This window comes from Palaemon carinicauda, chromosome 33, assembly GCF_036898095.1.
Source record: "Palaemon carinicauda isolate YSFRI2023 chromosome 33, ASM3689809v2, whole genome shotgun sequence".
NCBI classification, from domain to species: domain Eukaryota; kingdom Metazoa; phylum Arthropoda; class Malacostraca; order Decapoda; family Palaemonidae; genus Palaemon; species Palaemon carinicauda.
Window position 1 is genome coordinate 24704067 of NC_090757.1, and position 72089 is coordinate 24776155.

The 72089-nt window shown below is 41.3% G+C and overlaps 3 protein-coding genes across 7 annotated transcripts in view; all 3 read left to right on the forward strand.

The window, feature by feature from the left end:
* pont (pontin) overlaps positions 1–25 on the forward strand; it is a 59639-nt gene extending 59614 nt beyond the window's left edge. Inside the window, exon 8 of the mRNA XM_068356870.1 lies at positions 1–25. This exon is cut by the window's left edge and continues 214 nt beyond it. The gene's annotated coding sequence lies outside the window, so the exon portion shown is untranslated.
* A 9299-nt stretch (positions 26–9324) lies between these two features.
* Positions 9325–52996, forward strand: Sap130 (Sin3A-associated protein 130). Of its 5 annotated transcripts, none has more exons than XM_068356871.1 (18): positions 9325–9453; positions 18230–18372; positions 18900–19008; positions 20497–20830; positions 20982–21116; positions 21503–21725; positions 22135–22371; positions 23162–23300; positions 24675–24893; positions 25085–25294; positions 29939–30060; positions 30244–30440; positions 33792–33934; positions 38290–38584; positions 38783–38880; positions 50855–51135; positions 51555–51674; positions 51804–52996. In XM_068356871.1, the coding sequence occupies exons 2-18, from the start codon at positions 18238–18240 to the stop codon at positions 51993–51995; spliced, it is 3189 nt and encodes a 1062-aa protein (XP_068212972.1). In that variant the 5' UTR covers positions 9325–9453; positions 18230–18237; the 3' UTR covers positions 51996–52996. The 5 variants fall into 5 exon arrangements, with proteins under 5 accessions (XP_068212972.1, XP_068212973.1, XP_068212974.1 ...); XM_068356872.1 differs by having other exon boundaries at positions 38305–38584; XM_068356873.1 differs by having other exon boundaries at positions 25100–25294.
* An 18455-nt stretch (positions 52997–71451) lies between these two features.
* The window catches only part of LOC137626126 (uncharacterized), a 1274-nt gene continuing 636 nt past the window's right edge, over positions 71452–72089 (forward strand). The window contains exons 1-2 of the mRNA XM_068357203.1: positions 71452–71525; positions 71849–72089. The exon at positions 71849–72089 is cut by the window's right edge and continues 636 nt beyond it. Of these exons, the coding sequence (XP_068213304.1) occupies positions 71452–71525; positions 71849–72089 (315 nt within the window). The remainder of the gene's footprint in view (positions 71526–71848) is intronic.

The window sequence follows — 72089 nt, forward strand, 5'->3', positions numbered from 1 at the left end:
TATGCAGTAAAATCCTTTTTTTTTATTTTGCTTTATTTTACCTTAGAAAATTTTATAATTACCCATATCAGGTATCCAGTTACTGAAAGGCATAGCCTGTATTTATTTTCTTTCCTAATATCCTCAGGTCATGTCAGAGATGATTCTTTTCTTTATTTAGTGGTAAACTCTACTGCGTGAAAAATATAATGCTAGAGTTGTTTGTTCCTAAAAGCTTTCTGTTTACTTGGGTAAGCTGTGGAAAATACTTAAATAATGTGGAGAATTTATTAGTTGCAGCCATTGTCAACCTGGCAGTAATTATTAAAAAGAAAGGAATGAAGAATGTACTGTAGTATGTTAAGGCATTCTCTTCATGGTGAACCTTATCCCAGAATTCGATATTGTAATCCTTCGTCAACCTCTGATGTAGGTTTAAAACCTTTATTAATTTGCCCAAGAGTTAGACGTCATGCAGATGGTACATATGCGCAAGGCTTCGAAGACAACTAGTGTGAAATAAGAAATTTATATAGGCTATCTGTTGTCCATTATGAATTATAGGGTTGGATTATGTGAAATTAAACATACAGTACAGTATTTATACAATACTTTTTTACATCTTAAACAAAAGTTGTATGTTAAAATCCAGGCACAAAGGCAAGATGGTTGTTTAAGAGCGTAGAACTGGTTGGTAGTTCTCAGTACTACTGTATTGCAGTTATATAATCTTGAATTTTGTCTCAAAAGTTTTATACTTCATGTTGAAGGCTTATCTAAATCTCTGCTTTTGCTTGTTTCATAACCATCAGAATAGTAGACTTTTTCTATATTCTCTTTTTAGAAATAATCAAATGCAGTATGCAATCTTACAGGAATGAGACCATTTTGAGGTTTAATTATAGCAGACAAATACTGTATTCTGAAGGACAGGTAGGTGTGCTCCATTTTACTTTTTTCCCATTTTGTTTCTAATCTCAGTGCCATTCTTTCAGCCTAGTGAATCTGCAACTTTGGTCATTCCTTTCAATTGGAGTCTACTTTCTTTACAATATGTGATTAAAGTTGTCATATATGGTCCAAATTAACCAAAGATTTTTTTTCGTGTCATTTTATGATGTTTTACAACCAATAAAGAAAAAAAATTAGGAAGGTTTTCCATTGGGCTGAATTGTGTGCTCTTAAAAATCTAGTATTTACTTCAGGAATAAACATAAATGTACATGTATGTAAAATTTATGTCTAAAGATAAATTATAAGTTTAATGTGGATTTTTTTTATATGCTTTGGGTATAACATATTTCTAAATGGGAGAAGTCAATAAACAAAATCTTCATTCATAGAATAAGCAAACCTGCTAGTATTGTGTATGTTGATTATATGGCACTTGGAGTACATTACAGTACTGTACATAGATTCAAATTATAATTTGTCAGTTAAGGAAAGGTACTCCAGAGCATCTCTTTTCTGATCCTTCCATGAAATTGAAGGTACCGATCTTTGGCAGCAAGTTGTTGGAAGTGAAATTACAGTTTTTTTCAGTATAGAATGGCAGTAAAAGTCATAAGTTGCCAAAGAAAGGGCATGTGGGAAATTGCCATGATTATGGAGTTGGTTTTGCTGTTTGAATTGAACAGAATATAGGGAAAGAGTAACATATGACAGTTAGGGGAGAAAGGTGTATTTGATATTAATACTGTACTTCATTTTATATATTCCGTCAGTTATAAATTTAAGGCAAACATATTTTCAATTTGTTGCCCTATTATCAGACATGGTTATGTTACCAAAGCAAAACTCCCCAAAGGCTTAAGAATTTACCTTGTGAGGCACTATACAGTACTGTACTGAATTGCTTTCTTTATCTTCCTTTTTTCTTGATGTCTTCATGAACTTTCTTCTGTTCTACTCCATCTTTTTTTTTTTTTTTGATCAAATCCTTTTGGCATTTTTTGTGAATCGAGGAATGCAACTTGGAGCTTTATTTAAAAAAAAAAAAAAAAAAAAAGTTTTTATAATGTAGTTCAATTGACTTCATAGTATAACCTTATGTTTTCCCACAGTTGCACATTGGCCATTGAATGGCTTCCCTACCCCAGTGCTGAACTATTATGCCCCATTCCATGAATCAGATCAATCAAATCTATGACCCTTGCTGCATGAAGATCATATAGCTACAGCTACCAATGCTGGCAAGATTCTAGCCTTGTACCCTGTTAAAGAACTGGTTACATTGTCCTTGTAACTTAGTGTTAACACTTAAAAAACTTGGAAGGCACATGGGAAAGTGTTCAGGTTATTGGCACATGTTCCAAGTGTCCTTTGACAAATGTAGTTTTGTATCTTGAATTTGCTTTAGTTTATGCATACAGTATTATATTTTAAGATTTTTTATCAAAGAAAATTCCTGATTAGAAGTGTGTTTTACTTATGCTCCTATTGCTGTTGATATCAAGAAGTTTGAGAAGTAGATTGATGTATTTTTTAAATTAATATTGGATATAATACATTTTTAAAAATTTTATTCCATATTTACTTATACTGATACTTGTTCCCCTTTCTTTCAATTGCAGCCCACCTCCATCAGTGTGTGGAGTTAGCAGTATGAAAATTAGGGGGAGATTCATAGAAGTACAGTAAACAGAATCTTGATATTGAAATTTCTTAATTCTATAATCACCTGATGTTCATATAATTATATGCCCATCCTCCTCCCCACTGACTCGGGTTTTCCCGTTGGAGGTGAGGATCAATTACTTTCTTTTTGCTTTAAAAATTCAAAACATCAAAACATGGTGCAAATGTGGATGAGGCATCTAGGAACCATGGTCTCCTTAGAGAAATTCGTCCCGCATGGGCAATCTGAAAATAAGGGTTTTTCAATTTCATCTCCAGTCATATTGGACAAGATGACTTGTCTAGATACCATTCATATTCCATCAATAGTAAGTCAACTTCTACTAAATTGGTGGGAGGATTGCAGTTGCTTGTCACAAGGAGTCTCTACGGAAAGGTTGGGGAGCAGCTCCGGACCATTTACGTCTCGGGGAAATGAACCCCACAGGAGACAAAGCTAAACATCAATTGCCTCGAGTTACTAGCAATTTTCAGGATAACAACATCAGGAACTGCTAGTAGTGGAGTAGTAGAGAAAACAGAAACCAAAGTAGTACAAGATTCCCTTCCCTTATCAGAGAGTAGACAAACTGTTGTTGTGGATGAGTATGAGAGGAATCACTCTACTTCCAATGTTCATTCAGGGAAAATCAAACTTATTGGCAGACCAGTTAAGTAGGAAGAATCATTTTGCCAAACGAATGTGCTCAACACCATGGCATGGTGGAGAGATTTGGAAGAGAGGGTGACCTGAACGTAGACATGATTTCTACATCACTGCACCAAAAAAGGCAAGTTTTTGTTCACCTGTGCCAGATCCCATAGCTTGGAAGGTAGATGCTCTATTGCAAGACTTGGCAAATCTTGATCTTTATACATTCTTCTGTTTGCCATGATTTGGCAGCTGCTAAAAAGTTTAGGAGCTCCGTGAATAGCAGGTTGATGCTTAAAGCCCCTTTCTGGCCACAAAGGGAATAGTTCACAAATCTCTGGCCCATGTCAGAACACCCCAAAAAGTTGCTGTATGGGATTAAACTGCTCAAACAGCCAATATCATAAGTAATACATCCAAGTCCATCTGTGCTACAACTAACTGCATGGAGATTATTCACTGTATCCTTGGAAACAAAGGGTTTCCAAATCTCTCAAGACTGTCTATTAAAGGTTGTAAAAGATAGTCTACCAATAACTTCTACCAAAGACAATGGAATGTTTATTTTGATTGGTGCAAAGTTACGAATCTGTCCATGATTAGACCTAGCCTGGATAATATTGTTAGATTTTTTCTATTCTCTTATGTCAAGAAACTATTTCCATAGATCCATGCTCAATTCTGAACTGAAACATTTGGGGTTAGATCTATATTTCAGGTACATTATTATAGCAAATGTGTTCAGATCATTCAGCAATGAAAGACCTCCAGTAGTAAGGTCAATTTTCTGGATTTTGGATGCGGTTTTTACAGGATTTAGAAGAAATAAGATAAGAGCCATTGGAAAATCTATCTCTTCAGGATATGATGACCAACACTATTTTTGTTGGTTTTAGAGTTTGGTAAACATGTAAATGATTTAAAAGTGTTGATAGTCAAGGTAGGCTTTGAGGAACGCAATATGATTTTGTCTCCTTTACGTTTCTTCAGAGCCAAAAAATTATTTTAAGACAGAGTCTGCCTTGATTCATTCACTTCCCTTCACTAAAGCTGGATGAGGATAGTTCAGCAGAAATAGTTTTCTTTGTCCAGTAAGAGCCAAACATGTGTATTTGGATAAAACCAAAGGTAGTAGAAGTAGTGACCCTAACTTGTTTTGTGGACTAATGGTACCTAATTACCCATTGTCCAAAAATGTCATTCCTAGTTAAAAATTTGGTTGTGAAAGCTCACAAAGAATTTGGTCCAAAAATTATAATATGCTCGAAAGTTAGGGTACTATACATGATTTTAGGGGTGCAGCTACTTCCTTCAACTTTTGTAAAAAGCATTTTTTTTGGAAAAATGTTTTAACAGCTCAGTGACATGCCATGTTGGTTTTTGCCAAATATTGTCTTGTAGAAACATGGTTTGCTTATGAAGACTGCTAGACTCTAGATCCCTTAGTAGTGTTAGATGTGGTCCTAAGTAATTTCTAGTTCAGTGAATTTATTAACCTTTTATCTATGAATATGGGATTTGATTGTATAATCAATTTAGAACCAGTCAGAAATATCATCAACTAGTTAAAAAGTAACATTTAACATGTTTAGACTAAAGTATTTTTAATTACTGTACTCTATTAAACATTCAGGAGTCCCATGTATTTCAAACTAGTTTACACCATTTGTCAGATTAATCTAAACCAGATTAATAATCTTTAACCTTATTACATTATTTGAACTTAAATTTATCCCTCTATTGCCTTCAATTACACCCCACATAGCGTGGGAGTCAGCAATATGAACATAAGAGGATATTCATAGAAATAAACAGAATTTCAATACTAAAATTAGTTATTTCTATACTCGCCTGATATTCATGTACATGTCCACCCTCGAGGGGTAATGTCGACTTCGAAATTGAATACAGAGTATATGACATGGCAGACCTTGGCTTACTACTTACTGCTAGAAGGTTCCATTCTTCTGTCAAGGGTATTTATTTATTGAAGCAAAAAATTAGAGAATTTAAAAATTTTACAGGCAAGTCTTCCGAAGAAAAAGCAATATGAACATCAGGTGAGTAAAGAAATTTGAGTTTTTACATGAACATTCTGTTGTTGCTTTAACATTTTCTTTCCATTGCTTTGAATATAATTTTCACTGATGAAGATTGTGACTAGGCATTATTTCCATTAGTTTTATCTGGCAAGAAAAAAAAAATCTTGTCCCAAAGTAAATTTATTGAAAGTGTACAATACATGAAAATTTGAATATATAATTTAAAAACATAAACATACGGTGTGATTAGTGCCTTCAGAGCACCTCACATGGTCTAGTATGCATTACTTCTGTCCCAAGCTGCATTGATTCATGTCCTGCTTTATCTGCATTCCCTCTTTTTTTTTTTTTTTTTTTCCTTCTTGCCCTCCAATCTCTTCCAACTTTAACTTCATAGAACAATGCTGTGGTTTCCCACAATTGCACTTGGCCATGAATGGGCTTCGTAGTCTCCACAACTTCGTTTTAATGTATAGCCCAAAATTATCAACATAATCCAACCATCCCTCTTTTCTATAGGGTTTCGGTGGCCTATTGGAAACGTCCCTGCCTGGCTATCGCTGGACCAGATTTCAAGTCTCCCTCATGCTTGATAGTTTCTTGTATTTTCTGCAACCTCACCATCCACCATCCTTGTGAGCTAAGGATGGAGATTTTAGGGGAGCATATACGTTTACCTGCCTGGTCATCAGCAGCTATTGCCAGGCCCTCTCTAGTCCTAGCTTGGGGGCAAGGGGGCTTGGTTGCTGATCATATGTATATGTATATAGTTAGTCTCTAGATCATTGTTCTGCAAGTTAAGGCATTGTCACTGTCCCTTGCCTCTGCTATTCATGAGCAGACTGTAAACCTTCAATTGCACAAGTAGCTTACGTCAGAATAACCACTGGCATGGAATACAAGTTGTTTTCTACTTTACTGTTCATCTTCTTTTAGTATGTTTCTCTCACAATAGCTGTCCTCATTTAAAAATAGATCCTTATAGAAAGCCTTTTAGGACAGAAATATGACTGGCTCTTTATGTAATGGTACCTTACAAGAAGGAAAATTTTATCACTGAGGGTCCAAAATACTAAATCTTGATACTTTATTTTTATAAAATAAATAAAGGCTAAAATATACTATAGCAGTAGTTCCCAAAGTTTTCCAGCATCCAGTTCAATCATCCACATTTCATGTAAATATACTGATAAACATAGTTATATCTACAACAAGCATTCATCTGAAATATTTTGTTGCTAGTAGGCAGTATATATTATTCCCCCCTAGTAGCATCAAATTTCCCTTGGTTTGGGAAATTCTGTATTATGGGGTTTGTCTACCCTGTAGTGTCCAGAACTAATATTTGGCAAAGGATGAAGTGACAAAAATAGTACATGCAATAATAGGTTATTAATCAACCATTGAAAATTTCTATCGGCTTTAAGGAAACTATCAAAACTTATTAATGATTAACAGATATACTTTTTTCACTAATCTATTTGTGCCATTCGTTATATAAGACCTAACAATTTCAAGACACAGTGGTCCATCCTTTAACTTGCATCAACCTTTTTAAAACTTGCTAAGAAAAAAGTAAGGCCTCAAAACACCAAGCTTTGGACTGAGAGGCTGCTCTTCGAGCGGGATAAGATTCAAATACAGCTGTTTAGTATACATAGAATCTCAGGACCTGATTGGGCAAAATATTTCTTCACTCCAAGGGTTAACTAATGCACAGTAATTGTTAAGTGGCACATTTCCCCTTTGTAAGGATAGAGGAAACTCTTTACCTATGATAAGCAGCTCTTTTAGAAGGATGCTCCGAGATCAAACCATTATTCCCTAGTCTTGGGTAGTGCCATAGCCTCTGTATCATGGTCTTCCACTGTCTTGAGTTAGAGTTATTTTGCTGCTCGAGGATACACTCGAGGGTGTACTATTCTATTTGTTTCCTTATTCTTTTCCTCACTGGGCTATTTTCTCAGTTCGAGCCCTCGGACTTATAGCATCCTGCTTTTCCACCTTGGGTTGTAGCTTAGCAAGTAATGTCATAATAATAATAATGATAATAATAATAATAATAATGATAATAATAATAATAATCAATAATTAGGCTCTATTTACATGAAAAGGGCAGAGGATTGGGGTGCATGGGACTCCTATGGGCCAATGAGTTGATATTCTTAAATCCTTTTTCATGCAATAATGATGGTGAAAAACAATTTTTGTTTTATAATACAAAAATTGCCACCTATATTTAAATGATAAATTACACAATAAGAAGGTCGACTCAGGATTTTTCTTGTATATTCTAGTAGGATTTGGTGTATTATTGAAAGCAAAAATTGTCCGGGTACATTTCATACTTATCAATGTACGTAAAAAAAACCCACTATAGCCTACACATATAAGAAAATTATTGCAAAGATCGATAAAAAAAACCCTGATTATTTGCAAAGCTTATGCAATACTTTGAAGAAAATTATGACGAGGCCAGAAAAACATTTTATGAAAGTTGAAACTATTTTTTTTTTGAAAATTTGCCAATCTCTCTCTCTCTCTCTCTCTCTCTCTCTCTCTCTCTCTCTCTCTCTCTCTCTCTCTCTCTCTCTCATACACACACACACACACACACACACACACACACACACACACACACACATATATATATATATATATATATATATATATATATATATATATATATATATATATATATATATATATATATATATATATATATATATATATACAAAAAGTATATGGTTTTTCACCTCGTATCGTATTTTTGTATCTTCAGTTTAGGAGCCCGGTAGATCCATTAAATCAAAGGGTCCCAGTGGGGGTGGGGGTAACTCCCTTACCCCTTACCCCTGTCCAGTCAGACGCTGATACCAATGTAATTAAAACAATCAAGCAGTTACAATAGGAGGATAGTTTAAAATATTTTCATTACGTTTGATAAATGACATTCTTTGTGAATAAACAAGTCAAGCATGAAAGTGCTCAATATAAGTAATTTAGATTGCAAAAGATAGCTTATGAATAATAAAAGCTATCTAAAGTTTCTTCATTTCAAAAGTTATGAGTGATATAAGACTCCATATTTTTTCGTTTTCTCTAGGTTCAAATCTATTCCATTAAAATTAAATCAAGTCTTTTATTCTAAATTAGGGCAGAATCCTCATTGGAGTGTTGTAATTACACGTATATGGTATGTATTTATGTTATTTTCGTTAATGAATGTCATTACCGAAATATTTTTGTAACGTTTCATGAAAAACGTGTTTAAATTTTCGCGGTCGTTGATCTATATTCTGACGATCCGACGCAGGGTTGCCAGATTATTTCGACTGGATTATCGTACATGAGCCTTAAAATTGTCGTTTTTCAACCAAAAATATCGTACACAGTTTCAATATAATTATTAGGGTGTTACATGATTGACTTATTTCAAGATATTTTAATATAATTGTTTAATTAAAAACACATTTGTATATACCTAAGGTATGTATCGTACATCGTACTGGACCTAAAATAATCGTACATGTACGATAATTATCGTACGAATGGCACCCCTGATCCGACGTTTGATGTTTTGGTCCTTGTGCTGCCATCTCTTGGCTGTGGAGAGTAACTAAAATTTAAGAATGGCGTCTAGAATAAACAAATATCATGCAGGTACAACCAAATTAGCCTCGGGGATTTCAAAATGCAAGTAACTTTAGGTGCAGTAATTCAATCTATTTGACGTTTCACTGCATTTTGCAAACACGGGAGAATAAAACAGTCTTCTAAATTTTTACTAACTATCATCATTGCCGATATAATGGGAATGTGATGAGCCTTTCATATATATGTGAGAGTACAATCAAGTCATAAATATTTTCAAAATAATATATTTTGTAAAATATACCATATAACCGAACATTATAATAATAGTAATGTAGAAAAGTAGACAATTTTAAATTATCGTGATAAATTTTTTTATTTTATTTAGTCACAATCGCAAAATTGTAACACGACTGCGCATGCGTCAAATTGCCAGCTGAGTTGAGCGTCTGGCGGAATTACGCGAGTGAGTGGGAGTGGGCGACCGAGTGAGGTATTAAGTGAATATTTGCGTGATGTAAAAACTTTTATTGATCTTTTGCACTCTTGTACGATTCAACAAGAACAAGGGTATGTACAGCAAGCTCTAGCACTTGTGTTTGATGTAGATTTGCTTGAATAGTTGGTAGAGTTAAAGCTAGGAATGGCAGTTTTGCACAATTCAAATGTGGGACCATTGAAATAGTTTCGATTTTCCTTAACGTATGTCATGTATGTACTCTAAACAGCTTCCCTGATTGACTCCCGACATTCTGTTCATCATTCGTTTCACATATCTGGGCTCAAAGATATTAGAAATCAGGAAATTGAAATTTAACCAAGAAAAATTTCCTGGAAGGGAATCCAAGTCTGTCCACAGAACCGAATTTGACATTTTGCACACCGTCGTGGCTCTCACGTATCCGTCCAACACAATTATAACCGGCAGAGAACATATTTATTCTTGGATCCCTCATGAAGCACCGGAAACCCCATTCCCTGAAGGAAATCCGAATCTGGGGCTTGAAATTGAACTCTTGAAAGCGCCCAGGAATGAGAGGAGAATGGGGCCATTTAGGGTTGTTGAAATTCGTGACGGGATTAGCCCATAGGCTACGGCCGCCCGTTGCTGGTCGGCCTGGTTTTCTGTCCGTTGATTGATGACACTAAGCTACTAGCTGACGGAAAGTCCTGAATTTGTATGTTATTGGCATTTCGTAAAAGTCGAAACTACAGTACTTGGTCTCAAGACTTGGCCCTGATTAGGGTAAGGCACTTTTGAGTAGATATGGCACATTCTCATAGGTAAAATCTAAAATAAATATCATTGCCTAGGCATTATGACTATGCTCTTGGCTAATTAGGGCAGCTTTGCCAAATAAATTAGGCTGAAAGGTGAAAGGTCTCATCACATGATAAGCTTTGGTGCAGTAGATTTTCAGATAGTCAGCCCATGCCAATATTCATCAGTGAAGATGGTTCTTGGTAAATAATGGATCCTTACAGCGTTACAACATGTTCTTGTGTATTTATTCCCTTCCTCACTATGTATTTGGGCAGACTACCTGTTTATGAGTTCTACTCTCACACTTGGACATATATGGAAGATCCTAGAAGGAAACTGGTGTTTGGGGTTGGTAAATACAGAATACCGATGATTTTCAGGAAAAATAGTCATATATAATATACAAAAACAAGGTAACCAGTTCGGAAACTAAATGATTTGTATAATTGGTGAGAAATAAAGGTAACTTGATTGCCTGTAATTTAAATCATGTCTCCCAAATGATCTTTGCTTTGCCGTGACTCACAAATAAGCATTCTTGCATGATCCTGTGAATCTGGCAAGAGGTCACAGATCTTCTACACATGGTAACCATGTGGAGCATTATTTCGATGCGATTTTTTGGATTCAGATGAGCAACAATGGGTGTATAGAGAAGTGTGTTATGAATATAGTCAGTTACCAAAATCGTTGAAACGGCTTGAAATTTTTAAATAGATCGATATCCCGTGTGGAGACTTCCTCTCGTGGCAGTTTTGCTGGAACTCCTTAGAAGGGTAATATATTTGTTATATGTTATATGCTTGATTACTTTGCTTTTAATTAGTTAAAAAAGCGAGCTAATAATTTCGATAAAAAAGGAAAGCTTCAAACCATTGCCAAAAAACAATTCGTCGGGAACCCACCATCAAGCACCCACAAGTAAAATGTGGTGCTGTTCATATTTTTGTCGATCAATACACAAGTTATGCCTCAATCCCCCATTAGTCACATAGAGAAACATACCAGAATAGCTATTTCTCATAGCGAATTTCTGTTTTCCAATAGACACGAGGATTTTATCATGGTTTCAAGTTAGTTTTTGTCAGTCTTTTGGTGCCTGTTAGGGTTTCCTTATTTTTTTACTAACCTATAAAAAAAGGAAAGTCTGTGTAAAGTCAGAAAGCTAGATTGGCATGGACATCCACCCTCCTAATGGGTGAGACAACCCCGATAAATAGCGTAGGTTTGTATTCCTGGTACGGAATAAATGACTAATTCTGAAGTCCTGTAATTTGTATTTTTCCTAACGATACAAACCTATAGCTATTTATACAGACTTACAAGCCAACCCCTGTCCCCCTTTGAAGTCCTACCTCCAAGCGAAGTGAAGCACAGTAGCAGGTGTGAGAGTGGTAGCAGGTAGCTGCAACGGTCAACTAGCAGGATGGGTAGTTAACCCTTTTACCCCCGCCATAAGGTTAAATTTCGAGCACATTTTGCTATAGATTTTTTTTCAAATTGTTCTGACAGCATTAATTTTTGTCGTAGAGAGGTCAAGTCGGTCTCATTCTTTTGGAAAATGCCTGAAGTTTCTCATAAAGTTATCCAAAACATGTAAATAACAATGTTTTGCAAGAACATACTGGTACGTCCTTTGGGGGCGAAAGAGTTAATCTCCGTTAAATTCCAATGGCTTGTCCTCTCAGCTTCTCTGAAAATAATCCCTTTATAACTAGCTACAGGTTTGTATTGTTAGGAAATATACAAATTACTTCCATATTTGTTATTTTCATTTTCATATGCGTAAAATTTAGTAGTTACTTCTCTACATCCTTTCCTCACAGGGCTGTGTAGCTTATTGAAGCCCTTGGGGTTTTAGCAGCCTGCTTTTCCATTAATGATGATTATGCAGTAATTGTGATACTATGATTATGACCTATGTATTGGGATTTCGTGGTAAAATTTGGAGATCTTGAAGCTTGAACGGCTGCTAAATGAATAAAATGGGAAAATTGGCATTATTGTAAAGATTCATGAATATTTCAAGGCTGAGGTGGTATGCACTGGTGAGTGGATTGGAGCGAAGATGGTTTGGCTGGAATCCGTAAGGGGTGGAAGATCAAGAGTCAAGCAAAGAATGAGGTGGAAAGACCAGTGAACGAGAATTTGGGAAAAGAATGTTGTTATATTACTACTAACTAAGCTACAATCCTAGTTGGAAAAGCAAGATGATATTGTTTGGTGGAGGAAAATGATTTCAATTGAAATGGATGGAGGAACCTCGTAACAAAAAGTACAGTTTGGAACGTAGCTTTCTAACTACTGTATAGGTTCCCCATCGTTTGGCTTGAGGCCTAAATTTCTTAATCCTATCCTATCTAACTATAGGTACGAAGTGCAGTACAGTATCCTATTTGATAGAATGAGAGGAGATATATATTACAAAATACAAAACTTATTAGGATATATGACTGAAAAGATGGATGAAGAGAACTAGTACATATATAATACTTTAATCTCTAGCCAAATAACGAACATATACTTTTCCTACTGGCTAGCTAGCTTGTTTTATCCATTCCTGACCATGAATATAGGGGAAAATGACTCGTTCACGAGTTTTCCGACCCAACCCCCCTTATGAAAAAAAATTGAGGGATCACAGATTGAAACTGGGGTTTTGGGTAGCAGAAAACTAAATAAGAGTGATTTGCAACAATGATAATAGTCTGAAATTCATGATAAACAAAAGATAACTAGTTTGAAAAATATATAGTTCATTAAGTGGCTGAAAATTAAAATATCACAATTATCTATAATTCGCATCATGACCCTCAAATGAAATTTGTTCTGCTGTGGCTTACTACACTCGTAAAATGAACATAACACCTCACTGCTCCTCTGTTCTGGCAGGCGGTACAGTACTACATGCGTAATTAAGTTAGGAATATTTTTTACTTTTAACATGAGCAACAAAAGCTTTACTGCTTACTGAACAGAGAGCGTTTTCAACATAATCAATTACCAAAATAGGTGAAATTATACTAAATTTCTAAATAGATTGTACTTCCCTCTTGTAGATGTCTTCATGTGATGATAGTCATGCTTGAACAGAAGGGGAGGTTGGGAAAAATGGCTTTTATAGATCAATATCTGGGAACTTGAGCATAGATATCTAAAAGCTCTTAATTGGTTAATAAAGGCAGGTAATGATACGCCATACAAAAAAACAGAACAGCTGGCAAAAGTGAATGTATTAATTCATAATCACTCTAAAAGTAAATAATGCACTTATACAATAAAATGGTGTTCACAATGTTAACAATTTGATCAATCAATATATAAGTTATGCCCCAACCCTCATTAGTTGTATAGAGAAAAATTTCAAACTAGCCACCACTCAATTGGTCTCAATGGATATCGACATGGATTGTCTGGACCTTTTGGCCCGGTGGGGACTTAGTGAAAGATAAGCAGCCCCCATGATCTCCATCTATAGATAGTAGAATTATCCTGGCTGATGCTGCTTATGGTAGGTAGTGGGTTGGCCCGGGCACCAGCCGCCCGTTGAGATACTACCGCTAGAGAGTTATGGGGTCCTTTGACTGGCCAGACAGCACTACATAGGAACCTTCTCTCTGGTTATGGTTCTTTCCTTTTGTCTACACTAACACCGAATAGTCTGGCCTATTCTTTACAGATTCTCTTCTGTCCTCGTACACCTGACAGCACTGAGATTGCCAAACAATTCTTCACCCAAGGGGTTAACTACTGTACTGTAATTGTTCAGTGGCTACTTTCCTCTTGGTAAGGGTCGAAGACTCGTCAGCTATGGTAAGCAGCTCTTCTAAGAGAAGGACACTCCAAAATCAAACCATTGTTCTCTAGTCTTGGGTAGTGCCATAGCCTCTGTACCATGGTCTTCCACTGTCTTGGGTTACAGTTCTCTTGCTTGAGGGTACACTTGGGCACACTTCTATCTAGTTTCTCTTCCTCTTGATTTGTTAAAGTTCTTATAGTTTTTATAGGAAATATTTATTTTAATGTTACTATACTTAGAATATTCTATTTTTCTTTATTTCCTTTCCTCACTGGGCTATATTCCCTGTTGGGGGCCCTGGGCTTATAGCATCCTGCTTTTCCAACTAGGGTTGTAGCTTAGCATTTGATAATAATAATAATAATGTGCTATGTTCAAAGACTGAGGTTTATTATTGTTCTATAGTTTGAGAACAGGATCAGTCAGGTAGGTTGGGTCATTCGATGGGCCAGATAGTACAACATTGTATCCCTCTTTGGTTAAAGTTTATTTGTTCCATCACGGAGTACTTACCTCGAACTACTTTCTTAGGAGTATCTGGTATTCTCCTCCCAACCGACCAGAATTTTGTGTAGTTTTCCCTAGTGGGTCCCTCTGTGGCGGATGAATACGCGCCCTGAGGCGACCCGGGTCAGCGAGAGCGCGTGGCCAGGTCTCGGTCACCAGCTAGTTTCTGGTCGCGGTGTGATTAACATCTCGCCGCTCTCTCACATCCCGTGTGACCCTTTGTGTCCCCACGCAGTTCCCACGTGTTTAACGTTTACCTTACTGTATATCCTTTTATCCACCTTTCCCCTGTGTTCTTGTGGTGCTTTGGTGTACGATTATGGAGCATCCACGTCGTTGCCTCGGGCCTAATGCCTGTAAATCTTGTGGTGCGTTCCTCTCTAAACCGGAGGTTGATCCCCATACCTTGTGTTCTTCGTGTAGGGGCAGTGTGTGTGTGCCCCGTCCGCCACGTGTCTGGGGTGCGAGTCTTGGCCCGAGATCCAGTGGGCGCTCTATGGGACCAAGAAGAAGAAGGCGTCCAAGAGATCCCCGAAGAAGGCGAGCACTGCGTCGCCCACGGCTCCGTCGGAGAAAAGTTCCCCGCCAGCTTCCCTACCCAGAGTAGGGGACGAGGTAAGTCCGTTGCGGGGAAGCGGCCCATTGCCGATCCCCATGAGTCTGATGTTCCTGATGTGGGGGATGTTGTGTCTGTGTGGGGTCCCTGATGGCGGGGGGGGGGGGTGCTCAGGTGAAGAGGTTCTGGTGCCTACAGGGCCGTCTCTACCAAAGACCCGATGTGGGCGAAGACGGCCCCGGCCCCTTCCCCTGCATCGTGGCTGTGCGTTTCAGGTGCTTCAGCGACCGGGGGAGAAGCGGACAAAGAGAGTCCGCCGGCATGCTCGTCGAATCCGGACTCCATCGCATGGACGCCCTTCAGGTCCCCGATGCGGTTAGAAGAGGAGTTCGACAGTTGGTTCGGCCCCAAGGTCTCTCCCGGCGCTGTCGTCGATGCTCCCGCCCGTCTTTATAGAACCGCCCTCGACGGTGGAACGACATGAGGATCCCCCAGCATCATCGGACGTATCGGCGAGCTCGTCTTCCTCCCTGTCATCGGCTTCACTTTCATCAGATTCGTCGGACTCGTCCTCCTCAGAAGATTCGGGTCCCAGGGACTCTAGGAAGAAGCGGAAGAGGTCCCGTAGGAGGAGATCTCGCTCGCGCTCAGCCCCTTCCGAGTTACCATCCCACGCAGCGAGCTCCTCAAGGTAGCCTCTGCTCCAGGCTCTTCCGGGTGGCTCCCTAGAGCCGCTTCATCACCCTCGCGACACAGGTCCTCCTGTAGGTTCGCCCGTCACCCGAAGTCGTCGTCTCAAGTTTCCTTCGCCAAGCTTAAGTCCGCGAAGGTACCGGCTCCAACCGCCCAGCGGAAAGAGCCACTCCTCATGAAAGGCCCCGGGAAGAGAGCACTCCGGGATTCTAAGGGAGTCCACTGCAGTTCTGGGTTCCTCAGGCCAGATCTAAGGGTAAGACCAGGTAGATCAGACCTGTCTCCTCCCAAGGAGGACAGGATAGTCTCCTTCACGGACTCCTTGAGGTGGTACCTAAGGAGTCTCGCCCTCCAGCAGTGTAGGATATGGTTCCTCCTCCTGTATAGGACCATTGTGCCCTCGTAGGGAAGAGGAAGCCACAAGATCTACTCTATTGGAGGAACTCCTGTCACAGTGCAGGCAACAGGAGGACTTATTTACTACAGTATTCCTATATCCTTGGACAGAGCTCCCCCTCCTCGTTATGAGAGGCAGAGGGAGATCTCTCCTAACACGTTGACGGGAGTTTCCTCGTCAACAGTCTATCCCGATGACAACATCAACCCACCCCGGACTCCTATGGGTGAGAGCTCTGATGTGAATGAGCAAGACCAAGAGGACGATCTTTTGTCAACCACCGCTAGCCCTAAGCTTTCGGAGGTGGAGCAAAAGGAGACAGAATACGCCTTTTGGCAGGTCCTAGCTTGCATCCGTACCATCATTGGGCTGCCAGATCTATCGGTAGCCCCTCTTGAGTGAAAGGACACTGTCCTTGGCTAGGTATGCGGCACCAACAGATCCTTGAAGGCCAGTGAACCTTTGTCTTGGTCAAAGAGATTGAGGAATGCCAAACAGAAGGCAGTGGCCCAGACCACAGGTTCTTCCTCCTCCCGCCGCCTTGTGTGCAGCAAAGAAGATATGAAATCCTCTATGAACCTCTCGCATCCTTGCTTCTAGATCATTCTATCTAGGCTCTCGAAGGGTATGCCCTTCGAGAAGCTAATGGGACTTCCAGTTTCGTTCTCGGGCTTTGGGATCCTTAACCAGGAAAAAATCGCGTGGTGTGCCATGCAGGCAACCTCTTGACTCGATTTCTGGTTAGGGTTGGTGGGACAAGTGATCCAGTCTCAGGACTGGTGTCGGGAGTCCAAGAGGAGGTCGATGGAGACTTTCCTTTTGTCAGGCACCAGGGCAATACAATTCTTCTCCCATCAGGGGGTAAGCCTTTGGGCTAACACCATCCTGAAGAGGAGGGACTTGGTCATTGGAACTCCCTCAGGCCGAGGTATCCAGGATGAGAAACTCGCTCTTTGTTCAATCCAATGTCGAGTGGGTGGCTGAGAGATGGAGGAAGTCTAACCATGACTTGCTCATCTAAAAGGCCTTTTTAACCTCAGCCACATGGAAACAATCGGCTCTTCTAAACTGTGACGAATAGGGCTAGGGACCCTAAACAGCAGGGTCCTAGAGTGTTTATGAAGTCCATCTGTGGAGGGAAGGGAAAGATGGGATCTGGCCGAGGCCGATCCTGTTCATGCTATCTATCCTTCCACTAACCTGGAATCCAGTCCCAGTGACCTATGCGAACGTATCCTCAAAGGAGTTATCCCTTCGGGCAGAAGTCTAGTGCATGTTGGAGAAGGGTGCTCTCCAGGAGGTCCTCGACGGGTTCCAGGCCTCTAAGAGTCGACTTTCTACTTTCTTGTTGGAAAGGTGTCTGAAAGCTGGAGGCCAGTCAACGATCTCTTGGCCTTGAACAGGTTTGTCAACCAAATGTCGTTCAAGATGGAGACAGCCGACACAGTCAGACAACCAATAAGACTTCATGTGCACACTGGATCTCAAGGACACATACAATCTCATACAACACAGGTCCTCTCAGGAGCATGAAACGACTAGCTTATAGCTGCCTGCCTGACATACGACATTGACAAAATCGAAAATATTGCGTGAATTATAACACATGATTACAATTTTCACTATTAAACCTGTTACTGTCAAGATGTTTGACGAAGGTTGTATATATTTATATGCTTATTAATGTGTTTCCATCTCTGATTTTGTCTGGAAGTGGTTACTATTCACCCATCCATTAGATTTTTTGGTATTTAGTCATGTAAGTAAACTGAATAGTTTAGTAGAAGATCTTACACATTATTTACAGTATTTGAGTTCATACATAGTAATTTAATCGAGAATTATAGTTCCAACTTTTCATAATTTTTTTTTTCTTTAGTGACCAGTTCTAAATTCTGAAGGTAATTTAACCATTAGTATTTTATTAGATAGTTTCCTTTTGTTATAGCTCTGAAATGCTATTGCATGTCTTGGCTCTTAACATTTTGTTAGTTATACTAATGTAAAGGCAGTAAAAGTGATTTGTGTTTTATGCCTTGCATTACACTTTCCTATCAGCAATTTTCTTTAAGTATTCTGGTGATCATATTTGTTGTATTAATTAAAGATTATATACTGTTGTATCATCAGGCTGTATCATGATGACAGGGAGAGGAGGACTGATAACCGCATCCAGTGGTAACACTTTGGGAGGCTCTGGCGCTGTTCCGGGGGATCACAGTAATCAGCCAATGGATTTGGCCCAAAAGACTTCATCCAGACCTATGGAAGGGGTAAGTAGGAGCTATGATGATAGCTTGTATGCAGGACAGATAGTGGTTGCCAAAGTTACTTATCAGATTTGATATTTTAAGAAAATATATTTCACAAAATTTTGTTTCAGTTTAGCCTCCAGCTGATTTTCTGTATTTTCTAGGATTCTTACTTCTTCATCTGTCCTGTATGATTTCTTAAATTTTTTCCTTCACCAATTTTACCCTTTTTAAAGATTGTTCTTCTTTGACAAACATTAGGGGCCTTGAAGTTTTACCTGATGATATATCTAAATTACTATGTAAGAATTTTTGCTGTTACATATGTGTGGATTTTAATAAAATACTCTATAAAATGTATTCGTTTTGTTTGTTATTAGAACTACAGTAATTGAACCTAATATTGAAATGTATATGTTCAAAGCTGAATGACACCAGTCCTAGTGCCTGGCCTCTGTCCTAAAGTTTATAACCTAGTTCAATCCATTTCTTATTTCAGTTTTCTGTTTTTTCTTCTAACTGTAACATATCTCATATATTTTGTGCAGAGTGGCGTTATGAAAAGCGGAGGTGCAACTCTAGTCCATTACAATACTGGAGTCGCTCAGATTCTCACGACAAGTGGAACGCCGTCACATGTTGTAACAGCCAAGTCTGGTACGTTTTCAGAATAAGTACTCTAGCTTTGAAAACTGAAGTTTTTTATGGTGTTGGTGTATAAATAGATTGGAGAACCTCAGTTTATTGTTAAGGAAACTTTTTCACTTTATATAGCTGTCATATATATTCAATCGTTTTCTTTAGATAATTTATAAAGGTACATTATTCAATATTTTATTACCCTTATAGAACTTAGAAGTAGATAAGCTAGTTTGTTTGTGTGCTCTAGATGTGTCATGTTTTACCATTTGTTTGACGTTTTAGATTTCAGTACTTTATACATTGAAGTAGCATAAAGCAACATACCAATATCTGTTATTAGATGGATTGGCTTTCCTAAGTTGAAGGAATTTCATTAAGGTTTGTTGTATTTGGTGAGTAGGACTTGCTAGACTAATGAAGCAATATGAATTCCAAAATTTTAGAAGTATATTTTGACCAACACTTAGTCCATCTGCAGATGAATGTAGTTTTCAGAGACTATGGTATATCATTAAACTCATACTATTGATACTTTTATTATATTATCAAGCTTTAGTCTAGCAATTAATAGCGATACTGTATAACCTAATGTTGTATGCACCTTGTTCAGAAGTGCTTTATTTTTAACCAAAATATTTTATGGTGATATGTAGTTATCTTTATCAGTAAATCAATTTATGACCTACGATTTTGAAATATTCATTCTAAAGTTTCAGTTTAGGTGGTGGTTTGCATATTTTTTTTCTGAACTTGGAAATTTCCATCTTCATCGTTTCTTTTATGTGGCTTCTTAGTATACATCTTCCTTTAGATAACTTTGATTAATATTTAAAGAAAAGCATGAATTCATATTCAAGAAGTTCATCAATTGAACATCAGTGCTATTTTGTATTTGCTTCTACAATTGGAATCAACCCTCAAACCATTGGCAGTTTATTAATCTGAGAGTTGTTATTCACACTTAAATGTGTCAAAAACAGATCTTGTATGAATAGCTTTTATGTTTATCTGGAATGGATTACTGATGGTAATGAAATATTTGTATAGAAAATGAGCTATAGTACTTTTGTATCCCTTGTTTCTCAATCAGGTTCTTGATGTTAAGGGAACAGCAAATTTATTTCTTTGTCCATATATTTTGCTGTTACAGTGTATGAACGCAAAAGTAAATTATAGTACAGCAGTTTATTAACCCTGGAATAAATTTACAGTTTCTAGTATTATTAGATGAAGAAAGTCAAAACTGATTTAAGATGGTTGTTGGTTTTTAGTTTTTGTTTGTAGACTATCCCATGTTCCTTTCCTCATTCTTCTTTGTACAATGAGTACTACAGTACTGTATGTGTGTTTTTGTAATGTCCTATTTCAGAATGTTACAGACGATATTTCCTTTATATTTGTGTTAGTCCTTTTGTTTGGTCAAGGCTAGACTTAGCACTACACATGAGTGATATGCTGAAGAAAATGTAGTTTGAAATTTGTAACTAGAATCCCCATTTACAGTTTGCCGTACTGAAAGCATGGGTGTAGGTGGACAAACTGTTACGTTAGTATCCCGTACTTCAGCTGCCACTCCAGCAGCACTCAATTTAGCTTCCTCTGGATCTGGTGGTGGTACTGGCCCTTCAGTTAGAACAGTGTCCCATCCTCCAGGGTCAGGCGGCTCGAATGTTGCGGTTACCTCGTCATCACCAGCCCACCTTGGCCCTTACCATATACCCAGAGGAGCAGCAACTGTTGCAAATATGGCTGTTCCAAGGTCCCAAGTTGTTGCAACACCTATAATGAGGACAACTGGTCAACCAGGCGGGCAGCCAGGATCAACTGTGACAGGACCGTAAGTTTAAGGCTTTAGTATTTTCTGTAAAATGTGTAGGATAGATGTTTTCAATTATTACACGTTTGAAACTAGATGGAAGGACAAAAGATTAATACATGTTATCCTAATGTGTAAAACTCAACAAGGGCTTTTTTTATAATCATTGCAGACGTAATGTTGTAAGCCAGCGTGTTGTCCCTGTGTCAAGCGGCAGTGGGTGGGGCCGTGGTGCACCGTCACCTGCACATACAGGAAAGGTATCTGGGCCAGCCATGCATCCAGGAGTTCCTGCAGCAAGCTTGAGGTAATTGTAATTGCAATATACCATAGTTTCAGGTATTGCACTTGATGTTGGTATAATAACCATGTCATTTTGAAATACTAGGGTTAGATCTTGTAAGGTTTTGATAAGCCTTTTTGGCTTGGTACCATGGTTTATAAATACTATGTTTGAATATCGCATTCTTTTTCAGCATTTGTTTATTTTACAGTACCTGTTGGTTAGAACATCTGTATATTTACAGTACAGTAATTGTGGGGAAGGAATTCAGTTTTGTTTATTAAAGATATAGTAGTGAATTAAGTTTCACTATAATTATTTTTTCTTTAATTTTTTTTTTTTTAACTATTATTAGTTTAGCATTTGGAAACATAAAAATCTTGCTAAAACACTCCTGTTCATGCCTATAGTATGGGTGTACCAAGAGGATCTGTGCCTGTGCAACGGGCTGGTCAGGCAGGAGGTGCAATTACAACCTACCATGCGGGTGTGCGGTCTGGAAACATGGGTGGTGGTCCTGTAAGGGGCCAAGTCCCAACTACAATGAGGGGAGGAATGGTTTCTGGCGACTCTCCAAGAGTTTCTTCAAGTTCTAAAGCGGTTCATATAACTCAGCCAATAGTGCAATCTCAGGTTTGTAGATTTAAATTTTTTTTTACCAATTATTTTGGAAAGACGCTCTTGATGTGGTTATTCAACATTAGGCCAGAGTCACATAGGCCAATCCTAAAAGATGATTTGTTGACCAAGCAAACGTCCAGTGAATAGAATATTTGTGAACAAATTTTAGTATTAAAGTATAAGACAAGTGAAATATGTATGTGAGCAAATCATAAATATGTTGCACATTACAGGGAAAATTAAGTTCATTATTGTTTCGACTTAATTTATTCATTGTATTGACCATTTTCTTTAAACGTTTTACCATCGATTTTGTATACCGCTGGTACTGCAGCTTCAAAATAATGCTAATATTTGTTTCCTGTTTATACCTTTTATCCATCTGGAGTAATTTATCAGAGCTTCATTGTTTTTTCTTTAGAAATACGGTGGAAACATGCAAGGTGTCATTGGAAGTGTGACTCGTGGAGTCACAGCTGGCCCATGTGTGACGGCAGGATCCACCGGGCCTTTATATAACCCAGGTAGTCCTTTAGTTACTACAGTGGCAGGACCAGGAGTTAATGCCCAAGGGACTATTAGAACTCCGGCACCTCCCACCATTGCTGTTCGAATCACTACAGCTCCTGTAGTACCAACTGATACATCATCATCACAGGTATGTCAAGCAACTTTTGAAAGGTAGTTTGTAAGTTCTGTGATTTGTGTTTAGTGCCAATAATTTTTGGGAATAGCAAGTTTTGTTAAATTCTTTACCTACAGGAAGTTTAGAGATTTTGCTTATTGAAAAGTATGAGCTGAAATTGATTTATCCATACATGGTTTTTTTTGCTATGCCTATTCATGTGTGTTTGAGCAACCTTTCTTGAATTGCTGTTACATTGATCAGGTAAAAACATTCCATTTTATAGTATTTCATTGAAATACAGGACTAAGTTTGTTGAGTAGATTTAGTGATTTATTTACAAAGTCATGGAGAGGATTTTCTTGAAAAGGTTTTAAATTCATAATCTGCTTAAAATATTTAGTTATCATAGAATGTTATTTTGTTTTAGTTTAGAAGCTCTAGCATATGCAGTAATTAGTCATAAGAGTGATTTAACCCTTTTACCCCCAAAGGACGTACTGGTACGTTTCACAAAAGCCATACCTTTACCCCCATGGACGTACCGGTACGTCCTTGCAAAAAAATGCTATAAAAATTTTTTTTTTCATATTTTTAATAATTTTTTGAGAAAATTCAGGCATTTTCCAAGAGAATGAGACCAACCTGACCTCTCTATGACAAAAATTAAGGCTGTTAGAGCAATTTAAAAAATATATACTGCAAAATGTGCTGGGTAAAAAATAACCCCTTGGGGGTTAAGGGTTGGAAATTTCCAAATAGCCTGGGGGTAAAAGGGTTAATACTTATTCAAAAGTTTAATTTTGTTTCTTTAATATTTTAGGTGACTTCACAGGCTGTCACAAGTATTGGGACATTAGCCATGACAACGCCCTCTGGTACTACAGGTGCCATTTTACCTCATCATCCTACAATGCAGCGTATGTCACAGGATCATCACGTACCTCTAAAAACCCCAATTGGTAGGTGAAAATTACCTACCTTGTTTGATGAAATTTGAAATATAAATGTGCTTGTATGTAGATTAATTAATTTTCACTTACCGTATTTGTCGGCTTATAAGACGCTCGGGCATATAAGACGCACCCTCATTTCAGCAGGTCAGATTCATGAAAACAGTTAGCTTTTTTTGTATACTTAAAAAATCAAAAATAAATAAAGACCATTTTATGTCATGCTTTTGCTAAATACGCAACATAAAACCGAAAGCATTGCTTTGTTATCACCGATCATAACGAACAAACGAACGCATTTACACATATGAGTATAAGTTAGGTTTTGCAGTAACAGATATTTTACCAAGTATTGGTTATGAAATGATAATATTATTAATTGGGTTTTACTTACTTTATCCTTAGTAATTAAAAATAATTGAAATAAGAGCGATTATATATTATTTTTTTTCTAATAAACGCTGCCTAGAACAGGAAACGTTTTGTTTACCTTTCATTGCCGATCATAATGAACAACCGCATTTACACATTCAAGTGGTAACTAACAATACTAAGAGCTTTTGGTAAGGATTTCATTACAAATATTTTACTTGCCATGTCCCTAAAAATTTCTACACATCGCATAACAGAGAAGCCATTTTGTTTGTGTTTAGTCAACAATAGCAAAGTACCGCTGATTACAGTATGATGCGACAGAGAAGATGGTACAGTACTTGATTGGAGAGAGAGTGAGGATAATTCGAATCATTTGTGGATTTTTAATGAAAAATAATTTTGCTAATCTAAATTTGATTACTACCGTTATTAACGATACCATCAAAGAAGGCTAAGGAAAGAGAAAGTTAGAAGATTGCTGAGAACGTAACCATAACTTTGTTTACATTTTGTCAGCTGATGTTTAGAAACGAAAGTCACTGCATTTTAGTTTAAATTTCTTTCTTTTTAACAAATTAATTTTTAAAGCACCGGTAATATACAATAATACCAGCAATAAAAATAAAATAAGGATGCATGGCATTTAGTGCAGGTAAACGTACCTGGCGTAAGCTGAGTTAGATTAGCCAAAATTTTGGGAAAAAAGTGCCTCCTATAGGCCGTCAAATACGATAAGTCGGGTTGACACGGTCGAACACGGTTTGATAGACAAATGTTTGAAGTGATGTTTGAACATGTAAAGAGGTATTTGGTTGTTGGAACACGTTCGTCAAATGGTTCGAAGAAAGTCTGTTCTTGCCTGACTTTTGGGGGCGAGGCCTCATTGTCCACAAACCTTATACATTTGTGGCTGACTCCACCTCTTCGAACTGTTTGACAAGCATGCGCGACAACCGGGTTTCATGAACTTTTCGTCTGTGTAAACCCTGCTGTATATTCTTGTTTCAGTGCGAACGCCAGTTGGACCCCATCATAACACAAAGGCTGGAGTACAAACACAGACTTTGGCTTTCCCTGATGGCCCTAAAGTCATAACACAACCTGCACAAGGTCCTCCTCTAGCATTAACACAGATCTCTGGCTTAGCAAGCGTTCCTACACAGAAGACACAAGTCAGTGCTCATGTTGTACAGCATCCACAGGCTGGAAATGTCCAGCACAGACCTGGTATGGTTTAGTTTTTCTTGTCAGTCTTTTTGTTTCTTTTTAGACACTTTAAAAGTAGATGCACCTTTCATTGATAATTTTTTTCTAAATCCTCTTTTGAGAAATGTGATTTCATATACTTGTACATTTAGTGTTTATTACTTTGTGAAAGCATTGTAGTTGACTGAGATATGTGTGTATCATTAAAACAGGAAGTAATGTTGTAGGTAGGGTTATGGGAGGACCCACTATTCCTGTGGCCAAAGTGATGCCACAGCAGGCGTCCAGCCAAAGTCAAGGCTCAGTGTCAGTATCAGCATCATCCAGAGTCTCTCATGGCCAAGTTCGAGCACAATCTCCAGGACAAGCAGTGGAACCACAGCCTGCCCACACAAGTGTTTTCTTACAGCGAACTATTCCAGGTATGAGTTTGAGAAACTTACAGGCTATCCATATTAAACTCTAGGTTGCAGGATTTAATTGTGATTTTGGATGGTTTGATGGTGGTTTAAAGTTTTTGTTTGGTTTATTAAGATATTTGAATTACTTACCAGGGTTTCTTGTTTTCTAGTACAGAATTGTGATGTGTATTTTCTATTCCGTAACTGGGATGCAAACCGGTGCTATTTAATAGGGGGTATTACTTTCGGCGAAGCTGAAAGGACGAGCCATTAAAATTTAGTGAGGGTTAACTACCCATCCTGCTAGTAAGCGAGGGTAGAGGGGGTTAGCTTGCTACCCCTCCGACTTGCACACCTGTGATTGAGCTCACTTTGCTTTTGGCTCGGATGAGGAGTGGTTGTCACCGCTCTTCCTCCTCGCCTTTTTTTGTACTGCCATATGTTTATATATATTGTATATATATATATATATATATATATATATGTGTGTGTGTGTATATATATATATATATATATATATATATATATATATATATATATATATATATATATATATATATATATATATATATATATATATATGGATAAAGGAGAAACAGCTGGCAGGAGATAGCGGGACTGAGACGATCATATGTGAAAAGGCCAGCAGAATCAATGATGACTTGAAAGGGTAGCAAGCAGCTGAAAGAGGGGAGACTTCAATGACAGTGGAAACCTTCAAAACCAGTCGTGGCTGGGTGGATAATTTAAAAAAACGGATTGGGATAGACTCGGTTGTGAGGCATGGGGAGCAGCAAGTTCTGACACGGAAGCTGCGGCAGACTTCGTCACAACCTTTGTCTCGGTTATTGCCCGACATGCCTCCATCCCCCAACAAGCCTTCTACTGGGATGAAACCGCTCTTTGTTCCGACACGGAGTACTTACCTCGAACTACTTTCTTGGAGTATCTGGGATTTCCTCCCTAACCGACCAAAAATTTTGCGCAGTTTCCCCTATCTCCGTTTTCCCTTGTCGGGTCCTTCCGTGGCGGATGGATACGTGCCCTGAGGCAACCCGGGGTCAGCGCGCAAGAATGCGCTACTGTGTCGCCAGTAAGCATCTGGTCGCGGCGTAGATAACATCTCGCCGCTCTCTCTCATCCCGTCAGACCCACCATTGTGTTACACGTGTTCCCTTTGTGCTTTCCCGTTCATATCCTTTCCTTGTGTTACTTGTGTTGCTTGTGTATTCCTGTATGGAATCCCAACGTCATTGTCCCGGGCCCAAGGCCGGTAAGTCATGTGGGGCATGGCTCTCTAAGTCAAGCGTCGATCCTCGTGTAGTGGCAGTGTGTGCTCGCCTGCCTCCGCGTGTCCGGAGTGTGCGTCCTGGCCGGAGCTGCAGTGGACTTTGTTCGGAATAAAGAAGAAGAAGGCGTCGAAGCGGTTGCCTAGGAAGACTGGTATTGGTTTGCCGTTGACATCTCCGTCAGCTCCTTCGGAGAGTTTCTCCTTCCCCTTCCCCTACCCAGAGTAGGGGTCGAGGTAAGTCTGTTGCGGGGAAACAGCCCATTGCTGTTCCCATGGGTCTGATTTCATTGATTCTAATTGCATCATGCCTACACAGACGAGTGGGGAGTCTGCTGTTGTGACTGAAGTGCTTTCCGTAGACGAGTTTTTGGTGCCCGCAGGACCCGTCTCGAGTGAAAACCCGGTGTGGGGGAGGTCAGGAACACCAGCTCCTTCCCCCCCATCGTGGAAGTGTTTTTCAGGAACAGCGGTTTCCGGGGGCGATTGAGACAGAGAAAGGCAAGCCACGTGCTCTTCGGACTCCGACTTCATTGTGTGGACGGCGCCAAGGACGCCCTTCAGGTCACCCATGCGGCAGGAAGAAGAGTTCTCTGGCTGGTTTGCCTCATGTGGGTCACTACGTACGCCCCCCGCGCCTTCGGTCGCGCTACCGCCTGACTTCATGGAACTTGTCATCCTGGTAGCACAATTGCAAGCCCCCAGGTTGGTGGCAGAAGACTCAGAGGACTCGGATAGCTCCTCTTCATCTTCCTCGGACGTTACCTCATCCTCCAGCTCGTCATCGTCGGAAGACTCCAGCGACCGGGAGATGAGGAAAAAGAGAAAGAAGTCGAGCTCGAACTCAGGCCCGTCAAGGAAAAAGGCCAAGGTTACGAGGAAGAAGTGTTCCAGAAAGAAGAGGGCTAAAGTGGCTTTTCCCCCTTGTGGGTCGAACAGGGCTCTTTCAGCTCCAGTGCCTGCCTCGGCGGCTGCTGGAGCCGCTTCCGTGCCCTTTCCCAGTGTCTCTTCGGCTCCGTCCACGCTTCGGATGCAGCCGTTGCCACACTTTAACTTTCCCTTGCCCGGCAAGTCATCGGCTCCATACGTTCAGCGGAGGCAGCCGCTGGCTCAGGCCGGCAACATTGCTCCCACACCCAAAGTCTCACCGGCTCCATCCAGGCATCGGATGCAGCCTGCTGGTACAGCAGGGCAGTCACTCCACGGATTCCCCCGGGAGGGGGTAGACCCATGAAGGCTCCATCCGTGATGGAGGCAGCCGCTCCATCGAGCTGGCCGGATGTCAGGGATACGGCCGTCCCCACGGATCCATCCGTGATCGAGGATACAGCCGACATGGAGGATCAAGTGGTAGAGGGCTTATTAGATACTGGCGAATGTTCTCCCGATGTAGTATCCTCCTATAGGAAGGTGTTGTCACTGATTCAGCACCCACAGGCTAGACGAGCCAGAACCGTCCTCAGAGCAGGCCTGGCTTTCGGGTTTGGGAAGGATGGTGGATAACCCAGTACAACAGAAACCATCCTTGACCCTACCTCTGGCTCCGGACGTGGCCCTGGGCATGGACCACGTCGACCAGTTTGTCTCGGGGCACAAGAACTCAATCAGAGCCCAAGGGTCCTTCGAGCTCCTGCCTGGACTGAGGACCTAGAAGAAATTTTATGTGCCAGACGGACGGCCTGCGGGGCCTCGGACTTTGGAAGAAGCCGTCGCGACTCTGAGCCAGGGCAGTACGGATGACAGGAGCCTTACTGCCCCAGTGGTCTTCTCTCAGGCGGAGGCCGCTATGATGGAGGAAACATCGCAGGACATCAAAAACGTGGCCTCGTGGCGGGGCTGGTGGGCATGCGCCTTAGCAGGTTTCCAGCTCTCCCACGATCTCTCGGTGCCAGAGAATCAAGCTCTACTACATGAACTCGTACGTTCGGGGGGCAAAGCCATGAAGTTTCTTACGTTCCAGTCCCTGACCCAGACAGCAAACTGGGTATTAAGGAGGAGAGATACGGTGCTTAACAGGCTCCCCCGTACACTCCCCGAACGTGAGGCAAAATTCCTGAGAAATGCTCCGATGGGGGGTGAGACACTGTTCCCCCTTCAGATGGTAGCAGAAACTATGGAGAGAGTGGGGAAACTTAGACTTGGCGGAGCCCAGACAGCCAACGGCAAGACGTCCTCCCCATAGAAGACCGTCTGTGGACGGGGCCTACCCGCCTACGCCACCAGCTAGACAGGAGGCCTCCTCTCCTTCCTGGCATCAGTCCCTGCAGCCCTCCCGCAGAAGTGGTACCCCAACCCAAGCCTCCTTTAGACAGAAATACGCGGGCTCGAGACGAGGCCGCTCAAACCGTCTCCCCAGAAAGAGATAGGAAGGGAGGCCCCCTACACCTTCCCACGCCACAGGTGGGCCGATGCCTCAAACACTATTGGCAAGCATGGCGGGACAACGGTGCAGACCTGGATTTTAACTATAAATAAAGGGCTAATTTATTCTAGTAAATGTCCAAAAATGAATTGCCTTGGAGAATATATCCCAATAGAAAGAATGTGCTTTTGATAGAAATATGATTTTATCTTGTGTTTTAGAGATCTGCATAATTGCTAAATGATTGTTATTGGAATACTTAAATTTTACACACAAATAAACTTATTTTTATAAGTTGCTTAATTACAAAAGAAAGTAGCAAAAAAAAGATGGAAGTCTGACTGCAAATTAATTACTAATGCCATATCTTCATCAGTAGGATCTTGTCAGTATTGTAGAAATTCTTATTACAGGGTAAGAGGGAGAAGTGTAAAACTTTAAAAGGTGGGAGATTCGAGTGAAGAACTGAACTGAAAACCAACTTAAGCGGAAATGAAAGTGGTGACGAATGAAAATTAAGGGAAAGATACTATAAAAAAGTGGCCTTTTAGTTGTGGAAAAAATGTTTGGGTGACTAATGAAGTAACCGGCTTAGGAAATCAAAGTTTAGGATGACAAGAGTATAGGACAAGTGTGTGAGTCCATATTTCATGCTTTAGCTCCGGAATGGAAAAGCCGACTTTAAAACTGTGATTATGATGGGGAGATGAATTTAATGAAAAATTGTTTTAAGGGTATTCCTTGAATGAGTCTATTAGTAATACCAGGGCAACATCCACAATTGTGGAAGTTATAAGGTTTTGAAAGTACCCAAATATAAAGTAGCAATCAATAAGGAAGGGAAAGATATTGCTAGACTACTGCTTTACAAGAGTATCCCATCAGCAAATACCTAGTATCTGATGATCCTTTACTATATGCAACTGATGTAAGGCTGTATATAAGATTCAAAGTACACATAGTGAACTTAAGGTTCTTAATTAAAACCATACATTTTTATTTTTTATATTGGAAGGCTCAGGAGTGACTGTGACAAGTGGAGTGCCAGCAACCCAAGGAGAAAGAGTTGTCACCACCATGTCCCAGTACAGCATTGCTCCACAGTTTTATTATGAACAAGGCCAAAATCCATATCAGGTAAGATGTCCTGTTTCTGTTAATGAAGGATAGTCCAGACTTTCATCCCTAAAGATAGTGATATGATTTGATCATAAGTTTGTTTTGAATATGGTTGGGTAGTTGCCTATCTTTGTACTACTGTATCTAAAATGTAATTCCTGGGTTTATTTTACTTATGCACCATACAATATATTTTTCCAGTATGTCCCAGCTAATGTACAAGGAGCACCATTGAGGGTGGCACCTAATGCAACAAATTCTGCTGTTGGAGGAGGAGTTTGTGGTTCAGTTCAAGGTGGAGAGTGTCCTCAATCTCAGGGTACGATATCTGCCCCTTCAGCTAAGCCTAATGCATCGCCAAGACCATCAATACTTCGTAAGAGGCCAGATAATGATGGGTAAGTTTTATTTATTTTTTTTCAATTCATCAAGAAAATGAGGCATAATGCTCAAAATGAAATAACTCAAGATGTGAAAAAAGTATTGTGCTCTCATTTGGGCCCTAGATGCACCCACTACAGTATTTAGCAATAGCCTTTCTCTGATTTCCTTCTTCCCAATAACATTGTTGCTGTCAAACCTTTTCAACTTTAACTAAAGTGCTAAATGGGCTACTTATCCCCAGTACTTGATCATACAAGTCAAATTCCATAAGTCCTTTTTTTTATAATTAATTGCCTTTAGATGAAAATTTTTAAAAGTAATTATTATTTAAATTTTAGTTCAATTGCACTTTATTATATCAAAGAATATCTAAGTTTTATTAAAATCTTTAGCATACTTGCCACAGGATTGACATTAGCAAGTGATCAACACCTATTGCCTATACATTATTCTACACACAAGAGCATTTACACTTTTGATCAGAGATCTAAAAATTCTAAATCATATACTCTGAAGATGATCAAAGCATAACCCAACCACTTTGAACAAAATACTATAATTTACCATTGTTTCTATGAACCTTTCCAGGCATTCATATTGCATCTTTGAAGCTGGTTAAATCTCGACATCAATCCTTAAAGATCTCCCAATTTCTTTCAAATGTAATAGCGTAGCCCTTCTGGTGTAGTTTTAAGACAGTATGGTTGTCCTTCGGGGAGAAGGACACTCCAAAATTAAACCTTTGTTCTCTAGTCTTGGGTAGTGCCATAGCCTCTGTACTATGGCCTTCCACTGTTTTGGGTTAGAGTTCTCTTGCTTGAGGGTACACTTGGGCAGACTACTCTTTTGTTAAAGTTATAGTTTTTACAGGAAATATTTATTTTTAAACATCTGACTTACCCGGTGGATATATATATAGCTTAAGTCCCTGACGTCACGGCAGAAATTCAAAACTTGCGGCAATCGCAAATTGAGTAGCCAGGTGTACCACCAGTGAGCCCTCATGCGACGGTACTTAGAACCACTCCCTGTATTTCAGATTTTCCATGCTCATAGGTCTCTAGAGGGGAGGAGGGACTCCTTTGGAGTGTCATCCTGATATTCTGCTGTACACAGACGCATTGGAGGGAGGACCAGACCACTTCAGGTTGCTGGTTCGTAGTATAGTTCCTGCACAACAACCTGTTGGCACTGCAAGCATTCCAACAATGCTTGATATATCACTCGGTGGCTTTGATGAGTGACTACACGACCCTAATGGTTTATGTCAATAAGCAGGGAGGTACCGGTTTACAGCACCTCTGCAAGTTAGCAAAGTAGACTCACACATAGGTGCTCAACAAAGTAGGGTAACTGACAATAAGATTCATTTAGGGCAAGAGGAATGAAATCGCTGACAAGCTCAGTTGCTAGGGACAAGTCTTAGGAGCTTAATGGTTCCTTTGTGCTTTCATGCTCATGTGGCAAAAAAGCTTTTGACACTGGGGTTCCCCGTTTTCTGCTCTCACATACTCGACTTGTTAGTAGCTCTAAAGGGTGCCTTTCAACGTTTGTGGAACAATGAAGCACAATGATTTGGATCAAGACTTGCTTCAAAATCGTAGTCCAAGACAAGGTTTAAGCTTTAAAGGTTACTCATGAATGATAGAGGTAAGGGACAATGACAATGCCATAGAGACTGACCATAGATACATATGATCAGTGTCCAAACCCCCTCTCTACATGAGCAAAGATTATGGAGGTCCAGGTACGGTAATGGCTGCTGATGACTCGCTCGGTAAGAATAAAGTGGCATACACTACAAGAAACTGTTGAACTTGAATGGGTGGAACTCAAATCGAGCTGATTGCCCGGCAAGGATGTGGTTTTCAGTATGCAACAGCATTAGTACGAATTAGTACATCTGTGTTAAAGAGGGTCTAAGATCTAAACAGGACCCTGAATTGCCAGCCATTTTTTAAATCTGAAGAACAATTTTTTTAATATCCATAATGAAGTTGGAGAATTGAAGTGTTATTGGCTAGGAAGTAGCCTTTGCATTTCTTATCAGATATGTTTTTTTATGAGGATTACTTGGTATTGGGTGCACTGAGAAGTTACAGTTTGTTGGGTACTAAAGTGAATATAATGTTCTTGTAATTTGGAAAAGAATAATGGTATATCAATTCTCAGACCTTGTATTCCTTTGTGTTGATATTGCATTTTGTCCTAATGGATATATATTTAGTATGGTATTAGAATTTTTATGTTCAGGGATTATTAAGTAATTATGTAAGACTTTAAACTTATTTTAGCTAGCGATTAGTCACTGGTAAAATTAGAGGAGTCTTGGTAATTGGTGTGTGTTTAAAATGTTAGATTACTTAATTCTTTCAATCATATCAATACCACCTCCATTAGTGTGTGTGATTCAAGTAAACTAAATCTTAATGATAAATGTCATTTCCATACTCATTTGTTCATATCCCCCCTTCGGCCTTCCCACCGAGTAGTGATGTCTAGCAGCAGAATAGGCAACATTGTGATAGGTTAACCCAAATAGTTATAAATACCATACACTACCATATAATTTCAATACAGTACTCTGCCAGAGGGAGAAATGCTATTACAATTAAAGAAAATGGAAAATTTTCAGATGTGGAGATTAGGCATCAACATCTAACCAGCTTTGAGAAGGAAGCAGTATTAACGTCTGGCAAGTACAGAAGGATAAAATTCTCTTATTATAATGCCTTTAATCGTTGCTATTGACGTATGGTTGAGACTTTTAATCTGTTCCATTTTGCATATGGGAGTGAAAGTAAATTTCATTTAATCAGTGTTAGAATATTAGAACATCTGTTCACAAGATAAAAAAAAACAATAATGCTTAGATTTTTGTTGTTTAAGTTTAGAGGTCGGTGACAGCACTTTACAATCTGTAACTTTGCCGTAGTCTAAAGCCTTAAACATGTCCGACATCAACTATACATACTTGCTAAAGATCAGGGAAAGGATAACTTATTTTATACAGAGCACAGTCTTATTACTGTGTAGGTTACATAACTCAAAGCAAATTATAATATAATGAAATTGCCCTGGCAACAAGGACTCATGCTTACATGTTTGAACAAGCATACATTGGTCGTGCTTGCTTCAGCATCCACTAGGTCTTGCCTTCTAATTGGATTCTTCAGCTGGTACTGCTAGCTTATAATGATATTTTCCCTTAAAACAAGAAATACCATTTTCTTTCCCTGCTATAGATTTGGGCCTCAAGTGAAGTTATGGGACGGTGAAACTTTTAATGGCAATAAATGAGTGGTTTGGGCATACCAAAGTCGAGTGTGTGTGATGAATACTGAAATTCAATTTTGTTTTTACAGAACACCATTGAAAGCTGTCAAAAACTTGACTTCGACCCTCTCCCTTCCGATGCCATCTCCCCCATCTCCTAAACGTCCAGACTCTAGAGGGAATGGTAATGCGTCATCAGGTTCTACTACCATATCGGCCAATTCATCACCAGGTAATATGTTAAACACTATTATTATATCAATGTTAAAACTAGGTCACTTTAAAATTACAATGCTTCCTAATTACTGTAGAGAAGGAGCCCAGAGTAGTTTGATTACAAGAATGAGCTACCAAGTGGAAACATTTTGGGCCATCAAACATATGCAGAAATGGCCATCTGCCGGGGTGTGAAGGAGCATGGATGCCTCCGAAGTATTTCATCCATAAGAAATTTTTAAGCCTAAAATTTTGCTCATTTTCAAAATTTGAACAGAGGTGCAAGGCTAATCTTGTATATTAGAGCTTGACTGTGGAAAGCTTTTATTCAGTAAACTATTCCCCAAAAGGCCTCACTTAACTTGTTCAAGTTGTGTTTGTAATTTTGATATAAATAGCAAGGAGAAACTAGGAATATTTTACTGAACTACACTTATCATAACATTAGTCTTTCCTCTGTATCCTAATTTTGAAAATGAGAGAAATATTGGACTTTTTAAGTTTCTTATGGATAAAATTCTTTTGGGACATCCTTTGCAGCATTGCCAACCCAGCGGATGCCCCTTTTCTACATATTTCTGATGACCCCAAATATTACTACTATCAGTTGTTGGTATTTTGTTTGCATAACCAATAGTGTTTGTCCTAAAGATTTGTTCTTAAATTAAAATTAAAAATGAAGCAAGATGAAGTTGAAAAAAGGTGAATAGGTAAGTGAAAAAGAGAACAGAGAAATTGTAAGGCAAGTACTTGGGTAAAAACTGTATATTAGTAGAAGACAGTTCAATTCTTGGTTGGGATGTCATTAACAGAAACGTAATTCCTCTAAAATCTTTTTATGAAGCTAAGTATTGCTATACATTTATATATTTCATGTTAATTTAGGAAATTTGCTCCTGCTAAATCTACAAACTTGAAAGAAGAAAACATTTTAGATTATTTCTGTAATTGACTGACTTTAAAGAAAACTTTTTAGATAATTTCAATACTTGTAGATTTAGAGGGGATAATTGTAATTACTTCCTTACACAGAATCAAGCTATATTTTAACTGGAATACACACACTCACACTTAAATATTGTGTATCGTGTAATGCTAGAAGTATTGTTCATTTGTGTTAAAATGGTTTCAAGTTATTTATATGCATGGAATGCCTAACACTTTGCACTTATGAACAGTAGTGTCTTTCTTTCTTTTGTTGAAATCTTATGCTGTTTATATCTAGAGATAAAACTTTCTTCCCTGTAGAATAGCTGTTGATGTCACTCCCTTGTACAACTTACTTGTAATGCTCCTCATACATATTGTATATGTAAAAGTGGTTGGATTATGTGGGATTTATTTCTATGAATCTCCTGTGATGTTCATTTTCTTTCTCTGGAAGCTTATAATGATACATACATACATACATACATACATACATATACCAAGGCACTTCCCCCAATTTTGGGGGGTAGCCGACATCAACAACTGAAAAAAAAAGGGGGGGGGACCTCTACTCTCTACATTCCTCCAGCCTAACAAGGGACTCAACCGAGTTCAGCTGGTACTGCTAGCTTATAATGATATTTTCCCTTAAAACAAGAAATACCATTTTCTTTCCCTGCTATAGATTTGGGCCTCAAGTGAAGTTATGGGACGGTGAAACTTTTAATGGCAATAAATTAGTGGTTTGGGCATACCATACTATTTTTTCTTTAGACTGCTTTTAAAAATGTCATATCCTTAACTTGTTAGTAATTACTGTCCCCTCTCCATCAGAATGTGGGAGTTAGCAATATGAACATCAGGGAAGGTTCATAAAAATGAACAGAATTTTGATGATAGAATTTTTTATTTTCATAGTCACCTGATGGTCATAATCATGCCCTTCCGCCTCCCCATTGACTGTGATGTTAAGGAATAGGGAATGCTTTTGACTTTGAAACTGAAGAATAGGATACTCTATATTGTACTTCTTACCATTAACTGCTAGGTTGTTTTATAATTTTACTAGTGGCATGTATCTACTGAAAAGATAGAAAATGGGAAAATATTTTGAAATCATCACCATCATATCTTAAGGAACCATTGTCGAACCCATAGAAGGCTATTGAAGTTCCATTGATTTAACTGCCCAATTAGGGAGATAATTGTATTTTCACAACTTAATCATGGCTGGAATAAAACTTGTAGAATACTATGTAGTATTTAGCCTTGTGATGGAGAAGGCATTACTGTACTATTAGAATTAACTGCATACCTAGTATTATGAGCAGGACATTACTGTCTGGGAAGATCTCAATGCAAAGGATGGTCAGTTATTAAAAATCTTGTGGAACATGCATAAGGAACTTATTGAATGACAGTGCTAGAAATTGATATCTAGATCAGGAATAAGAAATTTAATTGACAGCAAGTTCTTGTCCAACAAATTAAGATGAAATTTAGCAACTGAAGACCAGACACGAGAATAATACTTAAATCAAGGCAAAATTAAAGAATTAAAACACTAATTCAGAATAGATTGATCACCAAAAATTTTAAGACTCAATAAGCTAATTTTTGTATAATTAAAATGACAGATGTTGAGTTTGGACATGAAATCATTTTTAAGATATTAAGAGATACTTTAGTCACTTTTGACATGACCAAATTAGTGTATCATTAGAAATTGTGCTTAAAAAATTTCCTATTTTGTAAAAGGTAAATTATTGCCATATACATTTTCATGCATGATGGTCAGTAGTAAAAAAAAACATTCATTTAGCTCCTTGCGTAATTAGAGTATTTGTAAAGTTACTTTACGGTTTAGGGTACATGGTTTTCATTTTATTTTGTAGTTCAAGTAGCTTTGGTTGTTGGAAACTAATTTTAAATTTTGCCTGTTTGGGTATTGTATATATAGTGCTTGCTTGCCTCCAATTTGTAAGTAACTTTTCTAATTTTTCAAGCTATTAACATATCCAGTCTGAATTTATCATGCTTCTTTAGCTTGTGAATGCTTGATTGCCATATTGTGTGAACTAGTCTCTGTGCATTGTGCATGAATAGGATAGTATTGATACTGTAATGTATATTGTGAATCTAATTTCAATACTTACTAGTAAAAAAATCATAGACATCCTTTTAGGAAATAATCTCTCTCCAGTCTTTTCCTTTTTGTAAGATAAGTAATTTTTTTTTATTTCTTAAAATCATCACCATGAAATTAACGAGCACATCAAATACTGTAATGGTTTCTGGAGACATTTAGGAAATCTATGTGGAAAATAGGTTTAATCCTGAGGATTGTGATCTTATTTTTTGTTAACCCTTTTACCCCCAAAGGACGTACTGGTACGTTTCACAAAACCCATCCCTTTACCCCCATGGACGTACCGGTACGTCCTTGCAAAAAAATGCTATAAAATTTTTTTTTCATATTTTTGATGATTTTTTGAAAAAATTCAGGCATTTTCCAAGAGAATGAAACCAACCTGACCTCTCTATAACAAAAATTAAAGGCTGTTATAGCAATTTAAAAAAAATATACTGCAAAATGTGCTGGGAAAAAAATAACCCCTTGGGGGTTAAGGGTTGGAAATTTCCAAAGAGCCTGGGGGTAAAAGGGTTAATGTGCATTCACTTACTATGCAGTACAGTGTATGATACTTTATTCATTGTGTTAAAGGGGACGGTTGCTTGATAGGACAAAACTTAAGTCCTGAAGTCCTAACATTTTATGTGAGTTGGTAAATTATCACAGTACTTAAGTTATTTGCATGGAAAAGGCATTCTCATAATGATTAGATTATGAAAAGTATATTTGAATTAATTATGATTTTGAATAATGTTAAAATTTATTTGAAGGTATATAGAAGCATACATGTAAAAGATTTGAATTATATTCTTTACTATAATTTTGCTTGCAATGCAGTAATAAGTTTTTTTTTAAGAAGTTTGTTCTTAATACTTATTGTCTCTAGTATATTTAATTTAAACATTTAATCTGTTGAAAATAATTTTTCAAAAGTATTTCAGTTTTACTAGTTATTACTTTAAGATGGAATATGCAAAGCAAATGACTAGTTGTGGAATTTATTTATGGGAAAAAAGGGACTGTAATAGTTTGCCAATGAACTTTAAGGTAAGGGATCTTGAAAGAATAATATTGCAAGGCAAAGAACAGTTGTAAATGCTGGGAAGGAATGTCAATCTGTTAAGAGCAGGATGGGTTACTTGTCCTGGTTGCTGAGCTTGCACTAACTGTTTATTAAGCAATTCATCTTGGTGCTTCATTTGCTTTAGCTGTTAAATAATTTGAGCTGACTTTTTCTTTGAGAAAGTAATTTGGTTTTTAATTTGTGTTGTCTTAATTTAACTAACTGTTGTTGTTCTTGTACTCTTAAGACTCATCCTTATCAGGGTTGCAAATTGAAGAAATGGATGGAAGTATTAACAACTCCCTTGGTGGTGGTGGTACTGGTGTTCGCACGCCTCCGAACCTCAAACAAGAGCCACCAGAAGATGCAACGATAGTTTTACCAAGACCTCCAATTAATATGTCTTCAATGGATGGAACCAATTCTCTTTCCACAGCCCTTACAGTCCCTCAACCACATTTAACAGGAGCGGGATCTTTAGGGTCGGGTCAAACCCTGCCTGACGGTCTTTCACCAAGAAAGAAACCAAGAAAGCAGCAGTTGTAAGTATTGTGCAAGTTTCGTATATTTTTTTAAAGAAGGAAGTCAGAAATTTGAGAAACACTTGAGGTATTTGCAGAAGTGAAGAGGGAAGTGATGACTTGAATAATGCAAGATATCTTGAATTGTATAAGTTTAGTTTTTATTGGTCATTTAAACATATATCCATTCTATTTTAATTAGATCCTCCCCTATTTCAGAATGGGCAATGAACTTCAGGAAGCTCGTTCAAGTGAAGATGATATGGATCATCATACTGTGAAAAAGTTTAAGAGGGACTTGGCGGAAGATAATCAAGGTACAGTAGTTCGTCATCTTCTTGTTGATGTTTGCTTTTAAAGTAATTTAGTAGTTGAATTGAATTAGTATAGCTTTAATTATTCTTAAATTGTAGAGTACTGCTCTCAAGCTAGTGTAACATGATGATAATTCCAACTTATTTACCAAATGTTCATCGTTGTAAATTTACCCTATGTTCTTTGAACAACTGATTTCAAGTGGTGTAACAAATTTCACCTTGATGTAGTCAAACCACTACAAAGGTCTCTTATAAAGAGGTAAGAGGAAGTCTATAATCTATACTTTCAAATATATTCCTGTGTCATACTTCTTGTCATTTTTCATCTGTTATTGGCATTTTCTGTTTAGTAATTACGACTTAAGGGGAGCGTCGGCCGTTAATTTTCATGGATATAGTTTCGGATATAAAAAATCGAGAATCTTTGGCAGTGAATTGCACCACAACTATAAAGTCAAGTGAGAAACTATCGTAATAATTCTTTCATAGTTGTTTAACATATTGCGTATTTTGTGGTAAAGGTATTTTGCACTACTCGGATCATCATAGTAACTCGACACCAGGTTCTCGAATTCATGGTAACCTGTGATAAGTACATTATTCTTATAGATTAGGGGAAAATATCAGATTAGAGATCTTATTTTTGATTGCTCAACACTTTCATTGTCTTAGCGAATACCAGAAACCACCAGTGTAAAGAATTGTTGTGCCTCGCGCTCTTGTTTTGGTCACACTTTTCTTGCTATTTATAGTGCTAGTTAATTTTAGTGTTATCCTTATCATGCTTAAAAGCAAAAGAAGAATCTTATCTAACTGCTGTATAGGGAAAAGATAGCCCTTGTAAGACAGAACAAAGCAACAAAGTGGGAGGTGGCACTTGTAACCTCACCTCAAGTGAGTAGTACTCCCACAGGATGTGGTGTAGTGGGTAACTTGGGGCCATACTTGTGGTAATGAGCAGAAAAAGCCATATAGTAAGTTTAGTTATTTTTAAAGTAATTGAGAGTATAGGTTCTAATTATCATTGGCGATGGAAATAGTATTTAGTGGTGATAGTGTGATATATCTCTGTATTCTTGTTGCAGGTAAAGTAGTGGAATGGAAGTAGGTATCATCTAGGTTAATATGGGTAAGGTTAGGTTGTGTAGGGAATGTTGGGCTTTTGTTCATATGTATGGCCCAGGTTGTGAGAAAAGTGAAGAGCAGAATGAATTCTTGAATAAATTAACTTGGCGTGTAGAACTGGGTAGAGGGAATTATGTAGTTATTGTGATGGGTGACAAATACCAAAATGAGTGCTGGAGAATTAGAAGGTGTCATTGGGAAGAATGGCGTACCAGGTGAAGATGAGAGCGATGAGAGCCTATTAGATATGTGTTGAACGAGAGCTGGTGATAAGGTGTAGTTTTTTCCAAAATGAAAGATAGTAAGTATTCATGGGTAAGAGTGGCAAATGGAAAAGTGGTTGAAAGAGCATTAATGGATTGTGTTGATAACAAGAAGGATGTTTGGAAGATTGAAAGATGTGCACATGTTTAGGTGTATAGCTAAAGGTATGTTTGATAATTTTTTGTTTGAAGGAAAATTAGTTGTAGCAAAAGTGTCGAGGAATGTAAAAGGGAGGTAGTGAAGGTTGAAGAGTCGATTAAACCTGAAGTAAAAAGTTAATGTCAAGATGAAGGGGTTGTAAGTGACATATGACATGGTAAAGGTGAGAGAAACTGGTAATCTAGAGGAGGGGAAGTTAGTAAAAGAAAATTATTGGGGATTGCAAGATGATGTGCGTGACAAAAGGATTGTTGGAGGCAGCATGAGGAAGGGTAGTGGATGGTGGAGTGAAGGTGAAAGTGGAAGAGAAAAAAAAAAGAGGACATTTGAAGAATGGCTGCAGAGTAATAGTGTAGGGAAATATGGAAGATTTAGAGATAAAAGTGTGGAAGTAAAACGTAAGGTAGGCGAGGCAAAGAGGGCGGCTGAAGGTGGGGCCAGTGGTTGGATTGTTTGTATGAAGAGAATAAAGTTTTGGAAAGAAGTGAAGAGAGTAAGGAAGGGTGGATTGAGAATTGAAGAGACAGTGAAAGATGAAAATGAAGGTTGTTGAAAGGAAAGGAGGCAAGGAAAAGGGGGACCGAGTATTTTGAAAGGTTGCTGAATGTTGAGGGTAATAGGGAGGCAGATACAATTGAGAGAGAGATTACAAGAGAGGAAATGATGAGAGCATTAGATGAACAAGAGCTGGAAAAGCACCTGGTATTGTTTAATACATGTTTATTTCAACACGGAGTACTTACCTCAAACTACTTTCTTAGAAGGATCTGGGATCTCCTCATTTAACGACCAAGAATTTTTCAATATTAAACTTAGCCGGTGATTATATAAGCTGCAGCTCTGCTGCCCGACAGAAAAACTCTACGTTCAAAATACGCCAGCGATCGCTATGCAGGAAGGGGGTGTACATCAACAGCGCCATCTGTCGAGCAGGTACTCAGTACTCAATGTAAACACAGAACCAATTTTCTCTCTGTCGTGCCACCGGCAAGACCTACTAAATTCGCTATTGCTTACTGGATTGGTTTTCACATATTTTGGTGAAGTACACATTTCTAGTTTTGAGCTTTCGCTATGCAGGTGTTTTATCTTCATCTCAAAACTTGAACTCGTTTTGGATAGATTTAATTATGGTGACAAGGAGAGTATGGACTCTCTTTCACTTTTAAATGGCCGACCCTTCCCTTAGACGGAAGTGTGTTTAGGTTTTTAGTAATTTTGCTTAACACGTTATAGATCTATATATTTTATATCTCTCCGCCTTTATTAGGCCTCTTCGATTAACTTTCCATTTATTATAAACATATAAAAATAAATTTTTATGTTTTGTTTATATGCGACCTTTCCTGATAGTAGGCGGTCCTTACTTGGAACCGAAGTTAATCAACGTTGAGCCCGTTATATCGTATTTAGCCTTTAAAGAATTTAAAACTTTTTAAATTTAATGTTTTATGAAAGAATTTCTTTGATAGTCTTCGTACTGTTTTCAAAGATGAACTAACGTTTAGTTTTTTAGACTACGCAGTTGTTGACGTTCAGGACGTTCAACATGCGCTCTATCGTTACGATAGAGAGAGAGTGTATCACGGTTTCACTTTGCAGTAAGAGTAAATCGATTCTGACGTTTTGTTCATTCTTTCTTAGCTTAAATGTTTTAAATTCTAAATTAAAGGAACTTTTTATTTGGAAAACCTTTCAGTTTTTTCCTTTAGTCAAATAACATGTTTTTTTTGACGATATATAATTGGGCTCTTCTCTTAGGTGCGAAATCAAGAGATAGAGACGGAGGGAGAGAGAGGAGAGAAAACGTTCCGTTCAAGTGAGTAACGTTGTTCTCGAGTTGCTCTCGTCCCTAGTCGCTGTACGGGGAGGAAGGATAAAACTTTTTTAGTTTTTTATTCTCGTCCCCAGGCTATGTGCGGTGAGAGATTGAAAACGTAGTTATATGAACTAGTGTTTAGTCTCTTTCCCAGCCACTGATTTTTTTCTTAAAATATGTTTTCTGTTTTTTGCTGGTATTAATGAGCTTGCATTATACGACTGATTTCGCAATTACTACCTTTTAATGAAGGGTAGATTTGCGTGTTTAGGTAGAAATCAGTAAAAGTTTCGATTTCAGTGAAATAAGTGCAAAACAGAAAATCGATAAAGTGATATGCGCAAAGTGTTACAGTGTTGCGTCCGAGGGTTCGTCTGTTCGTGCCTGTCGTTCACCTAGTCCGGGACCTCTTGCAAGCTCCCAAGCCCAGGGGAGAAGTAATGTCGAACGACTTATGGGTTCGAGAGGCCTTGATCAACGAACAGACGTTTTTTCCCTCTGTGGTTTCGGGCATATCTACCCAAGATCGCCCCACCCACTCTAAGACGAGAGAGCCCGTTTATTCCTCGTCTGCGGAAGAGGTTTCTCGTAAGAAACCATGGACCAAGGTCTCGCGGCTTATTAAGCGCAAGTCGGTCCTTTCCGCGCAAGTCCAACGGCCCAGTTGTAGCCACTGGGTCAGTTCGGACTCGCTGCAGTCTTCCGACGACTGCTCACCTCCTAAGAGAGGCAAAGCGGTACCGCATCAGGCAGTCACACCGTCTGTTGCCGCACCTGCTCCTGTAGACCCTAGTGGTCTTTGCTGCAGACCATGCAGTCTCAGTTAACGTCATTGATGCAGGACTTTCGTGCGGAGAAGGTTGACACTGCACCAACCTCTAGCCTACAACCAACCACGGTTGTGCGTCCTGTGGACGCTGAGGCGACCTTCTCCCGCACTCCAAGAGAGTCCCGCCACCCATGCGTTCCAGTGTACTCTGCCAGCCGCATGTTGACGTTCAGCGACGCACGGAACCTTCCGTTGACGTTCGCGAGGTACAACAACAGTCTAAGTTGTTTTGTTTTGACGCGGTGCGTCAACTTCCGCATTCTAGAGTTGTTTTGACTGCTCAGTCTAGACAGTCAAAGCAGTCTCGAGTGGACACTGTACGTCCTCACACACCTGTTGTGGTTGACAGTTCAGTTGTTGACAGTTCACAGACTGTCAAGCAGTTACATGACGTTGCCTTCTGGTCTGCTACTTATGCACCAGTGAGAGACTCACTGAGGTAACCTAGCTTTTATCGGACAAGGTTCCTGTGGATGAGGAAGTTGCTGTTCTCCCTCCTACTGATATTCCCTTGAGGACTCTGTCAGATGGAGAGGAGCCTTAAGCTGCTTAGCCTCCTATGGACTTTAATTAAATCATGATGATTTTTTTTAAGGATCTTCGTCCGGATCTTGTAACTGCTGCTCCTCGTTCGCCTAAACGTCAGAACTTACACTAGGCCTAGCTACTTCGAAGCCGTTGTTTTTAAGCTAGTGCTCTCTCGCTCTCCTAGAGAGCGTTACGTTGGCTAGGCGACTGGTTTTTGCACCAGGAGGAGTTTTTAGGGATACAGCCTTTGATTTCCCTTCTTTTAAACTGGCTTATAGAGCGAGTCTGATATGACACGAGAGAAGTTCTCGGCTTGGGAGTTCATGCCTCTGCCCAGATAGACTTCTCAATTCTGGTAGACTCGCCCTGGCGCCTAGCCAGGAGACGCTCCAAGTTGTTTACAGGTCAACTTCTCAGCTTTTGTCAAGCCTTTGAAGTTTTGCTGTACTATTATGTCACACATAACAAGGCTTTCAGGGATGGTAAACGGTTCCGCCTCAGTCGCTAACCCCGTCTGTTGCCACACCTGCTCCCGTAGACCCTAATGGGCTTTGCTGCAAGCCATGCAGTCCAAGCTTGCGTCCTTGATAGAGGACTTAAATGCGGAGAAGAACCTTCTGGCCAACAACCTTCCAACCGGTCGGTTGTGCGCCCTGTTGACGCTGAGGTAACCTACTCGCGTCTGCCAGTTGAGGTGGTTCCTCCTTCTGGCCAACAACCTTCCAACCGGTCGGTTGTGCGCCCTGTTGACGCTGAGGTAACCTACTCGCGTCTGCCAGTTGAGGTGGTTCCTCCTTCTGGTCAACAACCTTCCAACCGGTCGGTTGTGCGCCCTGTTGAAGCTGAGGTAACCTACTCGCGTCTGCCAGTTGAGGTGGTTCCTCCACCGATGCGACCCAGTGTGGGTTGCCAGTCGCACGTTGACGTTAAGCGAAGCTCGGAGGTGGTTGTTGACGTTCAGGACGTTCAACAACCAGCAGAGGTGACTTGTTGTGACGCGGTGCGTCAACCTCAGCAACCCGGTAGGGTGTTGACTGCACAACCCAGACGGTCTAGACAGTTTCGGGTTGACGCTGTACTTCCTCGCGCACCCATGGTTGTTGACAGTTCACAGACTGTGCAGCAGTTCCATGATATTGCGTCCGGCTCCGTCACGCATCCACCAGTGCGACCGGATTCAGCGAGTCAGACGTTGCCCACTCCGTTGCCGTTTCCTCATCAGTTTCGGATGAGGAACCCTCTGATGAGGACGTTGCTGAACAAGACGATCAGCCCCCAGCCCTGCTATCCATCCAGAAGATGCTGAAGAAGGAACACTGCTCAGTCAGGCTGTGGATGAGTCTGGTAGGGACACTTTCATCCGTGGATCAATTTGTGTCACTAGGAAGACTACACCTCCGTCCTCTTCTATACCATCTAGCTTTTCACTGGAAAAAGGACAAGACGCTAGAAGCGGTCTCGATCCCGGTTTCCGGAAAGATAAAGTCTTGTCTGACTTGGTGAAAGGACTATATCAAATTAGAGAGGGTCTTCCCCTAACTGTTCAGACTCCCAACCACGTTCTCTTCTCGGACGCATCGGACGTAGGCTGGGGTGCGACATTAGACGGTCGGGAATGCTCGGGATTATGGAACTCGAGTCAAAGGACAATGCATTTCAACTGCAAGGAGCTTCTGGCAGTACGTCTGACCTGGAAAAGCTTCAGGTCTCTCCTTCAAGGCAAAGTGGTGGAGGTGAACTCGGACAACACCACGGCTTTGGCGTACATCTCCAAGCAAGGAGGGACCTACTCTCTGACGTTGTACGAGATCGCAAGGGACCTCCTCACCTGGTCAAAAGGTCTAGACATATCACTAGTAACGAGGTTCATCCAAGGCAACTTGAATGTCATGGCAGATTGTCTCAGTCGGAAGGGACAAATAATTCCAACAGAATGGACCCTCCACAAGGATGTATGCAAGAGACTTTGGGCCACCTGGGGCCAGCCAACCATAGATCTCTTCGCAACCTCGATGACCAAGAGGCTCCCAATATTTTGCTCACCAATCCCGGACCCAGCAGCAGTTCATATAGATGCCTTTCTACTAGATTGGTCACATCTAGATCTATATGCATTCCCTCCGTTCAAGATTGTCAACAAGGTACTGCAGAAGTTCGCCTCTCACGAAGGGACAAGGTTGACGCTAGTTGCTTCCCTCTGGCCCGCGAGAGAATGGTTCACCGAGGTACTTCGATGGCTAGTAGACGTTCCCAGAACACTTCCCCTAAGGGTGGACCTTCTACGTCAGCCACGCGTAAAGAAGGTACACCAAGGCCTCCACGCTCTTCGTCTGACTGCCTTCAGACTATCGAAAGACTCTCGAGAGCTAGAGACTTTTCGAAGGGGGCAGCCAGAGCGATTGCTAGAGCAAGGAGAACATCCACCCTTAGAGTCTACCAATCGAAGTGGGAAATCTTCCGAAACTGGTGCAAGTCAGTATCTGTATCCTCGACCAGTACCCCTGTAACTCAAATAGCTGACTTCCTCTTATATCTGAGGAAAGAACGATCTCTTTCAGCTCCCACCATCAAGGGTTACAGAAGCATGTTGGCATCAGTCTTCCGTCACAGAGGCTTAGATCTTTCCAACAATAAAGATCTACAGGACCTCCTTAAGTCTTTTGAGACCACGAAGGAGCGTCGTTTGGTTACACCTGGTTGGAATTTAGACGTGGTACTAAGATTCCTTATGTCAGACAGGTTCGAAACGCTACAATCAGCCTCCCTGATAGATCTCACCTTAAGATTCTTTTCCTGGTATGCTTAGCCACAGCTAAAAGAGTCAGTGAGATTCATGTCTTCAGCAAGAACATCGGATTCTCATCCGAAACGGCTACATGTTCTACAACTTGGTTTTCTAGCCAAAAACGAGCTGCCTTCTCGACCTTGGCCAATATCGTTCGATATTCCAAACTTATCGTATGGTTGGAAATGAACTAGAAAGAGTCTTATGTCCTGTAAGAGCTCTTAAGTTCTATTTGAAACGAACTAAACCTTTACGAGGCCCGTCTGAAGCTTTATGGTGTTCAGTTAAGAAACCATCTTTGCCTATGTCAAAGAATGCTTTATCCTATTTTATCAGACTGTTAATACGAGAAGCTCATTCCCATCTGAATGAGGAAGACCAAGCTTTGCTGAAGGTAAGGACACACAAAGTTAGAGCTGTCGCAACTTCCGTGGCCTTTAAACAAAATAGATCTCTGCAAAGTATAATCGACACAACCTATTGGAAAAGCAAGTCAGTGTTCGCGTCTTTTTATCTTAAGAATGTCCAGTCTCTTTACGAGAACTGCTACACTCTGGGACCATTCGTAGCAACGAGTGCAGTAGTGGGTGAGGGCTCAACCACTACAATTCCCTAATTCCATAACCTTTTTAATCTTTCTCTTGAAATGTTTTATTATTGTTTTTGGGTTGTCCGGAAGGCTAAGAAGCCTTTCGCATCCTACTTGATTTGGCGGGTGGTCAAAGTCATTTCTTGAGAAGCGCCTAGATTAGAGGTTTTGATGAGGTCCTGTTGTATGGGTTGCAACCCTTGATACTTCAGATCCTAGGGGTCGCTCAGCATCCTATGAGGATCGCTAGGCTCCGTAAGGAAGACGTACTTAAAAAGGCAGAGTAATTGTTCAAGTCGACTTCCTTACCAGGTACTTATTTATTTTATGTTTGTTATTTTGAATAACTGCTAAAATGAAATACAAAATACGTAGCTCATAATAATGTAAACAAGTAATGCTGGTCTCTACCCACCCCCCTGGGTGTGAATCAGCTTATATAATCACCGGCTAAGTTTAATATTGAAAAATGTTATTTTTATTAATAAAATAAATTTTTGAATATACTTACCCGGTGATTATATATTAAAGGACCCTCCCTTCCTCCCCAATAGAGACCCAGTGGACCGAGGAGAAAATTGGTTCTGTGTTTACATTGAGTACTGAGTACCTGCTCGACAGATGGCGCTGTTGATGTACACCCCCTTCCTGCATAGCGATCGCTGGCGTATTTTGAACGTATAGTTTTTCTGTCGGGCAGCAGAGCTGCAGCTTATATAATCACCGGGTAAGTATATTCAAAAATTTATTTTATTAATAAAATTAACATTTTGTGTAGTTCCCCCTCTCTCCATTACCTTGTCGGGGCACTCCGGGGCGGAAGGCTACTCGCCCTGGGGCGACCCAGGGTCAGCGCGTGAGGCTGCGCTTGTAAGATCGTCAGTAAGCGTCTGGTCGCGGCGTAGATGACATTTCGCCGCGCTCTCTCACTTATCCCGTCCGATCACCTTGTCTTCCTTTCCCTTGTGTACCACGTGTTCTCGTTGTGTTCCTCACCTTTCCCTTGTGTACCACGTGTTCTCGTTGTGGTCCTCACCTTTCCTTTTGCGTTCCTGTCTCGTTTGCGTGTTCGCTTTCCACTATGGAATCCCAGCGTCGCTGTCCCGGGCCCCAAGCTGTTAAGTCTTGTGGAGCTTGGCTCTCTAGGCCCGAGGTCGACCCGCACACGTGGTCCTCGTGTCGGGGGAATAAGTGTTCCCCTTCCTCCACGTGCCAGGAGTGCGAGTCTTGGCTGGATCTGCAGTGGACCTTGTTCTCCAAGAAGAAGAAGAAGAAGAAGGCGTCAAAGAGATCTCCTAAGAAGACGGGCCTCATCTCGCCGCGAACGTCGCCCTTAGCGCGGTCAGAGAGAGGTTCTCCTTCACCTTCCCCTACCCAGAGTATGGGACGAGGTAAGTCCGTTGCGGGGAAACAGCCCATTGCCGTTCCCCATGAGTCTGACGTCGGGGAATCTGTTGTGAAGGGGCCTACGCAGACGAGTGAGTGGTCTGCTAGTGTGGCGGAAGTGTGTGTTGTAGACGAAGGCCTGGTGCCTGCAGGACCCGTCTCAGGTGAGGACCTGGTGTGGGGGAAGCCCGAAACAGCGCCTACCCACACGTCGTGGCTGTGTTTTTCAGGTTCAGCGGGTTCCTGGGATGGTCGGGACAAAGAAAGGCGGCCCACGTGTTCTTCGGACCCCGACTCCATTGTGTGGATGGCGCCTAGGACGCCCTTCAGGTCCCCCATGAGGCTAGAAGAGGAGTTCGAAGGATGGTTTGCCTCTCAACCCGCTATCCGCTCACCCCCGGTGCCCTCGGCTACGCTTCCGCTGGACTTCATGGAACCCTCGACCCCGATATCCAGACCAAGGACCCCTAGGAGTCTCGTCATTGAGACAGACGACTCGGCAAGCTCTTATTCTTAGGACGACTACTCCTCCTACAGTTCCTACTCTTCGGAAAGTTCTAGGGGATAGAACTCAAGGAGGAAGAGGAAGCAGTCCAGAAGGAGGAGACCGAGCTCCCACACCAGCCCGGCCAAGAAGAGGTCGAAGTCCTCGAGGAGGAGATACAAGAAGAGGAGTTCCTCGAGGAGGAGGTATATTACAGTGGTTTGCCACTGGCGTGAATCTAGAAAGAAGGTTGCCGCTCCAGTGCCTGCCTCCGTGGCAGCTGGAGCCACTTCCGTACCCTTGCCCAGTGTCTCTTTGGCTCCGCCCACTCGTCGGGAGCGGCCGTTGGCACACTTACAGTTGCCCCAACCTAGTAAGTCAGCGGCTCCACCCGTGTGTCGGGAACTTACGTTGGTTTGACCCAGCGGCTCAGCTTCAGGACTTTTCATCACAGCGGCTCCGGCCAAGTTTCGGGATACGCTGCTGCCTCAACCATCGACTAGCGCCATCCGGGTTACATCACCCCGCCAGGAGGGGAGGGATGCCTCCGCTCCCACAGATCCCTCCGTGATCGATGAGCCCTCTGACACGGAGGTACAGATTGTGGACGAGCTATTGGGCTTAGGCGAGTGCTCTTCGGACGAGGTCTTGTCCTACCGTAAGGTGTTAGCCCTTATCCGACGGCACCACAGGCTGGATGAGCCTCAGCCGGCAGCGGAACAAGCTTGGCTCTCAGGTCTGGGCAGGATGGTTGACAATCCTGTCTAGCAGAAACCATCTCTGACCCTACCTTTAGCTCCTGATGTTGCCCTGGGGATGGAACATGTGGACCGTTTCGTGTCAGGCCCGAAGAACTCATTGAGGCCACAGGGTTCCTCCAAGCTCCTGCCGGGTCTTAGGACCCAGAAGAAATTCTATGTGCCTGACGGGCGACACTCTGGGCCCCGCACTTTGGAGGAAGCGGTCGCTACCCTGAACCAGGGCAACTCCAATGAACGTAGCCTAAACGCGCCGGTGGCCTTCACGCAAGCGGAGGCCGCCATGACATCGTGAATGTCGCTTCTTGGCTGGACTGGTGGGCGTGCACCCTAGCAGGCTTCCAGCTGGCGCACGACCTGTCAGTCTCTGAAAATCAGGCGCTCTTGCAAGAACTGATCCGCTCGGCGGGCAAGGCTATGAAATTCCCTTACCCAGACAGCCAACTGGGTCCTGAGGAGAAGGGACACGATATTGAACAGGTTGCCCCGTAGGCTCCCCGAGAGGGAAGCGAAATTCCTGAGGAACACTCCTATCTGGTGCGAGACTGTGTTTCCCCTTCAAGCAGTGGCTGAGACGGTAGAGAGGGTCAGCAAGATGAAGGGTACGGCCGAGCCCAGACAACAACTTGCAAGACGACCTCCTATTAGAATAGCTTTTACAGACGGGGCCACTTAATATTTGGAGCTCTCTCTCCTGACAACACTAGACTTGAATCCTCTAGGTTTTTGTTGTTTAAAAAAAAATATGGTCAGTTGTTCGAAGTCATCGATAAGACTGCGAATTGGTCTAACTACGTTCCTACATGAGCATTTGATGTCATTTCTATATTCTTGGCATACTATGTGCACTGGTGAAATTTCCATGACAATGTATAACACACTATACTAATTGATTATTCATGACTAGACTTACTGGTTTTTTTAAATAGATTATTCCCCATGGGACTATGAGTTTTAAATTCTTACGTTCCTGTAGCCCCTAATAACCTTTTAAGCTTACAAAGTCTAGTCCATTGGTCCCCCTATAATGTCAACACTATTTAATGTTCCTTTTCTTTTTTCAGTTTTTCAAAATGCTGCTTCCATCTTTCAACTTTTCATTTTTATTCAACAATACTGTATTACACTTTATAACTTTGAAATTTTCTTATTAAGGCCTCTGCCATTTTGCTATCCAGAACATATTTGATTTTGCCAAAGCAGTTTGAGGATTTCTAAGGAAATACACAGTATTTTGCTCTTTTCCAGATGTTGAAGGAACAGATGAGGAAGGGGAAGGATGGTCTGAACCTGGTGGCGGAGGTAGCAGTGTTGGCAGTTGTGGAAATGGAAATAATTCTATCAGTACCACAGTTGTCATTACTAACCGTCCATCCATGTCATTGCTGAATAGTTTTCGACAAACTTGGAAACCACGTCATAATCATTTTATACGCCACACTGATGTTAAACCAAAAGATGAAAAGAGAATGACTGTCAATGAAATAGCAAATCAAAAGATGGCTTTGCAGCGTGTTAATGGTTGGAAGGTAATATTCTCTTATGTTATCACAGTTAAGGTAGATACATGTTTATTTTTGTTCTGGAATGTCGAGTGTCCCTTGTCCAATTTCAGAATAATTGATTCAGATATTTGTAATTAGAAATAGAGCCAAGTGAAGTTATAATTTCAGGATAACTGAAAAAAGATAGGGTTTGTGCAATATCTCATATTTAAAGGTTGACAGATTTCTTATCCCATAAAAACTTCCTGAATTTTCCTTGACAGACAATTCCATTAGATATTTACTTTGAGTATATTTGGAAAGTATAGTAGGAAAGTTACTATTTTGTAACTGTAAATGTGATTGAATCGCCAAAGTAACTGATTTATCAATCTGTATAAATACAGTAGATAAAAAGTTAATGATAAACTCACGGTTTACAATAAACTAATTTTCCTCAACAGGTAGTTCATTTGTCTGGTCAAGTAGATGATTTGGTAGACTTAGAGGGAGAAGTAGTTGAACGTTTTCATATGCTTCTCACATCTCTGGAGAAACGTACTCATCCAAGAAAACCCTACAAGGTAAATATATAGTAACTAGGTCTTATATGTACAGTAACTGTTCTTATTCAATAATTCTTGCTTGGATATATGAAGCTTATGCAGTTTTTCTCTCATACTTTATTTGTAACTGGCATTACTCTATTTCAGGATTTTGAAAAAGATGTAAACAGACTGTCAGAGTTAGTAAAAGCAAATATTCAGAGATCAAAAATTATCAAAGACCAGATGATAGAAGCAAGATCACAGATGCATAAATTATTTGATCACAAAGGTAAGATTGTTGATATTATGACAAAGTACAGTTGTAAAAGAAGTGTTCGTAAGAAAGAAAAAAGCTAGGGGTAGTGAGTTTTCCGTTTAATATGTTATTTTAAGTTTTTAATACAGAAGTAATGAATAGTCTGTTAATCTTAAACTATTTAGTCAGAGAAGTATGATGACATGACAGGGAGAAGTATGATTGGTGCTATGTTAATTATTGTGCCTCAAAACTATACAATAACAACCATCTTTGAAATTAATATGTGAAATGGTCAAGTTGCAATGGTAGAATATAGCTCTTCAGTATCCAGGCACAATAGTCGGTGTGTGGGTACGTATGTTTCGACCTGTTACTGTCTCGTGACTTCATGAAGTTAGATTTTCAAAGATCCAAGATATTTTTATACCCTTTCATTTTAATTTAATAATCTATAGGTAGATGCATTTTTGTAAACAGATGCCATAGCAGTGGAAAGACTTGTCCAAAGACATGTAGTCACCACATGTGAACTTCCAGTTTCAGTACAATTTTGTTGTATATAAAATATACTAACAGATTTATTTGTTTGCTGTGCAAACTAAATTAGTGTTGAAAGATGATATCTTGATTATTGTTATCAGAGATTTACTTTTCAATAATTTTGTCATTTCCATTTGGACTATTGTATTCATATTGTAAATATAATAGATGTAGTGCTAAAGTGTTATATATAAAAGAGAATCTGTACTGTATAAATTATTTTGATTTCATGGATGCAATAAAACCTTAAAATTCTACCTCCAATTGGGTTAGTATTTTTATATTGAATGGAAATGAGTGTTGGAATTTCGTCATGGGACAAGTATTGTAATTTCAAATTATTATTGATAGTTTTAACACACCCATCATAAATTATTTTTACTAAAGGGATTTTATGAAATAGGTTTTATTGTATTCATTGTAAATTTGAATTTCACAAGCCTTTCACATATTTCAATATAGAAATGCTATATACAAATTATTTTTATTTGAGATTTTACAAAATAGGGTTGGAACATAGTATTGCAAACTGTTTCAATAAATTTTTTATGGTAATGTGCATACGAGTTTATATGTTCCTTTTAATTAAACTAGTATAACAGACAAATGCAAAGGAGCATGGTGAAATGTCGCTTCCAAAATGTACAACTGTGGATTGATGAAGTAAGGTCCCGGCTATTTTGTTGGATATTGTGTGGTTTCTTGGAAGATTTCACAGCATGGTTTCATGGAAGAATTGACGGCACCTTTGCAGTATACTATTAGGTAAGTTTTCATTGGTTCTGACACGAATATAAACCCACATACTGTAGATAGGAGTAAACAACAGTATTGCTGACCTGGCTGGGCAAACAAAACGATCCTGTGTTTTAGGCTAGTGGAGTGTAGAAGAGATGGAGATTATCCTGTTCTCCCACGTGGCCTGATTCCCCGTTCAGTTCCCAGCCGTGTCCTTGACCAGTCAAGACACTACTGTGACCTGAGCTGATTTCTGTGTTTTTCCCAACTGTATTTTCTTTGTGCGGGTGCTTTTGGGTGTACTGTTGTCTGTTTATGCGTTCGTTCTTTGATTGAGCAAGCACATGGGATGAGGAAGTATTCTGGCCATGACAAACAACATTGTGGCTCTTTCATGAGTCAACATGAGGTTTACCCCCATTTGACTTGTGCCCCACATACCAGCAGTGTTCCTAATCCTCAACCTGCCTACAACATAACGACTGGACTAAGGAACAATGTGCGTGCTATGGTAGAAAAAAGAAGGGGTTGAAGAGCAGAAACGACCGAACTGATCTGCTCGTCTCCAAGCTATTGTTCCATGTACATATCTACCTCTACATAGTTCAAAGAAGCCCTCAGGGCAGATTCATTGAGTTGGATAAATAGGCTAATGGCTATAAACTCCTTATACACCCTGACGAAATACAACAATACATATACATATACCAAGGCACTTCCCCCAATTTTGGGGGGTAGCTGACATCAAACAAATGAAACAAAAAAGGGGACCTCTCCTCTACGTTCCTTCCAGCCTGACAAGGTACTCAACTGAGTTCGGCTGGTACTGCTAGGGTGCCACAGCCCACCTTCCCCCATTATCCACCACAGATGAAGCTTCATAACGCTGAATCCCCTACTGCTGCTACCTCCGCGGTCATCCAAGGCACCGGAGGAAGCAGCATGGCCTACCGGAACTGCGTCATAATCGTTCGCCATTCATTCCTATTTCTAGCACGCTCTCTTGCCCCTCTCACATCTATCCTCCTATCACCCAGAGCTTTCTTTTGCATGGCGGAGCCTCTCTGCAATGAATTGCGGCTCCTTCATATAACCTAAGGTTCACCAAGTACAATAGTTGGAGGGTAACAATAGCCTTCATAAAGAACTGATCTTTAAGACAGAAACTGAAGGCAGGAGTACGGAAGAGATAATCAACTTACACAGCGTGCTACCTTTGCTGGGTTACACATAGGTCTCTGGACACCTCCTTTGGGCCAGTTGTAGCTGTCCAATAAGTTATGTAGGTCCTTGGCCAAATTACATATGAATCTGGATAAAGTGTGAAAATATGTAAATGTCCAATACATGTCTTTCGTCCTCCCTTTTCCCACTCTTATTATCAATGATATATGGGCCTTCACTCAGCCAAGAAGAGAGACTGAGAAAAATTGATGTGTGGTACATGAAACACTGTCTTCTCAGGACTTTGAGAAGGTTAGCCCAATGAACCCTGTTACTTTGATTTAACCTAGAAGGATGACATCTTCCAAAATCTAAGGATTTCCCTCTTTCAGGAGTAGCCCTGCAGAATTGCACTTAGTTCTCTCCTTATCTACTTTAGGACTGAGAATAGATGATGGGAGTAGGGGCTAGACAGTTTTCTCATGGTCAGCTCAGATAGTTTTTCCTCGCCTAGTGTGAGGCTCTTATTTAAAGGACGAGTGTTTGTATTCGTGTCTGAACAAAACAAATTTTAAGTAATTTATATTACAGTACAGTATTACAAACTATTCAAACCTAAGTCCTTTAAAGGTTTACTTCCCATCTCACTACCCCACACATCCTGGTGCTCTGGGATGAGAATGGGGAATTGTTCCATGTGAGAGAAAGAGGTAATCCCCATCCCTCCTACACTCCTGCTAGCCATTTGAGCAATGCTGTTGTTTACTCCTATTTAAAGGACTTGGATATGTATAGCTGGGAAAATACAAATTACAGTACTGTTTTTTTTTTTTTTCTTTTATGCAATAAATCTGTCCCTAATTTTATTGTAGAATTGGTAGCTGAAAGGCCATCATGTAGGTACTACTGCTAGAGAGTTATTGGGTCGTTTGACTGGCCAGACAGTACTACATTGGATCCTTCTTTCTGGTCATACAGTACTACATTGGATCCTTCTTTCTGGTTACAGCGTATTTTCCTTTTACCTACACGTACACCATATAGTCTGGCCTATTCTTTACATATTCTTCTCCGTCTTCATACACCTGAAAACATGAAATTACCAAAGAATTCTTCATTGTTCAAAGGTTTACTACTCAACTGCAATTGTTCAGTGGCTACTTTCCTCTTGGTAAGAGATTCTCTAGAGTTGGGTAGTGCCATAGCCTCTGTACCATGGTCTACCACTGTCTTGGGGTAGAGTTCTCTTGCTTGAGGGCACACTTAGGCACACTATTCTATCTTTATTTTTCCTCTGGTTTTTTAACGTTTATAAATTATATAAAATGTTTATTTTAATGTTATTCTTAAAATGTTTTAATTCACTAATTTCCTTATAATTTATATATTTCCTTTCTTCACTGGGTTATTTTCCCTGTTGGAGCCCTTGGACTCTTAACATCTTGCTTTTTCAACTAGGGTTGTAGCTTATCAGGTAATAATATAGAACCCCTTGATATAATGCAGTAACAACATATCCCCTCTCCATTGCCTTTACAGTACTTCTACTGTAAATGTCAAATGGCAAATCCTTTTGTACCACATCTTCATACCCATTGAAGGTTTACTGCACTGAATAATCTTGCAAGAGTCCATAACTTCTCTTGTAAAAGTGAATAAATGCTGTTTTGGGCTTGAGCCATGTCGTCCTGATAGAATTACCGTCAGGTATCACAGGGTTCTAATCCCCGGAACAACTATCCGAAGATATCGTGTATAATCAGGGACGTATCCTAAGATAACCATAGATATCTGCACCCCGAATAGACCTTTCCCAGTCTAATCCTCTAAGGGGTAGGATAAGTGAGGAGCTGTTACATATCCTATCACCTTTCGGTTTTACCATACGACCCAGCCGCTTCATTCCTTCTCCGCAACTTGTATGCTTCTGTGTGATATTTTTATGCGCGCTCTTTTCACCATTTTTCGAAGATTTTCTCCATATGTTGGCTTCCTCTTCTTCGTCAAAGTTGAATACCTACCTTTCTTTGCCTTTTGTTTAAGCCGTTTTTGATTTGGTTCCCTTCGGGGAGTTATTTTTTAGCTTTTATGAGAGGAAGCCGGTGTGCTTAGAGTCCAGCTAACCATGGCGTCGGGTCTTGTAGCCAATTGCTTCTTTTTTTTATTTACTTGCTTATTTGGTAAGTTTCACATTAGCTAGTAGTTTTTTAGCATTTCGATGCTTTGAGCTCTATTTTAAGTTAGCATTTACATTGCCTTTTCATTATTTGTCTTTTTGAGTTCGTATCAGTTTCGGCTAGCCTAGCCTGGAGACCATAAGTTTTTAGTTGGAGACTGTTTTCGTTTTTGGTCTTCAGTTCCAGTCTCTTCCCTCGGGAAGCTTTTTATTCAGTCATACTTGTTTCTGAGATTTTTGTCCCACTTGTGGGCGTTTCTCGGTACTCTGACCGTTTAGGCTCTTGGTTATCGTGCTACAAGTATCTGAATTCTCTCAGAGCTAGGAAGGTGCAATTTTTTTGAGGTCCCCTATGTGAAGGGTGAACTCACTTATCTTGTTCAGTTGGTTCGCTGTCTGTCTTACTGCCTTTTCCTTTAGCCTCTGGGATTTTTCTTTTGACTTGTCATATCCAGGCCTAGCCTATGCTACATTCATTCATATGTTCTCATGTTAGCTTACGGTAGTTCTATTGTGTTCCCCTTTGCGAAGGGTGAGCTTTTTCCTGTTGGTGTGATGCCGTATCCTAGCCTCTGAGAATTTTAGATAGTAAAATTTTTACTTTGTCTTTGCACCTCTCCATGGCGAGTCTTCCGTTACTGATATCGAACTTAATTTTATTTTAATGCTGTGTTTTTGCTATTGTTGTGGTGAGGCCTAATCCCTAAGGGGTTCTGGTCTTATAGACCCGCCAGCTTACCCCTTTATGAAAGGGCGAGTTATCAGTCTGACGGCATTGCCGGTACTTACAGCTTTCGTCGTCTCCGACGGCATTCCTTTTCTTGGGCATACGCTAGTGATACATCGTTATTTAAGGCAGTGTGGCCTGTACCGCCACAACTTTTGCTTACAGCATAATGTTTTTGTGGAAACTATTGTCGTCTGACTTTGCTGCCATTCTTACCAACACTGCCGTTACTGACGGCAGATGAAGCCTCCTATAGGGTATTGTTCTTATGTCTCTGCTTTAGGAAGAGCCTTGGGAGATGGCAATGCTGTTACCCAAGTGTGCCGTTACTAACGGCAATTTTTGTACCGTGGTGGCAAATGTTTCCTTCGTTGGCGAATCCGTTGGGCTGCCATGCTACATACGTTCTTGATCTCCCATGGTTGGACTGAGCAGTTTTTTGGAGTTCCCCTTTGCAAAGAGTGATTTCTCCTTGTCTGTGTTCCGACTTACCTGTTCTGCTGTTCCTTCATAGTCTCTGAGATTTCTCGATCTACCTGTGGCATCAACTTATTAGGCTTAGCCATCCTGCATTCACTCGTGATCTCTCGTGCTAGGACTGCGCAGTCTTTTGGAACTCTCTTTGCGAAGGGTAATGTCATCATGTCGGTGCGCCTACTCGCATGAACGGCTGCTATCTCTTAGCCTCTGAGATTTCTCGATTGGACGGCGGCTGCTGTCTCTGACGGCGTGGTGTTTATTTTGTTGCATGGGTATAGTTTCTCCATGTCGTCACCTCTCTCTCTTTATCCTAGTCTTTCCGAGATGGACATTGCATGGAATTTATCATTGTGACCTTCCATGGCCGTTGGTAGGCTTCTTCCTGAGGGGTGACTATCAGACTGACGAGAGTGCCGGTGTCTGCGGTTTGGCCGCCACCTTTTGGCTCACTGTCCTATTGTACCTGTACGGGCGATGCGTCGCTGCCTTAAGGCATGGTCTTCTCTACAGGAACCATTGCCTTTTGTCTCTGCCGTTCTAGGCACCTTTGCCCCTAACGGTGTTGCCAATATTGGCGGCGGGGCTAGTACTAGTCGGTAGGAGGGGTTCACTGTACCAGGGCCTTAAGTCACATAGGAGGATGGCGGCGAGGATTTTCCCCCTAGCAATGCCGGTGCTTCAGGCAATGCTGGTATATTTGGCGTACCTCCCTATGACAACACCTGAATAACGGTTATTTCGACACCCAAATATAGATTTTTCCTACTTAAAATTGGTTTTATAGTACCCGTTCTGGCAATATGTTGCTTCTTACGGCTGTGCTGCCACTGGCAACAATGCCTATCTTTTGGGAAAGGTGTTTTCTGCGGAATCCCTTGACCATTATTTCCGCCGACCTTGGCCACTATTGCCACTGCCGGCATTATCGTTTCTGGCGGGGCAACGCCGGTACCTTTAGGGTACAGGCCTTTCTGTCCTTTTTTATCTGAGACAGTCTTACATAACTAAGATGAGTTCTCTATTTACTGTAAGTGAGTTTTACCACAGATTAATATAAAAGCCTTGCTCCTTAATGTTTGAGGTTTCTTTATGTAGGTCGGGACTGGGAACTCCTTCTACGAAAGGGTTTTAGGCTCCTGCTTTGAATAACCACTACATATGGCTATTGGTTTTTTACCAATTTTCCATTTCTCTTTGAGGGTGTGGATTGAAAAGATGGTTAGTAACTCTATGGGCTAGTTATCCCTCCCGAGTTTTTTCTATTGATGTTTATAACCTTGCTTTTATAACCTATGGGTTGCTTTAGACTTGTTCCTTAATCAATGCATTGATTGCTTAATGATTAAGCTTACCTGTACCGGTGCCCTCTAATACCTTTCTCTGTGGAGATACTGGGGCAACGGTTCTTTCCAAGAGCATTTTTCTACCCCTTTTTTCCCCTTTTTGGACCAATAGCAACGGACTTTTAGGGGGTTAATTTTTCCAATCTCACGTTCCTTATAAGGGAATGGACATTTCATAATGTATCTCCAATTTTTCTCACCAATAGCATTTACACAATTTGGGGATTACTATTCCCTCAATTGTTTACATGGAGTGTTAATGACCCATTTCTTATGGCTTTTGGTGTCTGCTAGAGAATGTAGTACTCATTTGTACCCTTTTCTCCTTACAGGCAGTGCCTATACAGAGATACACTATTAAGTGCAGATTTGTGTCAGAGCTGTTAGACATCCCTATGGTCTAGATTTTTGCCGCTCACATGCGAAGGGTTGGAGGATAAAAGGTCCAGTATTGTACTGGAACCATCAGGATTGCAGTGTTTGTAAGGATTTACTTCACTCCAGATGGGTCTCGGAGGATACCTCTGATGATGTCTGCATGTTCTTCCCTCAGTACCTTCGCACCTGGGTAAGAGGATGAGGTAGTCTGATCTCATCAAGGATTCAGTGGTGTCTATCAATTCTGACTCCACTATGGCACCGGTCTCCCGATATACGGTTACGTTTGCTGCTTCTGTGACGGGGAATGTTCTGGACTGTTTCTCCTCCCAACATCTGCTAAGCTCATGGAGCCCCCAGTTCCCAAGTACCTTATGTACTACAATACATCTGGTACTTGGGGCTAACAGGAAAGCCTTCATGGAGGGGATTTAGTAATACCAGGTGATGGTCTTCAAGACCTCATATGAAGAGATCCAGGCCTTGGAGAAGACAGAGGAGTTGCCTAGATATAAAGTTTGGCCTTCCTAGCTACCTTATTCCATGCAGCAATGATGACGGCAGTGAGTATTAATTTACAGATTGTCGCCTTTGGTAAGACCTTGGCCTCCTTTGTGGCCCTGGACAAAGTGGTCTTCCACTTTGTTTCGAAGAGCTACGTCAATGGAGTTAGCCTTTTATGTGGATAAGCCTCTCCCGGCCCTGGAAAATTGCACACCAGTCTCATCTTTTTTACCACATGATTCCATTCACTAGACCAATGTCCAGTTTACTTTTGATAAGAGTAAACCGCATACGGATGCGGCTGGCCACCAAATTTTTGAGAAGTTGCCCAGGATTTCTGAACACCTTAATTATGAGTCGTAGACCAGATAATGGTGCCTTCGTCTTTCCTTGCTGGCGAAAACTCAGGTCGACACCTTTATGAAAGACCTTTATGCTTCTTTCAGGTCTGTCGAGCCTGTAGTGAGCATGTACTGTACTTGTCACAGCTACCATCTGCCACGAGCTGAAACGTTTCTCACCTCTAGCATCTGGGGGAAAAGACACGTTTCCTTAGAGGAAAGTTACAGATAAGGCTGTCGCAGAGCTTAGAGCCTTTTTCGTGAAGTGGGGGATCTCATTGAAGAAGTAGTTCACCCCTGGAAAGGCCACAACCAAGTAGCCTCACAAATTGACTTATCATGGGAAGTCGTTTGTTCTTTCTCATGCCGCTATCCCTCGGAATGTCTATGCTGTGCCCTTATAAGTGGTGTCACAGTCCCTGGCCTTCCACCCTATGAACGAGTAAGGGTTGTCTTCCAAGGCCGTCTTGACTGTGGAGGCAGATCAAGAGATCGTGGACCTTGAAACGGCAGTGGTGGTAGCGGTCCATGTTCTTAACACAAAATGATGAAGGCCTCCGGTAGGGGGGATGGTTAGCCTTGTTCAAGTATTGTGGGTTCTTCAGTCCTTGGACACAGAAAGTTATTTACAACGGTTTTGCTTGGAAGTAGTAACAATGGCCACCACAGTTCAGTAGATTCTTACAGGAACATCTTGTCTGGAACAGTATGTATATGTGGTGGTTGAAGGGGTGTTATCTACCCCGCAGCAACGACGTAGCCCACAATGCGTCCTAGGGCACTCCTTCAGCTTGTTATTAGCAATGAGTAAACTAAAGTTTTTGCTTCAGGGAAAAAAGGGAAAAAGCACTAAATCATTTCCTTTTCAGGTTCCCAGGTATAGAAATTAGTTCTTATGCTTCGTCACATAGGTGGGGAGCATTTTTTGGTTCGAGGTCTTTTATGCAAAGCCTCCCACCATTATAGATAATTTTCTGGTACACTTCCATCAGGATGACATGGCCCTAGCCCATAAAAGGGATTTTGACGTAGGAAAAATTTATTTTTGGGTGAGATAGCCATGTCGTCTTGATGGCCCGCCTGTTTCTTCTTTTTTCTCCCACCCCTTTGCTCGTTGGAGACTTCTATTTCACAATAGCTCAGCTGAGACGTGGAATAAAGCGGCAGGGTCGCACGGGAGCACCGGAAGGTGATAGGATTTGTAATGGCTCCTCACTTATCATACCCCTTAAGAGGATTAGACTGGGAAAGGTCTATTCAGGGTGCAGATATCTGTGGTTATCTTAGGATACGTTCTTGATTATACATGATATCTTCGGGTAGTTGTTCCAGTGGTTAGAACCCCGTGATACCCGACGGTAATTTTATTCGGACGACATGGCTATCTTGCCCAAAAAACGGATTTTGAGCAAAGGGAAAAATCTATTTTTGGGTGATATGGCCATGTTGTCCTGATGGAAGGTTCCTTTAGGCAGCTTTCTAAGGGATATTTGACTACAGTGATACTCCCAGAGAATTAACCACAGGTTTCCAGAATTCTAACTCCTGGCGCGAGTATCCTTAATATAACTTTTGAGGATATCGCATAACATCGGGACGTACTTCTTGATACGACACATGGCAATCTTCACCCCAAATAGAGTTAACTCTTTGAGGGGGAAGAGTGGCGAAATTGAAGGGGAGCCGTTATCAAGGTTACCCGGTGGATCCCCTCCCAGTACTACTACGGCGTAACTATGCCTTGTTGCATTTAAGTATGGATAGCCGCAGATAGAGTAGTTTCGGGTGGGGACTTTCGTTACATAGTTGTATAATCCTTTTTGAAAGAAGGGAGGGTCCATCAGGATGACATGGCCATATCACCCAAAAATAGATTTTTCGCTTTGCACAAAATCTGTTTTTTGGGCTCGGCCATGTCGTCCTGATGGAAGTTTACCAGAGAATTACTCGAAAGTACTATATCTGTGGGTTTGTATGAGTGCCTTTACTTTGACCGAGTTCCTTATATGGTCTCCCAGACCTTATATATATGACATTACCGTTATTTGTCATATCAACTAAGTTTGGAACTAACTTGAGGCTTCCTGCCCCCTGCAGGGAAACTGTCGATCTCGACTATAAGGCGTCAAAGTTTGTATGCCGTAGGAACAAAGTGGAACTTTTAAAGATTACCACGTTGTTCTTTCAGAGGTTATACTCTCAAGTATATTATTTTAGGAAAAATAAAAGGCTCTGGATAGTTTATTCGTATTCATGCGGGGCGAATAAGACGCAGATACGTTTAAATGTATTTTATTTGTATAGACAAATATAAAAAATACAAAAGCAAAATGTATCATAAATAGAAATCTTGTGACATTTCAACATCTTTGGGTATATAAATTTTTAACCTGTAAGGGAGGAAAACGGATTTTGAGCGAAGCGAAAAATCTATTTTTGGGTGAGATAGCCATGTCGTCCTGATGGAAGGTTCCTTCAGTAGTTTCCTAAGGGTATATATGACTACAGTAGATATTCCCAGAGAATTTCACCTTAAGGTATCCAGAATTCTAACTTTTGGTGGGCAGCTCGTTTTTGGCGAGAAAGGTAGGATCGGGAAAGAGATTCAGTTCTCCCTCTTCTGCAAACTGAATATGACCCTCGTTTGTAGATGGGGCCACTATTTCATTAACTCTAGCCCCTGAGGCTATAGCGAACAAGAATATCTCTTTCTGTGTTAGATCCTTTAGGGTACAATCTTTGTTGTTCAAGTTCGAAGCATAGTGCAAGACTTTGTCCAAGGACCATGATATGGGCTTTGGAGGGGTTGCTGGTTTGAGTCTTAGCGCATGCTTTCGGAATCTTACTGAAGATTTCGACAGATCCACCTGAAAGGCGTAAAGAATTGGTCTAGTCAAGGCTGACTTACACGTAGTTATTGTGGTGGAAGCCAGACCTTGTTCATGAAGGTAGATGAAGAAGGAAAGGCAAAAGTCTATCGAGATTTTTGCCGGTCTGTTTGCTTTGACAAAGAAGACCCACTTCTTCCAAGACGATTCATATTGTCTACTGGTTGACTTTAACTTGTATTCTTCTGTAAAGTCGATGTTGTCTTTTGAAATCCCGAACCTTTTCCTGGCTGCTAAGGCGAGAAAATCATGAGATGTAGGTTTTGGGTTCTCAATGATTTAGCGTAGACAGTCTACTTCTGAACTAGTTGGGATAGAACTGGATTCGGTAGAGGAAACAGCTTCAGCTTCAGTTCTATCTCTAGAGGGAGCCAATTGCTCCTGGGCCATTTGGGGCCCACTACCGCTGCTGTTCCCTTGAAGGATCTCAGCTTGTTGAGGACCTTCAGCAGGAGATGATTTGTTGGTGGGAACAGATAGATAATGATTCCATCTGTTCCAATCGAGGGACATAGCGTCCGTCGCTTCTGCCCGAGGGTCCTCGTATGAGGCCACATATTGAGGTAGTTTCTTCTTGTCGCTTGTTGCGAAGAGGTCGATCTGCAGTTCCGGGACTTTTTCCAAGATGAAGGAGAATGAGTCTGCGTCCAGGGACCATTCTGTCTTTTATCGGTTTTCGCGTGGATAGAGCGTCCGCCGTCACATTGCGGTAACCTTGCTGGTGAACTGCTGATAAGTGCCATCTTTTCTTTCTTGCCAAACGAAAGATGACTAACATCGGTCATTTCACTATTACTTCGCTGTCCGAGACCAACCTGATGTGGGCTGATCTGTGAGGGGATAGTTTCTTCAACATAAGGAAGACTGCCATGGCTTCTAGAATGTTGATGTGAAAGGTTTGAACTGGTGCGATCAGTTCCCTTGCACTTTCCTTTGATGGGAATGGCCTCCCCATCCTTCCGGTGAGGCATGTGTGTGGATGACCACTGCAGGTTGAGGTGGTTGTAAGGAAATTATCCTTGTCAGGCTCTTGACCTTTGACCACGGCCTTAGAAGCGATTGCAGTAAGGTCGGTGTCAATCTGTTGATCCCTTTGAGCGTTTGATGCGTATCTTCTCAGACTCCTGACGCATCCTATAGTTGTGCTGGAGAGAGCCCAGTACTTTTTCCTGTTGGCATCTTGAAATCTTGTTGGATTTCAGTAGTCTCCTGACAGAACCTGCACCCTCTCCTCTTCTTCGGTGGAATGGAGAGGCGGTGTGACTGCAACTTCCAATGGATTCCCAACCATTGAAGCTCTTGAGGTGGAGAGAGGTGAGACTTCTTGTAGTTGATCTTGAAGCCCAGATGATCCAGGAACTGGATCACCTTCTTGGCTGCCTGCAGACAAGCTGTCTTGGATGCTGCCCACACCAGCCAGTCATCCAGGTATGCTGCTACCTGAATGCCTTCTAAGCGTAGCTGTTAGACGACTGTGTCCGCAAGTTTTATGAATATCCTTAGTGCTATGTTTAGTCCAAAGGGCATGGCTGCGAAGACATAATTTGTCATCTGTAGTTTGAATCCTAGGTAGGAGAGGGGCTGGCTGACTGGTAGGTGCCAATAAGCATCTGCCAGGTCATTGAGACCGTGTCGCCCCTTTTGGTAACAGGGTCCTTATGTGTTGTAGGGTTAGCATCCGGAACTTGGTGTTCTTCTCGATGAACTTGTTGAGTGGAGACAAATCTAGAATGAGTTTGTCCGAGTCTTTCTTGGGAACACAAAACAGTCCCCCCTGGAATTTGATGGACTTTGTTTTCCTTATTACCTTTTTGTTTAAGAATTCTAAGATATATTCTTCCAATAAGGGGGGTGGAGTGTTGGAAGAATTGAGGAAAAGGGGGTGGAGTTTTGTTCCATTTCCACCCGAGTCCATTCTTGATTAGGCTGTGGGCCCAAGGATCGAAGGTCCAACGATCCCAAAAGTGGAAGTGTTTTCCTCCTACCTGGAGCATCTCATTGTTTTGAGATGATCCGGAGGGTTTGTTCCCCTGACCATGTCCTCCTCTACCCCTTGAGGGGTTTCTTGAGGAGCCTCTTCTAAAGCCTCTGCCTTTAGGGCGAAAGGTAGTGGTGTGACTCTCAAAGCCTGGGTTAAAGACTGGCGACTGAGCTACCAGCTGCTGGGGCACCAGTTATAAGGTGGTTTGCGGCTGAGCAACCATTTAGGGCATAGTGGTCATGGCAACAGTAGGATGTTGTGCAGGTCTGTGAGACACGTGTGGCATCTTTGTCTTCCTGTTCTTTGGTTGGGGACCAGCATCAGAGGATGATTTCCTCTTGGAAGACATGCCCCACTTCTGGAGAAGGTTCCTATTCTCCGTGCCAGCTTTAGCAATTACCTCCTGGACTACTACTTTTGGGAAGAGGTCCTTGCCCCCAGATGCATGAAGTGATCAACTTCCTGGGCTCGTGTTTGACCGTTGCATTGGCAAACACCTGCTCTCTACAGGCCCTCTTGGCCTTTACGAAAGCGTACGTCCTTCACAAGGGTAGCCATGTGCATCTTGGCTAGGACCGTGTACATATCTGGGGTGTTTGAGAAGCCTGCACACATCTCCATACAGTTCTGGAGAGACAAGGAGGCTGTTAGTCTCTCTTTTGTCTCCTTTTCCCATCTCAGAAGATGTTCGACAACTTCGAAAGGTTCTCGTTGAACTGTTGTCCTGCTATCTCTGGATCCAGTTTCGAGATTGAGAAGGTTAGATGAACCTCATTCCATTCTTTCTCGCAGGTAGGCAGGGCTAGAGACAATGGTCTGCATTCTTCTAGCATAGGGCATGGTTTGCCCGCGTCAACTGCTTTTAGCACGCAGTTGAGAGCTTTGGCCAAAAAGGGAAAAGCTCTGGAGGAAGAAGCAAGGAAGGTAGGGTGCCTCTTGCTCAAAGCTGAAACCTTCGAGTTGGTATAGCCAGCTTTCTTTAAGGTACTAGTCAAGAGAGCCTGCGCCTTGACATGTTCAAAGATCATGACTTCCTTAGATTTCATCTCCTCTCGAGATGCTGGTTCATCCTGCAATCTCACGAAACATTCTGGGTAAGCCGAAATGTTAGTCCAGAATTGGAGATCTTCGAGGCGTTTGGCCCCCATCTTCTCAGAGATGTATAGTTTCCCATTCATCATGGGCATATACTCCGCATACCTCCAGGGGTTGGTTTCGGAGCATTGGGGTAAGTCGGAGACGGACATGCTTGTGAGAGCCTTTGAAAGCACCCAAGCGTTGCGCTTCTCTGACTTCCCTCCTCATCTTGTCATTCCTTGCGGAACGATTCCATCATCAGTTGCAGCTGTACCATGAATGCTTCGCCCTTGGTTAATAGCAGGTCCAAAGAGGTTGATGGCACAGGTTAATATGCCGTCACAGAAAACTGAGGGTCTTCCGTTATTGTTGATACGGATCCTTCTTCCTCCTTGGGTGGCTGGGCCACCTCTTTTTCAGGATTTTCTTGTAGAAGATCCTTTTCAGTGTCTGAGGACACCTCCGACATCCGTTCTTCATGGATGTCCATGCCTTCAAGAGCCTTGTTGTTGTCAGCTAGATGAAGGGAGGCTTGACCTGTGCCTGAGGCACAACTGCGTCGGATTGGGCCTTAGGGAGCAGAAGGCTTCTCATCGCTTCGTTTGGCAGGTAAGGTCCCGGAGAGTTCTTCTGGAACCCTCTTACCCACTTCCGAAGCGTTTCCCTCGACTCCGTTGTCTCAGGATCACCAAAACCGTCCGTCATCAAGGCCAAGCAAACGGTGCAACCCTTTGGATTCATGACCTTCAGCAGATAGCCATTTTCCATTCTCTACATGACCAAACCATCTTACCACATTCATATCCACTCTAGCTGTCAATTCCTCACTCAATGGTATGCATAACTGTTATGTGGTATTTCTTCAAATGCATGTATGATAGAAAATAAAAACGTGATTCTGAGAGCTGATTGTAACTTGTTGGAATCATGTATTTTGGTAGGATAAAAAGCAAGCACAGTAAAGAGGCTACAGGATGATGCATCCTCGTTATGCAGCATACACACACAGTACAGTGATGACATCTTTCACCATACACTTGTAGACTGATGCAATAGACTGAAAGGTTCTAAAAAGAATAGTTTTCAAGGCCTAGAGTTTATTATTCCATCTGCTCCTTTGCATTGGAACTCGCCGTCACTGCTAATAATAATAATGAATAATAAATAAGAGCATCAGTGATACTACTAATGATAATGAATAATAGTGATACTACTATTAGACTAAGAAGTCTAATAAAACATAACTTGACGCCATACAGGAATGCAAGCCTCAAGTCCACCACATGGCAGGATCTGGACACTGAAGAAAGTTATATAGTCTATTGCCCCGTGATATTTTAAAGTACAGTAGCATGTGAAGGAAGAACATCTTTCCTCCATGGCACTTCATAAGAGATGGAAGGTGATTAGCTAATACTTTTCCTGTGACATATTTGATAGCAGTTCATTGTTAATGATAATGACATTTAAAGCTCCTTAGTAAATGATAATGATGTATGACTTTTTTTTAGGCATGGTGCCACTACTCCCACCCTCTGCATTTGGAAGGGTGTGTGAGAGAAGGAAGTTGCAAGTTAATGTGGGTAAGAGTAAGGTTATGACACACAAACTATGCTTTCCCATCAACAAGCCTTGTTCGCGTTGAAGGTTGACAACAAGTGCTACCTCGTAACGTTGGCAGCTCACGAGTTACCACATGAAGCGCAGGATAATGAACAGAGCGGCCGAAGCTATTGGTGTTGTGTTCTACGTCGATGCTACCTGTAGAAAAGAAAATAAAAGTTGTGATCAATTATAATTCATGTTCCGCTGCACAAAATGAACTATTCGGGGAATAAGTCACCTTCCTTGTAAGATAATTCCTCGAAAGGGAGCTGAACAGTTATAAACTTTAACTCGAGTAATGAAACAAACATATGGGAGTGTTGAGGTCCTGCCTACCACCAATGCAGGGGAGGGCGGCAAGGTAGGGGAGTAGTATCAAAACAATAACCCCATTATGGCGGAGATCGCCGGATACGTTGTCAACAGTAATTAATGTTACAAGTATCTAACAACATAAAAGTATATTTCCATTTATACATATATATGTATAAGATAAATAAGCACACGAGAAAAAAAATGACAGAAAACAATCAAGGCAAGTCTTAGCGGGAGAGAACGGCAGCATGTCCGTTCTCCACCGAGCCAAAAAGTAAAGTGGTTACTCAGCCGAGAGGTGTGAGTGAATGGGGTAGCCAGTCTACCCGCCCCCCCACCTGCTAACTAGCGGATGGGGTAGTTATCCCTCACTAAAATTATCATGGCTTGTCTTTCAGCGTAGCCCTATAAATAGCGGAGGGTTTGTATTTACGCCGAAGCAAATGTTGGATAGTTTTTAGAGGATGGTTGTGTGCAAGTAATTGTTTATTCTGTTGTGATATACTTACTTGAAACTTCCCTAGGAGACCAGAATTTTCCATTAGGTATTCCTAGTTCTCCCCCCTTAAATCTAGCAGTACCCACGATCCCTACAATCACCCGGCCCGGGTCAAGGCCGGGGATAATCGCCATTACAAATCTGGCCGTGCGCTTTTCATCCGGAATCTGACCAAGTGTTTCCTTTGTGTTTCTCTCCACGTTTCCTTCTCAGGTTGTGTCTGTGATTGTTACTTGCTTTCCATTTAGCATGGAGCCCGAGCGTGTGAAACGTCGTCGTAGTTCGGGTGTTTATGATAAGTCCTGTGGGGGGGGGTTTTCTCTTTACACGTGGAGATAGATCTTCACTCATTGTGCACTTCATGTCAGGGTCGAGTGTGTGTTCGTGAGAACACCTGTCCGGAATGCGTTGTGTAGTCTGACTGGCCATGGACTTTGATGTCGATAAAGAAGAGGAAGTCAATCGAAGAAAGACCGCTCTCCTTTGAAGGGAAGTAGGGGATCTGGGACTTCGTCAAGGGTATCATCGGCTAGGAGCCCTTCTGTTCCTTCAGTTAGCCCTGGTTCGCCCAAGGGAACGGCCGATTCTCCTTTGACAGGAGGAGCTATGTCGACCTCGCAGCCTTCAGCCACCCAAAAGACATCCGTGCACGAGAGTGGATTACATTTGGGAAATTTTGGGCCTTAAAGGTTTGCCCTCGAGAGAAGTGTTGACCAAGATGGCATCACTAGACCACTTGGGCCTCCAACCGCCTCATCTGCCTTGACAGGTCACGTGGGTAGAGTAGCCACTCCTCCACCGTCATCGTCGTCATTTCAGGAGTGTTTCTCCAGTTCCCCAGACAGGCAGCCGGACTCCTGGACGAGCACCCCCATCACCCCTTTCAGGTTTCCTCAGTCGTCCTGGTCTGTGCTTGGACAGCCAGGGTTGTCGTCTAAGGGCAGGGAGGCCTGTCACCGAAGTGATTCCAGCCCAGAGGTTAAGGGACCACGTCTCTTCTCCTCGTTGGGACAGGACAGAGGAATGTGGCCAGAAGAGGCATAAGTCCAGGTCATCATCCGTAGAGATAGTCTCACCCTTCAAGAGCCATTGGGCCAAGACCAGTCACAGGGACAGGAGTCGTATAGATCCTCCTCGAGACATGTCTGCAGGAGCAGGTCACCTTTGGGTAGAAACAAGTGCCAATGGAGCAGGACCCTTGGCGAGCAGTGTGGCTCTCAGCGTCCCCATTAACCCGCAGGCTCTCTCCCTCTCATGACCATCAGGTCCAGGTCGTCTTGAAAAGGATCAACCCTGCTGTTCCCCCTCGCTCCAGAATAGACCTACCCTCGAGGCTGAGCAATGACCCTCGCATTTATGTTTGGTCCAGGGGCTCCAGAGGGGATCATCGTTCATCATCAGTGGAGTCCTCCTGTCTTCACCGTTCTCCCTCGCTGAGATCGGACAAGTGCGACAGCCTCGCCTCACCTCCTCAACCTTTAGGTTCCGCACCTCGCCACTTCGGACCAGGCGAGGCCCCAGGCCTTGGACGCAGACCCTCCGAAATCGTCATTGGATCAAGGCGCCTCGGACGAGTCCTCTTTCAGCTGTGTTACCACCCTGATGAGGGCTCAGGTTTAATCTTCCCATGCCCTCCCATCTGCCACTGTTCAAGGTGACAATGAGGAGATGTTGTTTCTGGGTACACCGCAGGAAGGCAAACTGCCCCCCTCTCTCTCTCTGGTTGAGACTAGTCTCCAAGGCTTGTCGTAAACCTTGGCGAAGTGGTTTCGGGCCCTAGGAGCTCACTCAGAGCCCACAGCTCCTTCAAGCTTCTTCTTTCCCCAAAGGTCCGCCACGAGTGGTTCTATGGCCCGGAGGGCGTTGTGTTTGGGCACCTCCTAGTTGAGGATAACCTTGCAGAGTTGGCCCCCGGGTGTTGCAAAGGACAAACCGTTCTCCAGTCAGGATGCTCTCATGATGGAGGCTGAGGTGTGGTCGGTCTAACACGTAGCCTCTTGGTTGGACATCTGGACAGGGGCTGTCTCGGCTTTCACCAGCCGTCCCATTGAGACAGACGTCGAGAGGGTGACGAAGCATCGGATGGGAATGGTGAGTGTTACAAGCCTAGTCTGCATCCCTGTAGGGGAGGTGTTCTTAGTGGGTAATATCTTTGTTTCCGTTGGCCTCCTTAGTCATTTCTCCTCCTTTCCACCTGTTTCCTATTCCTGTCTCGTAAGGAAGTTCCGAGTAAGTATATTGCAACAGAGTAAATAAATTTTAAGTAATTTTTCCTACCTATACTTAAGAGGAACTTCCGTATCACTGGCCGCCCATTCGTCCCCTCATTGGTTCATGGTTGGAAGTTTAGATGATTTCTTCTTCAGGTTCGTACTAGTGATTATGCCTGGCCTTGACCCGGGCTGGGTGATTATAGGGATTGTGGGTACTGCCAGATGTATGATGGGGGGGGGAACTAGGGAGGCCTAACAAAAAATTCTGGTCGGTTACAGGGGCTAACGCCCTAGATCTCTCAAGGAAGTTCCTCGTAAGAATAGCTAGGAAAAAATACAAATTACTTGAAAGTTTATTTTCTTTAGGACACAAACGGATTTTATCATTATAAAAAACCCCTCCAGTTGTCTTGATCAGAAAGGGCTTGCATTTCTTTAGCCCTTTCAACCTACCAGTGTTCAGTAGCAAATATTTTTTAGTGTCCCTGACCTCCTGTCCCATCTTTCGGCCAGTGCAGAGGGATCTCATCAGTTGATGATCTTCCTGGCATTCCATTCCACTTGCATCTAGTTATGCTTACAATCATGTATTTGGCTCTGCCTGGTTATGATGCAAATGTTTTTGTACTTGTCCTTGAGCCTATCCACATTGCAGATCTGTAGGTCATGAAGATTTTTCTAACATTATATATATAAAAAAAAAAAGTTAAATTGCTGTATGTTGAAGTCTTATCATCCAGGGAGATTGGAATGCGAAAGTGGGCAAAGACACACTGAAGGACTGGAAGGAATTCTGCGGCCCCTCGTGCAATGACGTTTCCAATGAGAGAGGACTACGACTACTAGAGTTTGCCAGCTACAACAATGTGGTGCTTGCAAATACACTCGGTGAGCACAAGGCATCATGAAGCTGGACATGGCATGCACCTAATGGAATCCACCACAACCAGATCGACTACATTCTTGTACAAAATCGGTTCAGATCGGGGATCAAGAGAGCTACGACACGAACTTTCCCTGGTGCAGATGTTGGTAGCAACCATGATCTGGTGTTTGTGAACTTCAAACTCAGGCTGAAGACAATCAAGAAGCCCAAGAACACCAGGATGAAATTCAACCTGGACAGGTTGAGGGACCCCAACATCGCAGTCTCCTTTAAGGCAACAGTTGGAGGGAAGTTTGCCCCACTGTTAACGCTTGAGGAAGACCACAGCATGGAAACG

Excerpts from the sequence above, each read along its gene's own strand:
- Sap130 (XM_068356871.1), top strand. The coding sequence starts at position 18,238 with ATGATGACAGGGAGAGGAGGACTGATAACCGCATCCAGTGGTAACACT. Across the intron at positions 23,301-24,674 it reads ACCTCTAAAAACCCCAATTG|TGCGAACGCCAGTTGGACCC; the intron begins GTAGGTGAAAAT and ends TTCTTGTTTCAG. Across the intron at positions 30,441-33,791 it reads AAGAGGCCAGATAATGATGG|AACACCATTGAAAGCTGTCA; the intron begins GTAAGTTTTATT and ends TTGTTTTTACAG.